The following is a 72,089-nucleotide window of genomic DNA, read 5'->3' on the forward strand; positions in this document are numbered from 1 at the left end:
AAAATGCATGTTTGGTATTTTTAGGCTATCATGACCACTTCCACACTTCATTTCCTTGTTAGTCTGTTTTCCAAACTTAAAAAGAAATCTGATTTTTTTTTTTTTCACTATGACAATTATTTGCATAAGCTCATTTTCTCCTAATGCTTAATACAACTTGTCTTTGCTTTGCTTCTTGAACACCATAACCCCTTTGTTTATTCTTTATTAATTAATAATGGAAAAATGTATCTAAGCTGTCAAAACTATTACAAATAAAATAATTTTCATGGCCAGACCTTCAGATTGAATACATTACATTAGACAAATACATCAAAACTATTTTTCTGTATATTTCTTGTAAAAATTAGGGCATAGTGGAGGTGTATTGCCCATTACATTCACCTGGTGTTTACTTACAAAGTGGTAAGGTGAGTGTATAATACATTGTCGAGAATGGCCCTGACATTTTCACTCAGAAAATGTGTAACAAGGAGAAAGAAGGCTATTTCTAGACTTTTGCTTCCATTATGAGCTTCTGCACTTGGCTCTAAGAGGTTTTTCTAAGGAGACGATGGAACCAAGCACTGTCTTGTGTGAAACTCGTCTGGTATTTCATCACTGTAATGTTATCTCTGGCAAAACTCTCCTTGCCTATGTTGGCTTGGATATTATCAGCTACAATTCCTTTCAGGTATGCCTGTTATGACAAATCTGCAACTCTAAGACAGGCATCGTATTCAGAAGATGTCTGTACATCCACTTCCTTCTTTCCCTTAGTATATATGGAGAACTGAGGCTTTCAACATTTTCCTGCCCCTAGAGCTATGCCTCTTTTTTTTTTCCCCCATAGTTTCCATGTATGCCAACACAGACTCAAAACAATTCAGAACTTGGCCTGTAGTAAAACAGATGTTTTTCTATAGTGGACTATAAGTCTGTGTAGTCAGACACAGAGTAGCCAATTTTGCTTGCTTGTAAGTTCATTTATATTTTTCTGCTAGAGGAAACAGTTCTGTATTATTTCTGTTGTTTGAGGGGTATTTTTTCCATTTTGAAAGCCATGAGTTCTGAACAAAGGTTTTAATATTCAGACTACAGGCCAGTGAAGCAGGTAGAAATTATTCCAGAGATGGATTTCATTCTTAGTTATTAATTAGATGTAACCTCTGACATAAAAATGTCCTTTCAAAAGTGAGACCCAGATGGTTGGTTAGACTATACAATTAATCTGGTAAAGTGAAATTAAACGTGTTATCTTGCATGCAGAATAGGGAAAAAAAACCAATCACCACCCACACAGAAGAGCTCTTGTCAACACAAAGATGCACGTGGCTATCATCACAGCGACACTCCCTGTCTCCCATTGCTCTTTATCACTGTTTCCTCATTTTGTGTTCAGAGATCAACCGCTGGACTATTTTAATGAAATATGTGTTTCTATCAATAAAATTATTTCACCTTGTCACTCCTGTTCCAGTCTGTTGGAAATTATCACTAGCTTTGGCCATTTTCCAACTTTCTGTCAGTTTTCCAAACTTTTTTTGGAGCCACTTATGAGATTCATGTGGGTCTTTTGCCCAGCGGGTCTCAGAGTTTATCAGTATGTCTCCAGAATGACTGCCACTAACCACTGCAAACAATCTCCAGTAACGAGTCAAACATGTTCCTGCACTGAAGCCTGGAAAGGCTCCTAACTTCAAGATCTCTACACAGTGTTTTCCTAAAACCAGAAATTGAACTTTGGCTCTTGGAGTCCCCCTGGACTTTGATGACATTGTCATTTGTCCAATGACTTTGAGAAAAACAGTTCATCCTTAGCTTCTGTAGTAAAGAAATCTTTCACCAGATACTTGCATGGGAGAAGGACACTATTCAAATTCTCCCTGGAGAATTGCTGAATTTGAAGCAGTGAAAAAAAGCTGGAGAGTTTTAATGCAAAAGATATGCTTCTGATGGGAACCATGCTCAGAAGAACCTTTGTGAGAATAACAGTGAGAGCACTGCAGATGGAGATAAAAAAGATTTTAGCATTCTTGCTGAAGATTTTTAGCGGCAAAAGATGAGGCCTCTATACTATATGCTGCAAGCGTCAGAGGAAAGTGAACTCTGGAAATTTTTCATTGCCTACAAAAAGGACAGAAGGTGACTACTCTAGATGTAGACTTGTACACTGTAGGCATCTGCAGCCATTTGCAACTTATGTCAACAAATATGCTTCAACATTGTAACAGCAGTGACAGAATGTAGTTTTATTAGGCATTCATGATTCTAATGAATTATCAATAAAGAACGGAACATAAGTGAACAATAAATTATTATTTATATATATTCATACTTATTTTTTTTGCCTGTACACAAATGTGCACTTTTACAAGAATATGATACAATCTAGAAACATTATTTTGTTTTCATAGATACAAATTTGTGCAAACAGGATACTCAAAAAGGCATCTTGGGTTATCAAATGGTGATAAAGTAAGAGGATCTTTCAGTTCTTTTTCTCATAGCGTCACATAATTAGAAATGCCCCTGGAGAACGTGATGAGCATTTCCCAAAGTACACACATGTCAGAGTAATATCCTCCTCTGTCTTTGGGTATCTCTCTCTGGCATCTTTTAAAATCATAGGATCATAGACTCATTTAGGTTGGAAAAGACCATTAAGATCATTGAGTCCAACCGTTAACCTAGCACTGCCAAGTCCACCACTAAACCATGTCCCTAAGTGCCACATCTATACATCTTCTAAATACCTCCAGGGATGGTGACTCAACACTTCCCTGGGCAGCCTAATATCCAATCTAAACCTCCCCTGGAGCAACTTGACGCCATTTCCTCTCATCCTGTGGCTTGTTACCTCACAGAAGAGACCAACGCCCACCTCACTACAACCTCCTTTCAGGTAGTTGTAGAGGGCGATAAGGTCTCCCCTCAGCCTCCTTTTCTCCAGGCTAAACAACCCCAGTTCCCTCAGCTGCTCCTCATAAGACCTGTGTTCCAGACTCTTCACCAGCTTCCTTGCTCTACTTTGGACATGTGAAAAGTTACATCTCTCCCTCGTACTCTTACAGTTCTCACACAATTCATGACATTTTTACTTTTGGCCACTGTGACATCTCTGATATACAAAAAAAAAGAGAGGAAAAGGACAGTATTGCCCACACTGTAGGTCTCTATTCACAATGATTTATCATCTGTTTTCCTGTGTTATTTGGTATTCTTTTCCCAAAAACTCTCTGCAGTCTTGGATCTTGGAGGTGGCAAGACATTTTCACAATTTACCCTTACTTTATAGATCATATATTCCAAGAGGATGATATAAGGAGGACACTGAACAGGTGGCTGATCAGCACCTTGACCAAAAAAAGCTAGTTACGGATACTGATGCAATCACAGACCAGAAGCAGACTAATAATTTCAACAGACTAGCAGGGAGCTCATCATTGCTTGTTCACTTCCGAAGGCAGCATTTTTCCAGATATTAACCTCGAGCATGCCCCACAAACCAGAGAAGGATATTATGAAATAAACTAGTGGGCAAACTAGGAAAATAGGCTGCTCTGCTTCTTGCTTGATAGTGCTTGGGGTTGCAGCAGGAGTGGAAGGGAGCTGCAAGATGCCTGGACAGCACTGAAAGGACTGCTTTGCTAAATAGTCTTTGTGTTCCTACGGGACACAGGTATTGGCTTCCTCGTGCAAACAGATCAGCATAGATTGTACTGTAAAATAAGTAGGATGCTGCAGCCAACTGAAGAGAAGTGCATTCTTGAAAGCGTTCGCCATTTATTGACTAACTTGCTATAACTGTTGAAGATATTAATGAAGGCACAAGACAAATAATGCTTCTACTGACCTTCTGTTTTCTAAGCCTACTACTGCTCTAAAGGTACTCTTAATTCAAGGGATTTCAGCAGATGGGGAGAGACAGGAGATGGCTATAATAAAGGTTAAAAAATCCAGGAAGCTAAAGCATCTTGACTGCCAGATATTGACATAAAGGAACTAAGCAATAAAATAATATTATGTTAGTATTGCATAACATACTGGAAAGACTTTCTCTAAAGTTTGGATAACACCTGTGATCAAGTGGTTGTTCTGGCTATAAGCAAAACTCCCATCTCCGATGCTGCAGATTTGTGCACGTTGTGGGAATAGAAACCACCTCAGCCTGTTCCCACACACTAACACTGACTTAGGAAGCACAAGAAGGTGTAACGCAGAATAAGGCTTTGAGAGTCAACATCCAGAAAGGCTGATCATGAGAGAGCTTGCAAACACTGTCCTTTACATCATGTCAGCTTCAGAATGTATGGCTTACACCTAGAGTAACCGAGAGCAATTATCACAGTCCACCTTAAGTCTATTAATAAACTGTCACAGCCTTCAAACCAGACAGGTTGTAAGTAATCTGCCTTTAGTTGTGCCAATTTTCTTTGGCAAGCTAAGCCTATGAATTGTGCAGGGAATGTCATAAACACACCAAAGTCTCTACCGTGACTGTCCTAACAATTTACCAGCACAGACAATCCAGTTCCAGGATAACTGCCAGGCATTCTTGAATTTACTAATATAGCTGCTGCCTATAAATTCAACAGATAACTGAGGGTAGGGGGCAAATACTGAGTGAGAAGACTTATTTCTTTCTGTCACATGCCACAGAATAATCCAGGAGAGCCCGTCATCTGGAAAAGCAACCTGCATTGCTGAGCTATATATGTAGGGAATGGTTTAACTACGAAGTGGAAATCTGAACAGAATATGGGGTTGAACACACGAAGAGTTTGATCACAACTGCTGGAGTCCAGCCCTGCAGTGTCTGCAGTTCAGAAGGACTTAAACACTGAGTAGGCACAAACGACATCCGAGACCCAAGCAGAGCACCACGCTGAAGCAGGAGGGGTGACTGCTCAGCCAGCAGGACCATGACTGGTATGTGACCCCCCCTCCACAGAGCTGGAATCACACAGGGCACTGCACGGCCTCTGGCCAACACTTCAACCCAGAGATGACTTTCCATCAGGGTGACTCCGGACTGGCAGAGAGCACGCGGATAAATAAAGAGCCTGACAGTTGTGTGAAATACCAGTAACGCAGCTTGCCAGCTGCACAACACTTGAAAATAAGGGATGGGCACTACAGTGACTTCTGGGGAGAATCTCACCCTGCACCCCGTGAAAGTACTGCCACAACAGATTTAATAATAAATAGGAAAACACAAAATCAACATTTGGCGTACGGGACGCTATAACATGGGATAACTCAAGTTATCCCACAGAGTCTCTTAAATAGCTGCAGCCCTACCTTGCTTCTCTAATGAGAGAGATACTCAAATGAGCAAATGGGAAAACATGGTCACTGTTCAAAGAACCAGCAGATTCTGTTCTGCACTTCAGTTAGTGGCAGACTCAGATAAAATCAACTTTGAGACATGATAAATGCTGGAAAGGGAAGAAATTAAGGAGAGAGACATTTGCACAAAGTATCTGTAGACGCTGAGACAACAAGACCTCAGGAGACTAGAAAGTAATCCTACTTAAAGTTACAACTTTGAGAATAAAACTGGAAGGATAATATTTAATTCTGGAAATGGTCATGTGGTTTTGAGGAACAAAAACATCACTCTTGAAGGCATAAACTAACGTGGTGCCTAGAGGTACAGAGGCATTCCCCATCTCAACATGTAATTCTATAATTACCAAATAAGGTTCACGCTTCCTTTTAAGCAGCTGAAGTTGGATACCATCGAAGATGGAGACACACTCCCATCTGTGATCTGTTATGGAATAACACTTAGACACTATTGGCATTCACAAAACTTCTGGCTAGTCTTGTAGGCTCTTCCATTTCCTTTGCACCTAAGTCCTGACCTCATTCCTTCTGAGACCTGAGGATTCAGAGATTTACTTTTACTCCCATTGACTTAGTGCATGTGGGTAGAGTTCTTAACATATGTGCTTAGAATCATCTTTCCCAAATACCCAGGGAGTCTGATCTGTGCTCATTCCATCAGAAGAGTAGTAAAAATATTTTGGTTTTGTTTTTCCTTCCCTCTCTAAGAACAGAACGTTTTTGGGGTGGAGGCCAGCCTAGCTCAGGAAGAAATGCTCAGCTTTTAAGTTCCTCTTCAAGGGGAGTGGGAGCTGAGAAGAATGAGATAATTTCCATTTTCCCTTGAATTCTTTCCACGACAATACATATTCTTCTAAGAAAAGTATCAGCTAGAGTTGTATTAATTAGAACACTGCTTTATAAGCAGAATGGAAGAATACTAAAAATTTCATTAACTCTTACAATCCCCAAAACCTGACAATTCCCACTATTTCCTCCACATGCTGCATGGGTTAGGATGAGGAATGTCATGCCACTGTTTCAGGATTTCACAGTATTTGAGGATACTATCAAGATGGAAAGGACTTTAGGTATCTTGGTTGAAGACATCTGAAAGTTAAGCAGATCTGACCATAGAAGACGACAATGTATAGGGCTCAATCAGAGGCTAAAATGGTTACAAGCCACAAAGATAATGAGAGACAACTTTGTTCCTCTTCAGAAATTACTTTCCTTCCAGAAGTCATACTGAGCAGGAGAGACAGTTTTACCAGAATAATTTCAAAGTTATAGATGGATTTCCCCAGGAAATCTCTTTCTTTTGCCTTACCACATTTTGCCGCCACGCTCCATTCTTTGAATTAATCAGGTCTAACACAGAGTTACAGTGAAATGTACCTTTAAAAAATTTAATACCACCATCCTCTCTAAAATACTACCAAAATAAGGATGTTATTTAGTTATTATTATGGCCTGGAGTGTGAATGAAAGAACAAATATCATGCACCACGTTAGCCAGCTTCCATAAGTATGTAGTATAAGAATGCATATAGAATAAAACAGATCTCTTCAGATGCAGTGGATTATCTCAGCAGCAGAACAATCTCTTCTACAATCTTTTCTATAAGGATTTTTACAATACAGTAACAACTCTTGTGGAAAAGAAATTTTGTGGACACACTCCAGGCAGCATAGTTCAATTCAGTTGACATCCCAGAAATCACTCCAAGCTCTGAAGCTACCTACTTAAGTCCTCTTCAGCATTCAGAAATCAAATTTCATCCAGCACTACACAGCTGTGTTACAGTACAGAGCCACTCATGTTCTGCTGAGGGGATTGTAGTCACAGGCTGGCTTAGCTGGAACGAGTCTGCCAGATAAAAGGGAAGGAATGCTAGTCTGCTGGGAAAAATGTCTTTTCGTCTTTTCCATATTTTTCCATGCATGTTAGTTTGACACCAAAATGAAAGGTTAAAATACTTGTTATTCAAAGAGTTCTACAAGCCAAATCAGAATTATGTTTGCTTTTACTCTTCATTCATTTCTGGCTGCGTGAGGCACTGTGAGACTTGGCAGCTCTTAATATATGAGCCCACTGGGGATTGGAAATGTACAGAGTGGGATGTTGACAAAATATTTCCCCATTGTTTTAAGCTTTTTTTTTTAATGTACTATGTTGCCTGTTCACCTTGTACTAGAAACTAAATCCTTTTAGCAGAGATAGCAGGCATTACCCTTTTTCTCGCTAAGATTCCCTTTTTCTTTGTTTTCTCTCCTCCCCCCCCCCCCCAAAATACAAGATGTGCCTCTTGCAGGAGTCAGCAGGAGAGAGTGTCAGGCACTCCAGTGGGAAATATGTGTGAATCAGTTCAAAGACCTCAAATCACTTATTCATTATAATGCATTACATTCTGACTGTTCTTTTTAATCTTCTTGGGCGAATCAGCAATAAGCCAGGAGAAAATTTAAACTCAGCATAGCAGAGAGATCATTTGTTAATCTGTGTAGAAAGGTCAGACCCCGAGATGCTTGCTGTCCTCATGTGAGAAATCAGGGGAAATCAGCAGTGCTCAGTGCAGTTCATAGCTCTTTCAAATATATCACAGACAGCTCGTAAGCGTGGTCTGGAGTCGAGTATTGGTTCAGGAGAGACTGAAGGGTTTGGGCTTCTTTTATAGCTTTGCACTGGATGTTGCTTTTTCACTGGTGAGCCAAAACTACACATCAAGTTTCAGACTTTTGGAATGACCAGTTCTTAATCTGAACATAGTAGCTTAGCCGCACATCTGCTGTCACAAAATTGGCATAGGTTCACTGAGACACAGCCTATGTTCAGCTGAAGTATTGGTAAACTTGCCAAAATTATGTGAGTCTTACCTGGACGGATAGCCAGCCAGCAAGCCCCCATCCAGTGGTCAATAATCTTTGCTCACACAATGTCACATATTCCATTGCATCAGCATGTGTTACAAATATAGAAACGAGGACAATGAGTGTACTGAAGCTACTACAGTTCACGTACCTCATAGTGAGTTTAAGAGTTTCACGAAAAGGGAAAATAGTTATTACATATGCCAATATTTTGGGGAAAAAATCTGTCTGACAGGATTGAAAATGTAACAACTCCGTATTATTTTAAAAATATTTTGTCTTGACACTTGTAATGTTGTTTCTTTCCTTCTTTTAATTCCTTTTCTTTTCACTTCTGTAAGCAGAAAAAATGAGTGACTACACCATTCCTTTTCCCTTTCTTGTATAACTAAATGGCTTTGCAAATGTTATAGTGTCATTACTGTGATACTACTATAGAGCTAAGGGACAAGATTTCCTTTTTTCTTCTGTGATTTGGTAATGTTTTGTAGATAGGAGATGACAAATGGTGGGGGTAGGGGGAACCCAAAAATCTTAGACTTCACTCATTTATATGCAGTGCAGAAAAAGGGAACAGAAAGATTAGGAAGGAGCAGAGCAAATAAAAAGAAAAGAATCCAAATTTTATATTTTTTAATATTTTGAGAAAAAAAAGGCAGAATTTTCAACTTCAGTAAGCTATCAATATATTCTTTGCTTTTGAATGTTCTTCATAGAAACAATATTTTCTTTCCCATGAAAAACTTGAGAGTGTTTTTTTTTTGTTTTCAGTTGGAAAATTTCAGGAACCTGAAATTTAAGAATAATATTGCTTATAAAATAAGCAATATTATTATATATATTGCAAAATAAAGCAAATATATATATTTACTTTATATTTATAAGCAAAATAAAATATTGCTTATAAAGGAAGCCACAGTGCTGAAGAGCTCATAATCATATCATTTTCCCACATTAATACAGTTAACATGGATATTAAATCTGCAAAATATTCTTCTTTTGTCAAAATGTGAAGATAGTAGGAAGAAAAGAACACAAAAATGTTAAGTATTGATAGACATATGTCTCAGCTGATACTAATCACATCTTTTTTTTCTTACCAATTATCAGTATATTAGTTATCCTTACTTTAATAAGGCTTTTTTCCATAGTGTGGAAAATACAGATGATAGTTCACCTCACAAACATCCAGGACAATATCTAGACCACTAAGATCAATTATGTGATCCTTCTGAAACAGCTATGTTAGAGTTATTTCAATTTCTGAAAAATCATAAGGAGACCTATATAGATCTGATTTGGGGATTGGTTTTTTTGATTGAAGCAAGAGGATAAACAGCAGGATTCATCAATAAATGGAATCTGAAGTAAACATGAATAATTACAGGCACCAGGACTACAAGAAGCTTATCTTTCATATAACATAATATTTAAATCACTGTGGAAGCATGCAGTGCATACAGAAAAGGTTTCACAATGGGTACATAACAGGAATAATATTAAGGAATTGCTAGATCATACACTTCAGTCTCTCTGAGCTAAATGCTCATCTGTTTTTATGAGGATATGCTTTCAACTGTGCTTGAAGACTCAAGTAACTTGTTAACTATTTCCTGTAGCAAATAGTGCTATTGCCCAAACACTGAATTTCAAGTGTGCTTGTGTACTGCTCTGGATTAACTGACTTAGCATTAACTTTGGACAGTGCTTATTAGTGGTTGGTACGCTACAGGGCAGGGCCGCCTTTCCGACAGACCTCAGTAAGCTAGAGGGATGGGCCAACACGAACCTCATGAAGCTCAAGAGCAAACGCAAACTCCTGCATCTGGAACAGAATGACTCCATGAAACATTAGGGGCTGAGAGCTGACTAACGAGAAAGTGGTTTTGCAGAAAAGGACCTGAATGGTGGACAGAAACTTGAGTCTGAATAGCAGCATGCCCTTAGGCAAGGCCAGCCACATGTTGGGGTGCCTTAAGAATACAGCCATCAGGGCAAGGGAATCCCTCCAGTGAGCTCTCTTGAGGGCACATTTGGACCACTAATAAAAAAAAAGATTGTCATCAGCCAATGAAGAAGATTAGAAAGTTGAAGCATATGGGGAAGATGGTGCTCGGTTTGCTCAGCCTGGCTCAGTAGAGGATCTAAGTGTAGTCTTCCATTAAGAAAAAGAGGAGACGACAGACTCAAACTCTCCTGAGAAAAGAGGCAACAGTCATGTGTTCCAGCAAAGGAAATTCCAACCAGAGAAATGGAAAAATACGTCACATTGAATGTTTAAGCACTGGAACAGGCTACCTGGAGAGACTGTGAAATTTTCATCTTTGGATACTTCATAATTTAGCAATGCAAAGCCCTGAGAAACTTTAACTTTGAACTTATCTCTGCTTTGAGCTGAGGGTTGGACTAGAGACCTCTGGAGGTTCCTTCCAACCTAAGGTGTTCTATTAAGTTATTAGAGAAATCTCAAAGACTTTTACCTTAACTTTAAATTATGAAGCTGGTCTATGAGTTCCTAAGGCCTCAGGGAGTTTGCCATGACACTCTGCAATGCTTCTTTCTTAAGGAACCTCTATATTTTAATATAAAATAATTTCAGTAAAAGACCACTGACCTGTGTGTCTTGGCAAGGGGGATTAGGAAAAGATGAGCCCTCCTTGCTGGTGAATGATATAGCTCAGGTATCATCTGACTTTCATGTCAGTGTATTCTGGTTTGACTCCTCCAGCTGAGGTGTCTGAAGTATAAATGGACCTCCATCCCATAACATCGCAACCTTCTCTGTCAGCAAACGCAATGGATCCCATTTTATAATTGTGCACATTGACTAACAGAATTGCTGCTCATCCAGAATAGAACAGAGGAGACCAGCCTGTGAACTCAATCTGCAAACGTGAATTTCAATATATTCCCCTGCTGACAGGCCAGACAGTCCAGAGGGGGGGTTCTGATTAAGTCACCTCATCTTATACATATAAATGAGGAAACTGAGGAAGTCCGAGCTCTGACTACCCTTGAGTCAACAAGACTGAGCATGTCACATCTGTGCACCGACAGAACGGATGGCAGCACTGCTACAGGGAAAACCAGAGAACCTGGAGAACCTGCTTCCAGCGACACCGGAAGGTCTGCTTCATTCATGGACACAGAATGTTGAATAACAGAAGTAATTCAGTTTCCTACTGTCATTTTTATAAACGTTCACAGTAGTATAAAGGTGGCTGGTAACACCAGTTTGATTATTGTCACACTTTCTTGGTCTATGTCAGGTCAGACATCTCGGTGTTGAGATTGATACATTTTCCCTTTGGCTTGCGATGTATGGATATGATTCTTAAGAGGAGCTAGATACTTATCTGGACAATTTTTTGTGGGCTTCACATCACACTCAAGCTTCAACAGTTTCAGTTTTGTAACTGAGTCACAATATCTTGGAAGAGGATCAGAGTGGCAAGAAGAGATAGTTTGAGAAGCCCTCCATGGCCAATCTATTACCCAAAGATTCTCCACCAGTTACACTTTGCTGCTAGGCTAGATGGCCAGTTCTGAAGTCAACCCCACCAGCTTCTTCCAGGTCTGTCTTATGTTCTTGTGAGTCTGAGAGATGAAAAGCTCATAGAAGGATTAACATCCATCTGCAATATCACTTATAGCAGTCAAGCAATAAGGCTATGCCTACACTGTACGAGGCAGATGACAATCCAAACTGTAAACATCACACAGTGAAACACAGCCTTGTGTGGAGATAGTACCTCAGATACACAAACATTTCAGCCCCATGACTGGCCCAGTGCCAGAGGTAATAAACCTTGATTCTTGACAGGTTCCCAAAGTTCTGGGTTTGTGCCATGTTAATGCAGCTTGCCATGGATCCAAGCTAACACCAGTGCTGACTGGGAGCATATGAGGGGTCTCTGTAACCACCCTGCTTCGTGCACCTCTAGAATATGTCACTGAGCAGATATGTCTGCATGTCAGTAGTTGCGAAAGTCTAGATGGGGCTTGTCAATATTCAAGGCATGAGAGAAACTTTTTTTTCCACTAAAATATTGTCAATGCGCAACAGAGTATTTTGGAGCTGGTTTGGTTCTTCTTGTGCATTGGAAGCAATTCAGTAACCAACTGAAAGAACTGAAGGGTTTCCTTTAATTGTAACAGGCATTGTACTGAAGATTTTTCAGACTTCCTTTATTTAGGAGTATACGGAAAGAAATGTATTGGAAGTTCCTAAATTTAGAGACTTCTATTCTTACTAAAACTTCCTCCTTTTTCATCAGTGTCATTCTTCTAAATATTATCAGGGAAAAGGGAAAGCATTAGTTACAATGAAATGTGGAAAAGATGAACAGACTCCAGTCTGAACAGTTTGTAAATGCAAAGACCTAGAAAGAAAGTGAGAAAAACTTAGGTGGTGTGAATTTCCTAAGCTATGCCTCTTTCTTTGACTGGGAAGTAGATAGTACTTTCAGAAGAAACTGAAACTGAAAACCCAAGTTAATTGGAAGACTCTATTAACAAAACAATCTATATTATTTGCCAAACAAAAATCCCCAACCAGTACACCTTTAATATAAGTTCCAAGATAAAAATTTGGCATTGGAATCCAGAATCCCAAACCCATGACTTCTGAACAGACCATTTGTAAAGGCCTTTCAGAAAGTCTGTTGGAGCTCTTACTAGCTACAGAATGCCTTTAGTGTACACTATATTATCAGCACCACCTAGAGTTCATCACTAGAAACAACTCCAATAACATAAACCAATATTCTTTACAAAGCGTGACTGCATTTCAAAGGACCGTTTTCCAGACTTTCTCTCTTTCAAAGACTTCCATATCAAATCTACATGGCTGATACAATAGAAGAGAGGCAGGGAGAGACCATATTTTTATTATTGCACCTAGAAGAGTTGGAGAAAAGATATCACAAAAGATTTTAGATTCAGCTGAACCTTGTAAGGCAGTGTGTATTGCTTCTGGCTTAATCATCAGCAGAAATTTCCTCAATCAAAATACAGTTAGTGATGATGATGACGGTGATGATGTCCAAAGCAGAACAGAATCCTCTTCACTCTCCAGAGAAATAGAAACAGATTGCTGTGTTTTTTTCTGTAAACTATTTAGTCAAGAATTTGAAAGCAGAAGTGAGAAAATCAAATGGATAAGATGTTATAGATATTGCATGTTTGTGAAGTAATTGGTTTTATCTTTATTTCTATACACATTCTGTTTACAGCCTGCTTGTATCAGACACTTACTTATTTAAAGCCAATTCCTGTATGTAGTCATAACAGCAACAGAGAATGTTAAGAAACTCATGTTACGGGATGCACACTTGATTTTCCATCGGTTTCCATCTAGGAAAAAATGATGTAAAGCTTTCATCTTGATTTATTTACACTCATTTTCTTCCAGTATTACTGAACAGGACCTAGTTTACCATTACACTATTCCAGTTTGATACTGTAAAAATTAAATGCAAAATGAATAGAGTTATACGAGTATATGCCTGGAACAACTCAGTAGTGAATTGGGCCCTTAATCTGGAGATGATGTTCATCTCCCTGATTTGTGACTATATCAGTTAATTTGTAAATTCTGTTAGTGCTCAGAAATGCTCAGACTTACTTTTCAAACCCACTGAAATCCATGGGAGCACTGTACTTGCCTATGGTTCTGATAAAGACACCTGGCACTGATAGCACACTTCTGAAGCTGCTTATTTTCATTTTTTAAACAAACCAGTTGTTACTATGGCTGCATAAAGATCTCATTATGGCTTATTTTAAAGAATAAACAAAATAGGAATATAGGCTTAACAAACCAGCATTTTCTTGCATTGTAAATGTATATGCAAACATTCAGCTGTTAGCAAGTACTGATTATTCATTTCTCGTCAAGCAGTGCAAGGAGACTGAAAACAGGGCTTCCTGCTCTGCTGACTGAGAAGCATATACGGAAAAGGCACAACTTCAGATCTTTATTGCAGTATGTGCTCTTAACTGTAAGTCTGAGAAGATGCTCACTATTGAATGGGATGAGCACAGCAAAGGACCTGTCTTTTCTCAGAAGACAGCTCTCTGCTGCTCTAATGGCACAGCACTCGTTAGTACCACTCACTGCTGATCTTTATTCCTCTGACTCCCATCTTCCCCACCCAGTACCAGTTGCCTGCCCGTTACACCTGGGGTCCACCTACTGCTGCTATGGGAAAGTTTCTTTTCTATAGGATGAGTTAGCTCCTTTTCTATAGGAGTTAAATACTCTGCCTCTAACCCTCTTCCTCATTTATCTTCTGGCCTAAAAATACATCTAATGCCACTCAAACTGACCTGCATGCTTATATTTCCCTGAAACATTATTTCCAGGCTAATCTGACTTACTTACCATAAAGTCAGAGCGTTATTGACTATTACTAGTCAATAATTGTAGAATTATAATATAATTTCATGTTTGTATGTTTTATATAATTGAAATACTTTAGAAAGTGAATAAGTACAATATTAATTATATTCTTGCACACTAGTGAGATTTATTTTATTGACATTCTTAATCTGAAGAGAAGGGACCAAAAAGAAAGTATTTTGGATCTTTTAGTCCTGACAGTAATTCTCTTACCCATTACCACAATATTACAGTAGAGTATATTTTCTCAATATACTGCTAACACCACATGCCAAATAGTATTTCCACTGTATTGCATAAACCACTTTTATATTGCTATTGCACTATGAAGAAACTAAGATGGAATTACTACATCAGTGGGGAGAATCTGACCTGTGTCCGTCCTTACACAAAAAAGGCATGGTGCTTTCAGCCAAAACTGGTAACTGCTAATAAAATCACAGAAAAATGGAAAAGACTGACATTCATCAAGGAATGGCTGTACAAAAGTGTCCCAAAGATGTTAAAAATTGCAGTAAAGTACCCACCATCATTACAAGAAAATAAATGTACTTGCCATAATACAAAAATGCAGCCAACATTCTGCATATTAATTAATAATTCAAAACAAAATATGTCTTAACTATATAAATCCAACTTCTGTCATTTTTAAATAAAGAATACATAAATTTAAAGATACGACTACTGAGAAAGATGAAAAATAAATTATGCAAATGCTTCAAAGACATATAAACCTTTTTTGCTTCAGGGCATGAACACTGATTCACAAGCTGAAAATTTTTTCCTTGAGCAGGGTTATTCCCAATTTTGTTGTTTTAAGACATTCTGCACATTTCTTTGAAGTGTGTCAAGCTGGAACCTATCTGAACAAGGACAGAGATCTATCCGTACCTTGGTTTTGCTCTTGAATGGATCATTTTAATTCTATGACATCATAACAGTACGTTTTTATGTCCCTATATAAATCCTTGACTGTAGCATCTCCAGATCATGTGACAGGTGAAAAGGGACCATTTGATTTGAAGGCTGAACACAGAGGTTGAATGGGATTTTAAAATTTTCTTTAAGCACAGGCTGTTGTCCTCCTTCTGAATTAAAGCAACTAGTCTGACAAGAAGTCAGTCAGCTGGACAAACAGAGGATTTTTAACACCTCAAGATGGGCAGTGGAGCCAGTTCTGAGAACAAGGAGTCAGCCAGGAGATCCAGGGAACTGGAAAAGAAACTCCAGGAAGATGCAAAGAGGGAAGCCAGGACAGTCAAACTACTACTGTTGGGTAAATAGAATAAAAATTGCTCATAATGCTTTTCCATTTAGGGGTTATTTTGCTCTGGAATTACACTTGAGTACAGTGAATTTCCCATCTCTCACTGTTTTATTGGAAGAAGACAATCCTGTAATATATGCACAAAATGTTTTCTGGTTGAGCACACTCATGAAGTCACAAAGAACAGGCTGGAAATGGCCATGGCACTGCATGTATTAAATTTTAAATATTATAAATTTTTGACTTTGAAAAGATTTGAGAATTGAGAACCTACTGTTAGAATAAATGTTATGGTGCTTGCTTACGCAGAAGGTAGCACAGACTTATCTTTTTTTTTTCATGGATCTATATTCATTCATTTGCAGGAGGATTAAGTGAGATAACTGGTTACATAGAAAATCCACAGGTGTCACAAGGTATTGATATTGTTTATTTTCCAAACTGTTGCACTTCGTTTTTTACAGAGGCAGAAAGTGACTTAGAAGGGCTTTCTTCAATGTATAAAAATGATATTGTGGAGAGTGGAATCGAAGGTAATGAAATGAGATGAATACAGATGAATATACTCACAGACTACGATTTCTAACTCACACTATGATCAATTTAGTAACAGCCAGCAGGTGTAATGGCAGATGAAAAAAGATTTTTTTTCCTTGATTTAGCTTTATTCTTCTCTCTTTTTTTTCCTGCGTAGTCTACAGAAAATATCCAAGAGTACAATAACACTGCCACCCTCTTAATATTTTTCTTCTAACAGTGTGATGCCTGTTATAAGAGTTTACATTGGTTTCTCAAAATGAATAGAAAAACAGTCTTTGATCATTGAAATGTTTCTATTTTTCCTTCTTTGTAACCACAATGCTTACAAATGCTTTTAAACTGACATTTATTCACACGCAGCTAGATCCCTTAGATAAAGTAAATTGGCTTAACTCTGTTGGTTTGTATCTTATGCAAAAAGTTTATTTATACCTGTTGAGAATCTAACTATTATTATTAATAAAGAAATAAAAGAAAAACACCACCATGCAGGTTACTCAAATAATAATAGGAAAGTAGCAGTTTGATACACTTCATGTATCATCAGTATTCAGACTGCAGCTTACAAACCTTTTCAGTCCAGTGGAGAATACAAAGATTTTCTGTGCCACATTAAGACAAAATATTGCCCCTACTGAGGCAAGCTTGAGTTGGTCAAAAAACAGAATAATATTTTCATTTAAACTTTCATAAGTTTCAATACTTTCTATATATTCTTACAAAAAGGAATTGGCATATCGAGTTAGAACCAGGGTCCATCTACTCCAGCATCCTGTCTCTGAGCTTGTCCAACACTGATCCATGAAGAAGATGTAAGGAATCCTTTAAGAGGAATTTATAAGATCAAGAGGAATTTATAAGATAAGCAATTCAATTATACATTTTTATCTTCAAGATTTCACGCCTTGGCAATAGTACTGGAGGCTGTCTTACACTATAGTTTTAAATATAGGACTATAAATAGTCCTATAAATAGGACTACAGTTTTAAATGTTTCCTAATGTATATAATCACTCTTCTTTTGACATTATTAATATCAGTCTCAAGATACCTTTGGTAAAATACTTTGAGATTAATTGCAAGCTATGTGAAAAAGACTTCTATTTCATTCATTTCAAATCTGAACATATTTCAGTTTCATCAACTATACAAGCACTCTTTTCTTAGACTAGATGATCATCGGAATCCGAATTACTTTCGCTGAAGTCTTCTTTATGGAATATATTTCTACAATATCTTCCTTTATTTGTGTCACAGATGATAAAGAGTCAAATTTGTCAGTGGGTAATGTTTTGGAGGGTTTTTTCTCCTGGGGAATTGTTACAAGAGATCACAAGGACTTGGTAGAAAACACGTTGGAGAGAGAAAAAAAGAGATTATAGACTTAACAGCTTGAATTTTCTTGTTCTTAAAAAAGCAAGAGGTGAATAAAACATGAGTCTGTTTTGAGCCTGTTGCACAGCTAGAGTGAAATTGTCTCTTGAACACCTGGAATCACAGCTGCTGAAGCAATGTATATAAGGGGCACCATATAGCCTCTTCCATAGTCAGCCAGTGAAATGGCCGGATAGGAGAGGATTAAATTTGCTATGTTCAGACCTGTACCTGTTATCTTTCCATAACTCTGAGGTTATGGAAATTATTCAGAAATTACTCAGAAATTATTCAAACTTTACACTTGATAAATCAAGGGCAAGCTCCAACCAGTCTAGTCCTGCCCTAGTCCTAGGTTTCTGTTCATTCAGACCATATGTTGCCTCTATATTACAGACCAGATGTCACCATTGTTTCTTTTGCAGTAGGCAGATTGGTAAAAAATTCTCAGGAAAAAAATGGATATGTGTATCATAAGTTTTTCAGTGTGATCATTATGCTTTTATCCTTAAAATGTAAAAAAAATGTATTCTGGCCATTTCCTGAGAGGTTTATTTAATATCTAGTCTGGTCTCTCTACATCGTCCAATAGGTCCCTTTACAAAAATGAAATTATATCCAGAAAAAAAAGACACCACATTTGTTTATGTTAAGTTCTATGAACTGGGCACACACGTTATCTGTGTTGAGGTGATAATTTACAGTTTATATGACATGCACATAAAAACTGGGGTTAAAATATGCCACTTTCTGATGTTCCTCATAAGTTGTCCAGGAGCCAAGAGTGTTAAGTCCTGTGTTACGTGTTCCTGTGTTGTCACGGCTATCCCATCCCCCCACCTTGTCCACAAATCTAGCCCCTACATATTTATACTTCAAAAAAACCAGATTGGTTTATGAGTCTGGAACAAACTCCAAGGTGAAAGTTTTATTTCCTTTGTATCAGGGCCGTATCTTGCCTACCACATCGCACACAGTTTCTGTACTTCATAGGAGGCCAGCTTGCAATTTATTTGTGTGCAAAGTACAGCGCACATTCCAAACGTGGCCAAAACAGCTGATGGTCACAGTGATTTTTCACAGAAATAAGAACTTAGCTTCAGTTTAAATAATCATTAAAACCTTGAACTTATTTCTTTTCAAAGTATGACTCCATGGCCTCATTGTCTATAATTTTCAGCAGCAGGACAAAACTCACCCTCATTTGAGCTGGTCATCCTCAGCTCACTTCACTCATAATACGCACTTTTAGGGCACAACCCACCCGATTTAATTTAAAATCCTCAGCTGACTTCACTGATAAATACTCACTTTTAGGGCACAACCCACCCAATTTAATTTAAACTTCTGCTTCAGGGTGAGAAAAACTGAAGCTGTTTGTTTTAGTAGCAAATATTTTTCTCCACTGACTATAAGAGGTCTCTGATAAGTAGTCTGAATGTAGATGTTTATAGCATAGACATTTAAAACCAGTTAAATGAATCAGTTACTGTAGTACTGAAGTCAGGCTTAAGTTCCTGTTATTAACACCTGCACTGGAAGCAAAGACTTTGAGCACAAAGACAGCCCAATTATGCTATTGATTGGAATACACTGATTTTCTTTTTTTTTTTTTGGGGGGGCGGGGGGCAGCATTTAAGTACCTTATTCCCTCAAGAGGGTTATATCTTAGAACTTTTCTCTACCTTCTTTCTCTCATGGAGAAAGTTTGCCGAGTTTGGTAAGAGGACCAGGAAGATACAATTTCCAGCCTAGTTCACAGTTTCCAGAGCTCTGAATGGCACAGACCAGGCTCAGGCAGAGGTGTGAAAACTTTTCTGATTTTAATTTGAAGATTTTTTTTTCCTGCTTTTTGCTGTTTATGTCATTGTCAGTGGCTTTCCTGACAGGTTTCAGGGCGATTCCCACCAGGCTGCTGGGGTCAGTTCCTTTGCAGCTGGGGGCCCGCAGCCGCACGGCACGGCACTGCTTCAGTCTCCTCTGCAGCCCCAGCGGGCCCAGAAACATAATGGGTTTGGGTCTTGGGGTGCCGTTCAAAACATTCAAAACAAGAAGAGAGGCAGGTTACAGTCTGGCAGGGTGCCGTGTGTACCACACCACGCTGAAGGTGGATGCAGCGTGCCCCGCGGCACGGCGAACGCGATCTCTGGGAAGACGCGTGGGAGCAAACTTCCATCAGCTTTGATGGCAGTGGGAACACCTACACCTCCCAGGAGCAGGGCCAGAGTTTTGGGCATTGACCAAGGTTTCTATGCCTTTATTTTCCATGCCTTTATCCCTCTCAAGGAGACTTGGCATGCAAATAGAGACAGAGAAATCAGAGGCAAATGTGAAAAAGCTAGAAGATCCTAAATGTGTGAAATGCAAAATACAGGCTATGGCATATTATCACTGGTCTCTATCAGGCTGAGCTATAAATCTTCACAGGGACAGAGAGTTTTTCAAAAGCCAATTAAACTTTCCAAGCTTCAGGACAGCACTAAGTTTGGCTGAGCTCTCCTCTTTTGTTCAGAAAATCTGGGCTCGGCCATAATTGCCCTTTTCGATGCCTTCAGCTCCCTGTGCAGTCACGTAAGGACTGTCACAATGTGCTCTTGTGGCTGTTTCTGCAAGCAGAAGGCTGCTGCGGTGGCTGGAAACGCAGCTCCGTCCCTGCTCTCCTGCCCTTGGGCCCTGGCTGGAGGAGCAAGCTGCACAAAAGGGGAAGGAAGAAAGGAAGCAGGTGCAAAGTAAATTGTTTCGGAGCCGTTTCCTGGGGTGCAAATGCCGCTACGGCTAACATGATACTCCGGAGTGAAGCCAAAGTCTCAGCGTCATCTGTTGTTTAGATAAAGGCATTACTGGATCATAAATTACAGATGAGCAGAGGTAGGAAAATGAACCCAAAAGATCTAAATTATGCCTCTCACTCTAAATTTTCCTTTCAGATCTGGAATAGAGGTTCATTTCTAGATCATGTTTCCTGGAATCTTTCTGTGAGGTGAATGTATGAATTCTCAGCCCAGCCTGCTCTCTTCCCTACAAAAAGCGTAACAAACGCCACCTTGCTGACAGGGCTTCACCAAGTTCTTCAGAAGGGCATTGAAGGGATAATAAATGATCTACAGCAATTTGCATTTTTTCCAAACTGTGGCAGATGGCAGCATCAGCCTATTTTGCATAGGCTCATTTTTCGCTCGCACTTTCTGCCGTTCACATCACGGATTTTAGAAAATGCTTTGCGTATGGTTTGCTGTCTGTTGTGATTCATTTGAGTAAATTAATCCCTGTCATTTAAATGTTATTAGCTTTACAAAATCTGTTTGGAAAGTCTGTAATCAGTTTGTTCTATTCACTGAGAAGCCCTCAGTTAAAATAGCTATGCCCCAGATTTCCTCTTTTCTCAAAAGTATTTGACATCGTCCAGTGAGGTAAATGATAATCTGCAAAGAGAAAAGCAGTGATGATTCCTGTCCCATGGATTCACAGGAAAAGTTAAATCCTCTTTTAAGGAGCTTTCAAAATCCAGCTCGTTTGGCAGTTCTTGCCAAGCCTCATCACTCTCTCTGACAGAAGATGATAGTCACTTGAACTGATTTCCAATGCAGAAGGTTTGCATTGTGATCACTCACTTTCCATGAGATAAGAAGGGCAAATTAATCGTACATAATCTTACCAAACCTACGCCCTAGTTCTGCAACTGGCTGTGCAAGCAAATGCCTGTACCTCTCCGCCAGCTCTGGGGATCTCCTGCAGGATCGTTCCCAAGCTGGATCTGTTGCGTTGCTCTGCAGGTTTCCCGCTTCCAGCCACACCACTTCATAGCAGAAGACCACGGGGCAGAGGAACGGACAAACCACCAGTGTCAGGACGTTTGCTCATGTGCTGCCTCTGCATCATGAGCTAGACCACATGCAAGTCTCCACGCTCTGTTTTGCCACTCGCTCAAAGAGGCTGGCTAAAGAGCATGGAACTGCCTGGTTTGGCTTACAAAAGGTCATGATACACACTAAATGAGCAGCCACAAATCACGTAATGAATGGGACACTGACAGAAGCTGTACTTTGTTCATGTTTTTCTGCCCATCTGCCAGGGATGAAATCAAAATATGACCCATATTTTATTTCCTTGATAATTAAAGAGTCTGTTTTTCTCTTCATTGACTGAATGTACCTTTCTTTTCAAATGTCCCTTTCCTTTTCAGAATTAATACTTTTACCAAGATTTCATTATTTTTAAGTCTGAATGGATGCTAGGGAGGGTTATAGTTAGTACAATGTGGATCTAAAACATCTGTATGTCTCTTCATAGATACAAAATTCTGTGTTCCAGAGAGTTATTTTTAATGCTTGCCACTTATTCATGTATCGGTCACATCTTCTCAACATTCCCCTTCTGCAGGTGCTGGAGAGTCAGGAAAGAGCACCATTGTAAAGCAAATGAAGTAAGTATATGAATATTCATATCAGTTGTTGAATTTGGTATTTGTCATATAAGCTATCTAGCTAATGTCTTACTACAATATTTATGCTTATCTGAATCATTAAAATCAAGTTCTCATTCAACCACATAATGAAAACCACAAAGTGACTAAGACACACAGCTGGATTGGTAATCAAATCTGTCTGATCAAATCATGCTCTGGTCCAACTCCTTACTGAAGACCAGGGAAGCTTCTTCATTGGCTTTGGTAGGAGTTACAGTACTGTAGTGACAACACGAATGTACAAGACAACCGCCCATGGCAGATCCACCTAGCCTAGTATCCCATCTCCTGCAGTAGCTAATGAAGGATGTTTTCAGAAGATCACCAGACCAGACAAGCAAACACACAGTAATGCTTGTGCTGGATGCCGTGATAGTATCTGATGATCCGTGACTTAGGCAGCATCCTGCACCAGAGACAGCATCACGGTGCTTAATAGCCTTCAGTAATGCATGCCTACGTATCTCTTGAATCTTTTTTGAACCAATGTAAACTAATAACATCCACAATATTCTACAGCAAGTAGTTCCACATATGATGTGAATCATCTCCAGGTGTTCAATTTTAATTTGGTCCCTATTAATTTAATTTGATTTCACTGGATTGCAAGAGAAAATATCGAAGTATTCACATTGTATGATAGCACAAAGTCTTTTTTTTTTTCCTTTTTTTTTTTTTTTCCCCAAACTGGGCTCTGTAGATCATTCTTGGTCTCCATAGTCTTATTCCAGCTCGTGCCAGTGGTCAGAAAGATTGTTCTCAAGTCTCCCACAGCCCAGGTGAGAACATATTTAGCCACCAGCCTACACAGTGAGCAGCTGCTACCCACCATCTAGAATAGGTAGGAACAGCTATGAGAACTGCTTTTAGCAAGAAAAGTATCACCCCAAAAACTTTTCAAACAATAATCAGTCTGGGAAAAAACAGCCTGTACAAGCTCAAATGCAGAAATCCCAGTTCAAATTCAGACTGAATATCTGGTTAGGAAGATCTTGTGACTGCACCATAAATCTACTGCAAGAATACTTGTAGATGTTTGTTCAAAGTGCACATGGTGCCACACAGACTGAAGTCAGCAGCTTTATTTGCCCTGGTTTCAGAGGAAGGTCAAATTCATGTGTGTGTGTCCCCATTTACGATTTACTACCACAATATTTTCACATATAACAAACCAGGCTAAAACTAAATTCATTCAAGTTACTTATTTAAGGGTAGCCAAAATACTAATCATGTATCTGGTTTAAATAGATAATCCACCTGAGTTCCAGAGGTCATATTTACACAGGCAGCAAAAGTCCTCTGTTACCGTGTAACCTGCTAAAATATTGCTGTTGTATCTAGCCTTATTTTCATGGACAGTGTCCAGGTCTTCCTTCTAGACCTGTCCAAATACAGAAAAAAAATTACACAGGCATTGTAACTGTTTAGACATGACTCCACTTTGTAAGCACCAATCTCCTCCAGTGTAAAAATCAGACTGTTTTATGAAATCAGCAACATTATTCTGAATTTAAGTTCTTTTAACTATTTCATATCTTCACCAATACATTTTAAAGAGTGAAGTAAAAACCATTATGTCATAAGAGCAATTTTCTACTATTTAAGCAGCTCATTTTATAATAAGACAGATTCAGAACCATCCATCAAATACTTTAACTCTTTTGGTCCAGTTAAATGGTGAATAATTTTATTTCTCTTTTGAGTTCCAATCAGAAGACCCTCCTTATTCAGCAAGCCATTGAAATGTGTTGTGCTGAAAGCTTTCCCAAGTAGAAGCAGTTTAAAGATGTTCCTCTGAATTGAGCACTTTAAGAAGGCTGATAACACTTAGCAGCATTGAGGGGGGGGCAGAAAAATGCAAAGCTGAGAGTCATCTTTAAAGCACTGTGCATTTATAAGCTGTCAACCCGATCACAAATATGAATTATTTTACAAGAAAACTGTTCACGAAAATTATCATTTTTCATGCAAAATCTCATCTTTCTGTCACAACCAAGGACTTTTTTTTTTTTAAAGGGAAATTTTTCAGAAAAAAGCCCAATTTCAGTAATTAATTTTTTCAGTGAAGCATAACATTTTCAAGAGAAGACTGATAGCTGCTTACAAAAGAAGTAATTTTGCTGAAAATAAAATTTTCCACCAAAATCAGGATAATTCTACTCCTATTAATATAATTTTCTAATTCATAAGCCTCATTCTTTCCAGACTGAAGATTTCAATCAAACTTAAATCCTTCCACTAAGCTTTTCACAATATCTTCTGATGCTCAAAATATAGATATGCTGCAAGGTACTAAAAAGGCTAAGATGCTTATAAGGGATAACCAAAAAGGAAAAAATATAAGCTTCTCCAAAGCTCTGTGCTTCTGACTAGATCATTTCCAATGTATGATCTAACTTTTTTAAAACCAAGTTGAATATTTCTGTGCCATGCTCTAAGTTAGCAGTACAAACCTACTATAAATAATTTAGCGAATGAAAAGCAGAGAACAAAATATTTGGTAACTCAGCATGCCTGTTGATATTGAAATAACTCCACCTATCTGGTGAGAAGCCCTCCTTGTGTGAAAATAAAACCAAAACAGGAGACTAACTTTTTTCCTCCAATAGAAATATAATTTAGATATTATGACTGGTAGCCTAATACCTCATGCCTTCAGCATCCTGCATTTACTTTTTAAATGTTGTTTATTTTTTCAAGGAAGATCAGGGAACAAAATTTTCCATTTGCTAAAATGCTCCTTCTGGCCATACAAGATGTCAGCCTGTTTTACAATCCTTCCTTAAGAATGACAGATCTTTAACAAAAGCAGCAAAATCTACTACTGATTTAACAGGCTGCCTAACATACCTTATGCCAGAGGACATAAATACATTATTTAAAAAAAAAAAAAAACAACAATGAAACAAAAAAATCCCATGAAAAGCCTCAAGCAAACCCAAGTTTTCTTTCTGTAATTACAGAATCTAGGTTTTTTTCAGAATCTTATATTTTCTTCCTTCCTTTGTTCTTCAAAGGGAAAGCATGAAAATATAAAATAGCCATTTGTGGACTGTGTTAGGGCCTTTCCTTCTCCCTCATCCCAGATTTTTTGCAGCCACAGGCAAAACACCCATCTTCCCAAGAAATCCTGTTTTGGCCACCGCTGTGAGACACACAAAGTAGTTAAACCAAGTTAATGTGCTTCAAGGGATTTGAGTTTCTATATATTTCATTCCATTATCTATAGAAAAGCTGCTGCTTTCACAGGTAGTAAGGGTAAGAGTGAGAAGAATATGCTTAAGTACCAGTGCAAGGTTCAACATTGATGGCGGCTGAAATTATTTCTTGTTAAAGGCGATCTGACCCATTAAAGGAGGCCACCTACACCAGTAAGGAGCTCTGGGCTCCGTGGTGCGTCACAGACAGGACATCATTTAGGCCGTCCCCAAGCGGCGACCCAGATTATCCCGTGCACTATCACGGAGCTACATTAGACTCCATTAAGTGAATAAGCCTCCCCTCTGAACAATTCTTATTTCATGCAAATCACTGTGTTGACACAGGGATACATGGATATTTCAGAGGATGGCAAAAACCAGGTTCACTAGTATACCAGACTGCATAACACAGCTCCCCTTTTTCTTTCTCCCAAGTTCAATAGGATTCCTTTGAATCTTGCAGATTTGCTTGAATTCATGCTGAAAACAGCATTCAGAACACCAAATCTACAACAGAGTTTATAGATTTGCCTGGTCTAGAAGTAATTGGGGAAACATTTAGGAAACCCTTTTTTCCTGCAGATGCTATTCCTACAGACACAAGAAGGCAACTTGTGAATTTTCTGACATCCATAAATCAGAGAGATGTTAAGACACATTCAATTGTGTTCTGGGTTTTGTGCGTGTGTGTGCGAGTGAATTATTTTCTGACAGGGCTGACCTCTCCCCTTGGAGGGAAAGTCTCCCCGAGACACACACCTACACTCATTCTGGGCTAACGTGGCAGATCCTTTCACATCATCCCTTTCTACTTGTATAGCTCTGTCCAGACTGTATCTCTGGCAAGAGACAGAGAAAAAAAAAACCAAAACCCCAAAGCCCAGAAATTACTTATTTAGTAACCTGGCCTTCATCTCTGAACAACTGAGGTGAGGAAGAATAGAGCCTTGGTTCCAGCAGCAGCCACAGCAGTTTGGTGTCTGTTCATTGAGAGTATGCTACTCCAAAATGGGTGAAGTTTTCATCCTCTTTCACAGCTCATGGAAAAAGATGTTTCTGAGTCACAATGTAATCTGCACATTGATCTTGGAGAACTTTAACCACATGCCATTCTCCAGTCGAGGAGGATCATGAAATTATAATCCCTCTGTCATAATTAGATTAATTGAATTTGACTGCTAAGGTTCTTTGTCCTCTGCAATACAGGCCAAATCCTCTGTAGTAATATGTATGCCCCCAAAGCCTGTATATAATAACAGTAACACCTTTCAATAACTAAAAATTGTAACTGGTGTACAAAGAAATAGTGAAGATTTTTTTTGTTGTTTACTTGAGGAAGTACCTCACAGTGTAGAACCATTTTTTTCAATAATTTTTCTACTCTAGGTAAGATTCTGGATAAAAATGAGAATGATTAAACAAGCAATGTGACAGCCCATGACTAACATTGTAGATTCCAATAATACAAGATTTGGGATCTAAGTACAGCTATGCATCTTGCCCTGTATCTACAGTAATGGGCCTGGGTCTTGTTCTGAATTTATACTTTATCTGATATTCACCCACAAGGCAAAAAACCAATACCTATTCACTCAGACGGGGAAGTCAAAACCTAGCCTCATAAATTTAACCACACATAGTTGCAGAAACTTCTGGTTCCCTGTTCCAGCATAATAGGCAGATCGACCATTGATAATTGTTTTTCCAATGGCCAGATGGATACATTTCTTTCTTATGCTGACCACAAAAGCATCTCATCCAACTTTTCATTACTTTTTTTTTAACACACCCCATAAACCTTTTGCTTTCTATTTTTGCACCAGGATCATCCATAAAGATGGTTTCACCTACCAGGAACGCATGGAGTTCAGACCTGTCATTTACAGTAACGCAGTGCAGTCTATCCTGTCTATCGTGAAAGCAATGACTAAGTTAGGAATCAGTTACGAAAACCCAGCTAGAATTGTGAGTATGACACCCTTTGTCTTGAAATAGGCATTAGAATACAGTTCTTTGTAATATAACAGTAGCGACTAGTAGAACAAAGAGGGTTCAGTATTTGCTTTATGACAGTGGCAACCAAGTACTGCTTGAGTTATATGTGACAAGATGTCCTTACTTATTTTTATTTTCCCAAGACTGATGCCTGAGGTCTAACTTCTGCACAAACTGCCATTTTGTTTGTTACAAAAGAAATGTTCAACTTGCAAAGATGTAAGAAAGAAAAAAAATCCCAACCTTTTCTTAGCTGCACAGTCACTTATTTATTGCTCTTGGGAAAAGTAATAAATATTTTCCTTTTATGAACAAACCTTGGGGCTCAGCCATGTAAGGAAGGGTCATCTAGACATGTTGGGAATATTTCAGTTTGGCATTGCTCCTGGAGCAGAGACCTCCCTGTGCACAGAAGCAGCACTGGCGCATTGGCACTGCAGAGAAGTGGAGTCTGTCCTGACACAGTCAGCAACCCTGTGCACAAGCACATAGAGGGAAAGCCACAGGAAGAAGACCTGCTACCTCCTGGCAATCGCGCTGAATTTTCAGGGACAGAAGTAAAGGAAAAACACGTTCCCTTCTTCTCAGTGCAATGATTTAGTCTATTGCCTGTAATTCAGTCCTTGCTGACAATTTCTCAAAGGCCTGTCAGAAACTCAGCTGGTTCCAGTTTTGGCAAATTGTGCCTATTCCCTAGAGGTTTCTCTTAGAGGGAATTACATCTGGTTATCTGAAAGAGCTTTTCTCGCTCCAGAAGTCTATATTTCATTACAGTGATGTGGTACTTTGACCTAAAAAATTATAAACAAATGCTTCAAAGGTTACCAAAGCTCATACAGTCATTTGGCAAAATAGGAACTAAATGTTTTCTTCCTGTATCCTTTTAAGGGTCCGTGAATGCAAGTCATTCAAACAAATGTAATGGTGCCCAAAAGCAGCACACAGAAAATAGACCCATGTGAATGTACTGCAACTTGGCCTGTCTCCTCAGTTGTGATAGACACGTGTACCACGTAAGGACCCACCTACCAGTCTACATGGCCTAAGTCAGTTGAACCTAGCAGCACCTCACCAAAAGTCCTGGCTCAACCTCTACTATCCACTACAAGGTCCAGACTCTGTTTTCCATCTGTAATTGAGATATGTTCTGCCTGAGCCCTGGTACTTCGGCCTCTTTTCTCAGCTCCACCAAACTTTCTGAGAGGTTTATACATGTTCACTCATCATCTATCATCTATGCCAGTTTCATAGACATTATTTTTAAGGGATTTCACAGCCTGGAGAACTGGGAATTGAAAATTTTGTTAAATAGCCCAGTTAATTTCTTCACATAATATATAACCAAATGCAGAAAATACAGCTTTTGTAAGTTTATCACAGTAAACCCACTCTGACTGTCGTTGGCAGAATAGGCCTCTAGGAATACAGTTGAATACACCTGTATAAAATATTTGCAGTGCCTGCCTTCTTTTCCCCCAGAACCACATAAAAGTAACCTGGATGTGAGTTTTAAAGAAAACTGAAATTTTGGTCACATTTATTTGAATCGCCACTAAACATTGCCTTTTCTTCCAAAACCAAACTTAGCTTACATTTTCTGTAAAATCATAAGCCATTTACAAGCTTGAGTTGTTTTGATATAAGCCTTGATTTCAGCTGGACTTTGTTCTTGCTGTCTTCTGGTTCAGATTTAGCCGCTTAAAGTCATCTAGCCCAAAGACTGGGCTTATCTTGGGCCAGAAAGCAATGGGTTTATCCATGTTCCAGGACTGCCTGCAAATACCTCTTACTGGTCCTGAAAGTGCCTCAGCACATAATTTTGAACAACATCTGTTCTGGGGAGAGGTTGTTTTTTTTTTCCTAAAGCAACATTGCAATCTATTTTTAATATGAAAATCATCTGAAGTCTGTCTAATTGCCAGAGAGAAACAAAGTATGGTATAAATCAGGGTTACGATAAACTCAATCTGCCGCTATCTTCCCTTTTTACGTAAGCATCAAAATCCACAGTTGCCACCTTTTGCATAATAATCCATGAACATTTACTGTACACCTGCAGGCTCTAAGCTCAAGGCTTCTTGTTGCAGGCTATTCAACCACCAAATCCAATATCGTAGGAGGAGAGCTATAATCATTAAATGATATGCAGTATCTTGAAGGGAGAACATTCCAACTCTTATCTGGAAGCTGAACAAGTGGGCGCCCTGGAGAGCAGCCCTGGAGACAAATGAGGGGCACGCAGGAGAAAGCATGACTCAGCTCTGCTGAGCCAGCACTGAGCAAGAGGATGGGGGTGTAAGTGGAGCTGGTGTTGTTTAGTGCAGAAAGGCAATTGTACGGCTGTCCTCCTTCCTCTTCTAAATGAAGGCAATTCTCTAGCGGTTATTTCCCCTTTTTTTTTTCTTTTTCTCTCCATGCTAACTCCATTTCTCCACTATTTTAGAAAACCTGCAGTATTTTCATTTTGATCAGTCTCTTACTTTTACAAAGTTTCCATAAACTGCAATTTCTATTGAAACATAAAGGTATAGTACATTCCTAAAATAAATTTGTTACAAGTTATTGTGAAGATGTTTTCTGTTTTTGAATAAAACATACTCCCTGCCAAAACGGTGTCTGTCAGAATGCACTTCTACTTTTGCAACTATTGACTGCAAGTCACTTCAGTTGTCTACTTACATGGCTAGGAAGGAATTATATTCTATAATTATCCATTGCTGTGACACTGTATCAAATGACCCTATTTTAATCATGCTCTTTATTTACAGTACATTCCTAAGCTGTTAACCACTGAAAAGAAATATTTTTAATGTAATACATTACTTGAAGTTTTTTTGGATTGACTGCAAAAGGAAGAAATTACAGAATAATACATTTAAAATATTTGGGATTTTATTCAGTTACAGGTTTCTTCCTCCCCCAAAAAAAGCATACGGGAAATGCATTTACTAGCTTTATTCACTTTGCCACATTTCTCACTGTGGCCTAAAGTTAGACATTTTTTCTTCCACATACATTCAAAAATATATTTAGCTATATATTTCTGCTTTGATGTAGTTATAATATCTTTAAGTTTTAAATATCCTTTTTAATTTAGTTTTGATAACCCCCTACTCTCTCTTACAATAAAAGTCTTCCTTCCAAGTTGGACCTTTTGTGAACACCTATGGTAAGATGAAACTTAGCTCTTGTATGAACAAAACAAAACAATAAAAAGAGGAAAACTCTGTGTATCACAATTTAAGTCTAACCTTGGCACTAACTAGAGGGAAGTGAGCTTATAAAAGGATGCTTACATGCACAGGTGAGTACAGCTACTTGGAAAAATCAGTGAAAATGAGAAATTTTGCCCCTGCAACACATTGTAAAACAAGCACATCTTCAGGGAGGTGGAGGGGCACAGTGAGTTTGCACAATATTTACTGAAATTTCTCTTTAGGAAGACGAAAGGAAGCTGTGCGCCATGGCAACAACTCTGGAGGATGGCGACATGTCTTCTGAACTGGTTGAACTCATCAAACAGCTGTGGAGGGACGGCGGGACGCAGGCCTGCTTCGCAAGGGCAGCGGAGTACCAGCTCAACGACTCGGCAGCCTAGTAGGTGACACCAGCCGCGGGTGCTGACCAGCTGGCTATGGCCGTAACGGACAGCGTAGGAAGGCTGGCGACAAGAACTCTTCCGCACGTGCAGAACAGCCTGGGAAAAGTATTGCTCATTAACCTGAAAAAGAACGAGTTTTTTTACTGGTGTTTATAATGTATTAGAAATGCTTAACTGAAGGAAACAAGTGAGAACAAGGAACAAGTTGTTTCTGTGAGTTTGTTTAAACTGTAAAAAAAAAGTCCAGCTCCACGAAGGGTCAGCATTCAGCTGGAGCACATCTCCTAGCTTAGATGTAGTCAGTAAGCTCAGACTTTTCAGGATTCCCTGGTCTGGTTGCAACAGAACAGCTGTTCTTGCAGGCTACAGCGGTCCTGCTCTGCTGTTTTCTCCCTGAGCTCATAGGAGACCGAGAAGGGAGGTGTCACCTGGGTCGGAGTTTTCCTAGAGTGTGTAAAGTCGGACTCTAGACCTGGGGCAGAAGGTTGTTCCAGCTGAGGTCCATCTTCCAAGATCTGCAGATGGAGGTTTCTCTGCTCCTGCAGCTCCTCGTACAGGCTGAGGGCACTTGCAGGGTGAGAGCTCACAAGGTGTTGGGTGTCCGTTCTACTCAGCAGGGAAGGCGTGATCGGAGGCTGGTCCAGGAGCCGCGCAGACAGAAGGCAGTAATAGCTCACTAATGGTAGATAGTGGAAGGGACATACCATGAAAATATTAAAAATTCTTTGTCTCTTTATATCTTCAGAGCAAGAACAAAGACCTTTCTGCCAGATACCTAAACAAAGAAAATACTGCCTGCATTGATTTGTGCCTGATTTGGCAGTATTTTATGGCACCCTTGTATTTCTATAGGAATAGTACAGAGCAATCTTTTGTTTCCTAACACATCCTTTCTGACAGGCCACACTGCAGTTCCTAGCACTAAAAGCCCATAACAAGTCAGTCATCATAATTAAAAGGAAAAACACTTGTAGAAATATTAAAAAAAAAAACAAAAACAAAAAACAAAAAACAAAAAAACCTAATGCAGAAAAAAAAAATATTATACTACACCTGGCAGATTAGGCTCTGTTGGCTAAAAAGAAGATAGGATAGTCTAAAGTAATTCCCTTTCAGTGTTATGGGCTGTGTCGTGTTTTAACCTGCAATAGGTTTCAGTATTTAAGGGAGCTGGTACAGACTGTAAAGGAGCCAATAATCATTATTTATTGCTAGAGTTACATTAAAAACAACAGTGATATTTTTTTCATCTGCTTGAACACTTCTGAAAATCCTGCTAATCCTCTGTCTTCATCCTTCAGTACCTGATGCTTCTGAAAATCTAGCCTTTGGCTCTGAACCATTAAAATCAACTTAATTTTTGCCCTTGCTACTGGGCTTCTAATGATCAATTCAAAACCAGCTAGAGTCAATCAACCATCCAATGCTACATTTCAATTTCTTTTAAAACCAACACCCTGTTTCTCAGCTCCTGTGAATCAGCTCCTACACAGAGTATTGATTTATATTGTGTAAACTGACCTTCTGAGGTTATCTGCTCTGAGTCTTTTCATTATTAATTCATCCTGATGAAGTTTGATCACTGCCTTTACTCTGTGTGTTTTAATTGAAAAAAATGAGATCTTCTGAATAATAGAAAATCCTGTGTATGTCAAATTTGGCTGGAATGTCTTCCTTAGACTCACCTAGAATTAATCCTGTTTTAAGATGGAGCGATGGGTAAGGAAAGGGCAAAATCAGGATTATAAATCATGACCTTAAATGTCATTGTATAGCTACCAGTAGTACATGGTGCTTCTTGCTTGCTCAGTTATTTGTCTCTCAGGGTAGGATTCATCTCACCTCATTCAAGCCAAGGAAAGATCAGGCATTTAGACTAACCTGCTAGTTTGCGGTCCCTCTTTTGCAAGTGGAGAGTTGGCCTGCAGAGTGTCCCCTTGGAGCTGCCTACAGCTCTAAGAAGAATCTGAAGATGCTTCTCTTGCTCCATTAACTAAATAATTAACCTGGTCTAATTTTTTATGCAATTACAATTGGCTGTGTTGAATTGAATTTAGGTATTTGTGACTAAGAACTATCAGATCTTTATAATGAATTTTATATATAAGTGTTTATTTTAGTGCTTACATGCTTTAAAAATTGCAAAATGTCTTTTGTTTCTGTGTTCCACAAAAGTGAGCTGAGCTGTTTGCCTCAGGCCCTACTTGGAGAACCAGAGCTATATTGCTTTTTTTTTTTAAAACAGATTGCTTCCTGGACTCAAATAATGGGCAAACATTGGATTACTCAGATGAACTTCAGCACTCCTTGCTGAGTGGACTCAGTTTATTCAATGTAAAATTAGAAAACCCCATTTCCAAGCATTACTCACAAATCTCCAAATGGAAGATTCTAGCTTTAAAAAAAAATTATTTTTCTTTTTTTTTTTTAATTTACAGATCTATTAAATATTGCAGACAGGTATGATGAGCTGTGAGGCTTGTTTTGGTAGTTGTCTGGTTAAACTGAACAGTAGAACTTCATGCTGGGCAGACTTTGTGTTAGAGAAGGAAAAAAAAGGCACGAAGCCTAATAAACATTAGAGAGACTGTGTTTTGTTTGTCAAGAGACAAGAGGCTACAAATGGAAAGCAGCCAACTGGGACACCGAAAGCTTGAAAATGCTTCAACCTTTGTATGTGGTTTCTTGCTCGTGGCTTTATTTGAATATTAGTGGTTAAAAGGTAGGAAGATACCCAGACATCACCTCTTCTTTTCCTTCTCTCAGTTCATAACCTCTTTACACAGATTCCTAGACCAGGTAGTAGGATTCATAGGCTCTGTCCAGCCATTTTGAGAAAGAAGAAGGGTTGCTAGTAGGACAGGAACAGGCTTCAAAGATCTAGTTGGCATTCTCATTTCATGCAGAATTTTATCTCTGTATGCCAGACATAAAACCAGATAATCCACTCTTTTCCACGGGGTTGTGAGAATACTAACCTAGGGGGGCCTCAGCTTCATTGAAGCTTCTGGTTTTGATTACAAAATATATTCTTTAAAATTATCATATACCTTCCTCTTGTAAACTGATAGGTCTGCAGGGAAAACAGCCCCTAAATGTGAATTTCTCCAAAATATTATGCCCTCCCTCTCACTTAGGAAGGAAGATAATGTTAAAACAGGTCTGATAGGCTGTAATAACTTCTAGTCAATGTGCTTCTGCAAGATGCTTGAGGTTCTTCCTCTGTGGTGGCAAATCCCACTTGCTGAAAGCAAATGGACAAAACCCCTTCCCTGAAAAGGTAGGTTTTTAGCATCCCTGAGGAAATAAAGGATTTTCCTGGACTGAAATTCTCAGAAAGATGTTTATTATATACAACTAAATTAAGCTTCTATATACAAGGAAAAAAAGAAAAAAGAAAAAAAGAAAGAAGAAAAAAAGAAAAGCTCTGGATTGTGGATCTAGGTTGTATAAAAACCAATAGTATTGTATTTAAATGTGCAATTTACATGAAATATTTAAAAGCAGCCCAATATGAAGTGATTATGTAATGTTCATTTCACCTTTTGAATTCACCGATCACCATTTCTTTTTACTCTCCTTAGTTACCTCAACGATTTGGACAGGTTAGCAATGCCAGACTATGTGCCTAGTGAGCAAGATGTTTTGCACTCCCGAGTGAAAACAACTGGGATTATAGAGACTCAGTTTTCTTTCAAGGATTTGAACTTCAGGTAGGAAAGTCAGTTTTCTTGACAGTTTTCTGGGGTTTTATCTTTCTTAAGTATTTTCTTTCAAAGGTATTGACCTGTTATAATATTGGTAATCCCATTGTGATATCCTTGAATCCACTCTTATTTAATATTTTGTAACAGCCAAAAAAGCAAGGTATTTTAGTACCAGTACTCCAAATTTAAGCATATAATGGACTGTTATTAAGAGAGCTCAGAATATCAGGTTCTAAAAGGACATTTTACATATGTAAGTGTCTAAAAGCATTATTTGTATCCTGCCATTTGAATAATTGTTTGTGACATTTATGAAATTTGCCTACATAAATGTCCTTAACAGCATGCAAAACATTTGATGACTACTAATTTGCACGCACTCTCAACCTTTCACTCTCTTTTGAGAATGGAAATAACTGCTCTTAACACTGGAATGCATTACAGCTGGCAAAAAAAGAATAATTTCTGTCCCATGGGAAATTTCAGTATTAGCATGCATGCCTTCATGCTCATCTAAAATGAAAAGCAAAATGTTCAGAAAAAGTCTTGAAAATAATGCCTCTGAGAAATTTGACTGAAAAATAACTGACAGTTTCAGATAGTCAAGATTTTGTTATGCTTGGTGAACCAATTAAAAACATCTAATTCCACATGAAAATGTATTTGAATGAATTATGATAGTTTCAGTGTTCTATAATGCTTTTCTCTGTGGACTGAATTCCATTTAATTCTTAATTTAAAGGCTGGGGTGCAAATTGAGGAATTTAGTCCAGACAAGAAACTGCCTGTAGAGACAGATAGATGTATAAAGCACCATGATTATAACTTTTACATTTTTCATTGGGCTTCAATTTTTCTTCTCGTGTGGCAATTAAACATCCCCCAAACCATCTATGCTTTGACACAATGGAGATTACATATACAAAATAAGATTCTGAAGTAGATGCCCTACAAATAAATTAACACCTATTAGTACACTGATCACGTGTGAAAATTCAGCACTTACCCACAAACACTACAGAGCAGCGTCATAGACGTCATCTTCTTTTTCTCTGATTAACTTATTACCAGACAGCTTTGTACATTGAAAATCCGAGCACCTTCAGTTACAATCATAGCTTATGTACGAAATAAAATCAGGATGGAGAAATAAATCATCAGAGTGCAAACCCTCTTTGACATGAATACTACCAGTCCTGATATTAGAATATCAGAATTAGTGTCTAGGTCCAACCGAAATGCAGCACAACTGAGAATTAAGTTACCTGAATGTCTGTAAACAAGAGGAAGGCTCCTAATGCCACCACAAACACAAAAAACACTGTGTTTAGCCTCTCTGCTATGCATCACAGTAGTGTTATGTGAGTAAATTCATTGGTGGTTTTAGGCACTTGAGTAATACAATGTAAAATCACTACAAAATAGTCTGAGGGTTTGAGCTGCTATAGAGATGCAGAGCAGCTATAAATCCATCTTAACCAGCCAGTTACTGCTATTTTGCATTGCCAGAGCAATGCAAAACAGCTGGGGGATCCTGATGACTCTGCAGTTAGTTTGATAAGTACCATAGAAACTTCTATAAAGAGACAGAACACTTCCACATTCAGAGTTTTGGTTGATGTACTTAAATGAGGCCTGAGGTCACAAGCCATACATGGATAGAAAGAAAACATGAACAGATGCTTCATTCACTAAACACTTGTCCCTCTCCTGAACTGAACGAGGCAGAAAACATTTTGTATCTGTGCAGTAAAAGTCTAAATCCCAGTACTGCTCCAGGGAACTGAATTACAGTTGCACAGACAACATCTCTTGTTATTTGCTATCTTCTTAGCGGTTACGTTGCTGGTTTAGTGTAATTTACCTTTCTTGTGGTCTTCAATTTATTTCACTATTGTTGACTTTGATTTCCAGAGCTCAGAACACACTTAAATATTTTTAAAGGAAGGTTTGATCTCCATAGGTCCTGTCCTGCTGTCATTTCCATTGATGTGCTAGGAAGAGTTTGACTGAAATCAGGCAAGCTTTATTTTAGTCTTCAAGTCTCACTATATGTACCATTAGGGCAAATGAATATATATCCAGCCCCATATCTGTAGCTAAGTTTTCCAAGAGCAGTGCTGGGAAAATATAGAGCTTTCAAGACTAACTTTGGCTGTCTTGGTAAAACAAAAAGATCATCTCAGAAATACATTTTCTACCACTCACAGAGGGACTTCAATTTTACATGGGCATATGCTACATTCTAGGCTGACATGAGAAGAGCTAAGCAAACTAAGGTTAGTACAACAAAAACTGCCCATAAGCATTGCCTCTAGCCTTGATCTTGTCCTATTTTAACTGACTTCTCATGAATATTCACAGGGCAATATGCTAAAAGCTTGCAGGAAGTGAATACAGATTCATATGATATATATGCTTGCAAAACTTTACTGCAGACTAAATTTTGAAGCCTCTTCCCCCCCATAACCCTGATTTCAGAGTTACATACCACAAATCAAGGAAGACACATAATGGCATGTGATTTTGGGGCACTAATGGCAGCCAAAAATCAAGATGCTTTATTCATACTGACCTCACTCTTCAGTAGGCATACTGAACTCAGTGAAGATATGCTTGGAAGGACGCCATTACTGTTACTAAAATCTTGCTCCACAACAGCTTCCTGATTTCCTAATAATTCACATTTATAGACACCCAATGATTAGTGATGAAATGTACTAGAAAAAAAATAATTTTCTCTAATTACTCCTCAGCTGCAGAAACAGTTCATCACGACCATTGGGAAGGATTTCATTTCTTCTAAGCAGGATGAAAAATGATTAACAATAACCTTTGTTTCCATCAGCTGCATTGGTGATGGTGAAGAAAACAGAGGATCAATATACTGCAAAAAATGGTGTTTCAGTAACAAATTATTCGTGCTTTGTTTATTACTGACATAATTTTTTCATACTGAATCCCAGTATTTTCATTGCTGTAAAAACCGAGTTGTGTTTAGTTTCCAGATATGGCAGGAGATACATCAGAGACTAAGATCTAATGCATTTTCTTGAAGGAAGGGATAATGCAAGAGGGGATTAGGGTTTACAGCTTTAACTTCAACAACAACAGGCAGCACAGGGAAAAGTCATCATGTACCCAAGGAAACAGAAAAAGTAAGGGTAGGATAAATCTGATTTTTTACATGTTCTTTCTCCCTTGTAATGCACTTAAAATGTTCAATTTTGGCACCTTTTATGTCAGAAAAAGAGTGAAAAGAAAGCCCCATCCCTCATCACTGAAGAACTGCAAATCTAAGTGGGAACTTTGAAAGCTAATGCTAACCAGAGCAATGGTAGCGTTGACGACAGCTCCATCTCAGCTGGGCCCTAACTAGGGCCCTAAGTAGGTCCTAGCCAGGTATGCTCGGTTGGCTTTGGACCCCATATAAAGAGTCCATAAAAAGTTCATATGACTCTACCCAAAGGTAGTAATTTCTGGCAAAGACTGAAGGAAATTAATGCAGAGGAGGGCAGCTCTATGTTTTCCTCTCTACAAATGAAAGGATTCCTGCTCCCCATGAATTGCTGCTTGAACATCAACTAATGAGATTGACAGGGCAGAGACCCCACACACACAAACGCATGCTGCAGGTTATACAGCTAGCTAAGTGATTGCGCCAGGGCAATGAATAGATGACTAAATATAGATCTACGCTAGCCAATTAAACATAACCAGTGGGTCAATCCATGATCGGCTTCCAGTCACGTGTCTTACTGATCAATGTGTCCATTCACTACAAGCAAAACTATGAAGTAACAAATGACTGTGGATTTGAGGGTCTTTTGTCAATGTTTCACGTATGAACTTTGTCCTGAATAAATCCTTGCCTGCAGGGTTTAGTCCCGCACTGAGCTCTTATGTAGAGCCCCACTTCCTCAACACAGAGCGCCACCCGAAAGTACTGAATGTATTTCCTATACGCAGGTATTTAAGCCTTTACTTTTCATTTTATGCCCACTACAAAGCCGTAAATAATATATAGTACTCCTTGACCTGTTGGGATAGAAACGGACCAATATTTGGAAAAGCTGGATATTTGACTGTCATTGATTTCCAGTTGCACTCTGCACATTAACAGCATGACTCCGTCCTTATTAGTTAGTGCTTTACATTGTACATATGTTATTTTTTCTGCAAAGGATGTTTGATGTGGGTGGACAGCGATCAGAGAGAAAAAAGTGGATTCATTGCTTTGAGGGAGTTACTTGCATCATATTCTGTGCTGCACTCAGTGCCTATGACATGGTTCTGGTGGAAGATAAAGAAGTGGTGAGTCAGAAGAGACAAACAACCCTTTTTGCTGCTAAGTTTTAATGTACTCTCTGATGGCATATCAGAACTATTCCTGTTCCCTGATAACCATTTAAAGGCTATTATGCTGTATTGGTTCTTGCCGGTAAAGAACATTACAGTAAAAATGACATATGGGCATGAGATTTGTCAGTCTCTCATGTTTACCTTTTGCATCTCAACAGAACAGAATGCATGAAAGCCTTCAGCTGTTCAACAGCATCTGCAACCACAAGTGCTTTGCAGCCACTTCCATTGTGCTGTTTCTAAATAAAAAAGACCTCTTTCAAGAGAAAATAACAAAAGTTCATCTGAATATCTGCTTTCCTGAGTATAATGGTAAGTTTGGGTTTTTCAGAAGAAAATACATTCAGATGATTAGTGCAGGCCATGCATTAAAGACTCAGACTTTGACTCAAGTCACCAATATATATAACCATTTAAATGCTAAGCATCTTATCTAAGCATCTAGCCTTACTCTCAAAGAATGGTATGGGACAGACATGGTCAGAATCCGATTCATCTCACCTACTGATCGTGTTTATCCTAGGGTGGGGTCATGTCTCTCTGGAGATGCTTATTTCTCTCCCTTGGTGGTAGAGGAAGCTGAGAGACCTAGAAGTTTCAGATGGCTGAAGTGTGGTGTGATTAACCCAGCCAATACTTCAGTACAAGTCAGTGGCTTATCATTCACACACACCATAACTGGACTCAAGTTTTTTTGTCCCTAATTTGAAAATCCATTCCATAAAGGAAGCCTGCCTCCTTTTGCATGTCACAGTAGCTTCTACTGGAAATAAAAAACAGCAGCTGTTCCCAGCTGGTGCAAGACAATATATGAGGCTAAGTCAGAAAGTGCCAGAAAAGCCAAAATCTGTCAGCATTTTAGTATTAACTTAATGCATTTGGGATAGGGAGTGTCCAGAATGAAGCATACTTAAAGTAATATTATTATTAGAAGATGGGTTCTGCGCACTTCCTGCAAACCAGCTCCTTCACTCCCTTTCTCAGGACACATCAACACAGCAACCCCAAATTACTCAGTGCTTCACTGGGATAATCAAATATGTGCTAGACTCAGTGGAGCTACACCACTTTACACTGCCTGAGGCTTCAGACAGGATGGGAGACAGCAAGGGCTCTCGGCAATCCTGCTCCAGACCTACAGCGAGTCTGCGGTACCAGTGTTTACACCTGCTGTTGTTCTAAAGGAGTACTACCGAAAGGCAGAAGAGCTGCATGAAGAAATTATGACAATATATAAGCATCTGAATTTTCCCTTTTTCCTTCTTTATTTCTTTATCTCTTCATGTTTGTACTTCCCACCAATTTTGTCTGCTATCTACCTGATTCCCTTTGACTTTACACTCCTTCCTTTTTTCTTCCGTTTCTCTCACTTTCTGCTCTCTCTCTAAGGTCCTTAACTGTTTCACACTGACTTAGGAGCATTTCACTTCAGAAATGAGGACTTCTGGTTAGGCATTGAAATTTAAATTTAGGTGGGCAGTTTAGATGATACAAAATTTTCACACCTATTGCATGAAGTTGATTCCCTTTAGAAAAAACAAAAAGAAAGAAAAACAAAACAGAAAAAAAGAAGTCTTGTTTCTTAGCAGCTGTGAGGAAGTACCAGTTGAAATGTGTCTTCTCTTTCTTTTACCATTCTCTCCACTAGGACTAAATACATTTGAAGATGCTGGAAATTACATCAAGAAACAATTCCTAGACTTGAACATAAGGAAAGAAGATAAAGAGATATATTCTCACTTGACATGTGCCACAGACACCCAGAATGTCAAGTTTGTATTTGATGCAGTCACAGACATAATAATCAAAGAAAATCTGAAAGACTGTGGGCTTTTCTAGCTCTTCATTCCCTTGCTCATAGCCTGACTTCACCTCAGTCCACTTTCCTCTCTTCATCCTGTGTACTGACTGAAATAAAAAACTCTAGGGAAGAAACAATATCAATTAGGCTTTCATTAGCTGTCACTTGAAGCCTTGGGTATAGCCTGAGCACTGCGGACCAACACTGACTTTCTGGATGTCACAAGAAGATTGAAAAAAATGTTCCTGCTCCACAGAAATGCCAGCTGCTGATAAATCCTACTGGAATCAAAGAGAAATTACTATTTCAATCAATACGATTTGAAGGTAATCAGCACTTCTCAGGAAACTGGGGATACTTCAGTATCCTGTGTTTTCTAGTGAGAGGAGAAAAAAGATAATATATAGCAGATAACTGACTTTTATTTATATTTGAAGCCTTAAGAAAGCTATAGCATTAAACAGTATCAATAGATAATTTCCATTCAGTACTGTCTCATTTTCATGTTACATACACAACTAAAAATGACGTACCATTAATTCAACAAAGGCAAACCCCCCAGACTTAACTGGTGTATGACAAAGAGCAGTGCAAATCTGAATGTTTAATTATACTGTTTTGTTAGAGGAGCTGAGGAACACGTACATAAAAACTACACATGTGTAAAATTGACAAATACTGCTATCCAGTTTGGAAAAAGTAAAACACAGCAAGATGGAGGCAAGTTTTTTTGAATCCCTAAGGGAGAAAGCAATATTACAGTAATGATCAGCTCCTGCATAGGCCATACAGGCAAGTTGAAATTTTTTTTTTTTTTTTAATAATTAAAGATGAGACTTTTTTTTTTTTTTTTTTAATAATAATAATAATTACTAGTCCTGCTGCTGGACAGCTTCGCTGGTGCCCTGTGACTGCAGTAATCATTTCCACCAGTGCAGAGTAGATATAAACCCACCAGTCCTCATGGCAAAAACACGTCCTTGGACTTTGGTGCAGAGATACATTCTCTATGCAAAGAACTTGCTAAGGAAGAACTGCTCCCCTTTAGCTCCTGATTTACTGTGACTATAACTACAGAAAATATTTAACTATGTTAAACAGAATGGGAGTTCTAAACATATTCAACGGAGTTTTGAAATTTGGTCTGGAAACAACACTCACTTTTGAAATCTGATCACTGACAATTTTTTTCCCCTTTTTTGTAAAACACATTTCAATGTAATTTTCACCATACACTCACTATGTTCTGGTTAATCTAATTACTGAAAACACTAGAAAAGGCAACTTGGTCAGTGAACAGCAGAGTCCTGCAAGCTGTCCCCATCAGCCAGGCCATCGGTGCGTGCAGGTCTCCCAGCAGAAGTAGGAAGCGGAGAGCTAAAACACATCTTGCACTGCCTGGATTTCTATTGCTGCCTGATCTGTAACGCTTCACTTGATTAATTCCTTGTTTGTATTGAAAATAATGGATTTCCAGTGGTAAGGCTTCTGGATTCGTTTCCAGCAATAAATCTAGTTTAAAACGAATAATTTGAACCATGGTGACATCAACATTAATTTCGGGATGCCCTGAGGGCGTAATAAAAGCCAAGGTCTTTAAGGGACAAATCCACGAACGAACACATCTCTCAGACGAATTTTGCAAGCAAACGCCTCGGAAACCGGACGGCCTTTACGCCGCAGCCTCGACGTTAATACAGGTACGCCTGTACGGACTGGGCTTCCGACCCACGCCTTAAGAAGTCAGGCCGGCCTAAGGCGGGCCCCAGGAGAGAGGAGCGAGCTCTGGGCTTCGCGACCCTCCAGGAGAACGGGGATCCGCGGGGGCTGGAGGGCCAAGCCGTGAGGAGGAACGGGCAGGGTGCGGGGACAGCTCCCTCAGCCCAGCCGCCACCTCCGGCTCCCACCCAGCCCAGCGCTGCCGGGGCAGGCCGCCGGCCGCAGCCCCAAGAACCCCGCTCCGGGAGGGGCGGCCGCGGCCTCCGGGCCTCCCCTCAGCCCTCCCGCCTCGCCGGCGGCCCTGAGCGGCGCCAGGCGCGGCCGCGGCCTCCGGGCCTCCCCTCAGCCCTCCCGCCTCGTCGGCGGCCCTGAGCGGCGCCAGGCGCGGCCGCCAGGGGCCGCCGTGGCACCGCTGCGCCCGGGGGCCGCCCGCGCCCGAGGGCCCGGGGCAGGGCCGGGGAGCGCGGCCCGGTCGGCCGGGCTACTCTCCTCCGGCAGGCGGGCACGGGCCTCGGGTGGCGGAGGAGAGGAGAGGAGAGGAGCCCGCCGTCCTGCTGACGAAGCGTTCGCCTTTAATTCCCGTTTGGTTTTTTTAAGGGAACCTGGCATGTCCAAGGGCGACGGCTCTTACTCGGTGGGGTGTGATCCAGGAGACCGGCATCCCGCTTGGGCTGGATTATGGCGAGCTGGATCGCTCTCCTCTCAAGGCTGGCTAATCCTTTTAAGTTCATTAAGTATCTCCGAATTTACCGAGCGGAGTCACTGAGCTTCTGAATGCAGGCTCCCGCCGGCGGTGAGCGGTGCCGGACCGGCACTGGCGGGCGCCTGGTGCCAAGCCCTGGCCCTGCCGCAGGCCCATGGCCAGCAGAGCGACGCCTCAATTCCTGGGGAGGCCAAAAAGCGAGGTGTGGGGAGGAGGGCAGTGAACGGGCGGTATTGGAGGGGAGACCGTGGTATCTGCCATGTGTTTTTCACGCATGGTCAGCTTTTCAGATGGAAGCGTGAAATAGCATAGCTAGAGTTTTCCGCAAGTCTTCCCAGGAATGTGTCTGCACTGTCCATAGAAAAGGCACTAAATAATAGAAAACAGCTTTCCCAATCCCTAACCATAACCGCAATTTTTGCCTTGGCTAGAAATGAGGTTGATCCCATGAGCAGAGACTGATGAAGAAAAGGTGTCTTCAACAGTTTGGAACCTGTTCTATACACCCAGAGACCTCCAAGTTGCAGCAGGAACCTGGGCTCTGCAGCGTGCAATTTCCCAAATTCTAGCCTTACTCCTAGTTTTAAATCTACCCTGGGCTAGAAATCAGGTCCAGTCTTTGACAAGTGAATGACAGAAGGTAAATTAGCACTTTAAACCAAGAGGAGCCCTCTTCCTTTTTTCTCAGGGTTCTCGATGCATTGAGAATTTAGGTTTCTCAAAACTGTTCGTGTCCAAGCCCTAATACTGTCGTCAGCTGTCACCCTAACTTTCACTCCAAGTGCTGTACGTTTCAGAGATGTAAAATTAATCATTAAATAATAAAAAAAGGACTGGATCCCTTGGAATCTCTCAGCAGATCCCTTGGAATGTCCTCCTCTTAGTTAAGAATGCCCTGTGTAGCCCCATGCATTAGTAAATACAGTATTGCTGTTGCTGGTAACAAGCGACAGGCTTTGTGTTAACACAGGCCTGAGAGCTTGTCAGGTTTTGTCTCCACTAGTCTCAACTAGCTTGGAGCTTTGTTTCAGCTTGTTTATCTGTGTCAGCAATTGTCAAATGAGCAGATGGCTCTTACCTTTTTTGTTTTAGTTTTGCTTAGTTTTGTGTAATTGGTGTAATGTCTGTTGTTAAAAGTCTTTATATAAATAGGAATAACAAGTAGTTCGGCTGTGTAGAATGAACTAGTTGTGACCCTAGACTAATGGTGAAGCGTAAAGAAGTAAAGTTATGTTGCGATAGTGGTGGCTGTAAAGGTTTGAGTGTAGGATAGTACCAGAGGCCCCAGTGCCATTAATAACTCACCAGTGAGGGCACTGCAAACCTAGGGGCTGGGTAAAAACAGCTGTAGGCATGACAACAAAGAAAAGTGTCTTATGTGTATAAGCCCTACCATAAGTAGTAAAGTTAGGTGCAACATAAAAATTGTGGACCAAGGAAGAAAAACCAGTGTAGAGCATGTTAACAAACACATAAAAATGGGCCCAAGTGGCCCTAGAGCAAGGAAGAAGCAGCCATCAACATCAACATCATCATCATGCTCCTCCTAGCAAAGAGGAGAAAAAAACCCCTACCATGAACATCATACTCCTCCCAGCAAATATCTCAGGAGGACAACTTGCTGTCACACTTCTTCCCTCAGACAAAAAACATCAGCATTAGCAGCTAGAGGAGCAGTGGAGAGGAAAATGTAGCACCAGAGAAAAAGCATTAGATACTAGGAGGGTGTTTTTATTACAACTTTTAACTATAATATTTTTTTAATCTGGAAAATTTAAACTGCATTTAAACTAACTAACATTAACTGTTTTCTGTGTTTTGCTTATACAGCCAAGTCTTTAAATTAGATAAACAAATTTTGGCTTCCAATACAAGATGTGGTCCTTCCTTTGCCCAAAACAAGGTGCCTAAGCACAGCATATGTGGCATATACAAATACCCTGGGGTGGTAGTGGTATCAAACTGGTAATCTCATGCCTACCCTTGTACTTTAGATGATCTCCAACAATGCATGCACTCCAATAGGATAAGATGACAAAAGATTTGCTGCATTTGACATCACACCTTTTCGTAATTCTCTTTGAGCTTTTCATTTGAAGAACTACAGTTCTGATTCTGTACGTTCCATTTCCTAAGTTTTTTCAGCATTTATTTTGGGTATAGACTCTTCCAGGAAGCAAAAGAGAAAAGAATAGATTTCTTACAAAGAACATTATTGCTTTTGCTTATTTTGCAAAGTCTTCAACAGGCAGCATTAATCTACAGAAGGAATGCTCAAAAGCTGCCAGCTTTCAGTGCATTGCCATTAAGTTGTTTTTAGTTTGTACCATTGTTACAATATTGTACATGTGGCTTTGATAGTCCATGAATATTTGAATGACCCATCTTTACTTTAATTTGAAAGTGGCATCTAAAACCTCACAGGACGGCTTTGCGTTCTATAGCGCTGCAAATCCACCTCAGTTGGCTGTGTGAGATCATTTCGTTCATGCACTGAACTTGTACTGATGGTGTATCCCTCTGTTACATAAAGGGCATGAAGCGCTGTGTGTCAACCTTAAACATTGCTAAGGGGGCTTCTATATAGGCAAGCACACTAGGGTTTTATTTTTTATGTCTGATTGATTACTAGTAGTATTACCCCTACAGTTTCAAGAAACAGACTAGACCTTCACTACTTTCACCTTTTGTGAAATTCAAAAGTTACAAGTGAACATCCATGAGGTCTTATCTGGGATATGGACTACTTCAGTGACTAGATATCTCTACATGCATTCTAGATTTCCCTTTCCTAGGTTTCTGTCAGTCTTCTTCCTCTTTTCTCTTTTAACTAAATTCTTCCTTTTACTGCATCCCCATTCATTCTTCTGTTTTCCTGCATCTAATCCCAGGAATCATCCAGAGGCATAAAGGATCATAGAATCAGAATGGTTTGGGTTGGAAGGGACCTCTAAAGATCAGCTAGTTTGCCCCCCTTTGCCATGGGCAAAGACATCTTCCACTAGATCAGGTTACTCAAAGCCCCATCCAACCTTGAACACTTCCAGGAATGGGACATCCACAACTTCTCTGGGCAACTTGCTCCAACGTATGACTCCTTTTATCATAAAAGAGGAAAAAAAAATCTTAACTCTTCCCTTGAGAATGGCAATAAACAAAGTCTTAGAGAAGGAAACAAGTCATCCTGTGATGTACTTACTTTTGCACTGCTTTATCTTTGAAGATGAAACACTTCCCAAGGCCCTGATTTAGCAAAAACATCAGTCAGTGAGAATGTGAAAAGAACCATTTAAGCAAGTCAAACTGCTGTACTGTAGGGCCGCTGTACTGGGGCCAAAATGGCCAGAAAGGCCACTCAAGAAACATCTAAAGAGTATTTTTCTCCCTGGGGATTACAAGGAGTTTTTCTACATTGGCCCTAGGAGCAAACAACTGATGTGGAAAGGTCAGGCTCCTGCTCAACTCTGAGTCAGCCACTCATTCTAATAAATTGAATTAAAGACTCTGCAGTCCATCCTTTCATCCACTGGGACATGTAAATCTTATTAGTGTCAATGAAGGTTGCAAGAGACTCAGAAAAGATAATATACCCTCCTTATAATGTGTATTTATAAGATACATTACATGTTCTAAACCCACTTTCTATAACATTGTAGAAAACCTGCCATAAATACAGCCCTTTTCTGTAACATTTTAAAAGTGTTGGAATGGCATATAAATCACAGGACAGTGAGACTCTGATGATGAGCGTTGTGAAAGCTTCTTATCCTTGGTACAGTCCATTAAAAACAAATCATAAATTCTGAAAAAGCACATAGGAGGATCATCTGAGACCTAAGATCCAAGGGCACTTACATGCTGAACACGCATTGATCAAAACCGCTAACTGTGTTTACCCATGGGTGCAAATCCTGTCCACATAGGAGCAAGAAGCTGTAAAATGAAATTATACAGCCAGGAGATGCATTCATATGGGATCTTACTCAAAAGATAGAAAACTACAATTTGCTACCTAGCAGCAGTGTTCAGTGGCTGTATTTGTGATAGCAGGATGTGTAGAGAGGAATGAGATGGACTGATACTCTATTCAGTTTATGAGGGGAAAGAACATAGCAGAGCTGAGGATATTTTTGCAAGTTGTGTGCGTTGATTGAAGCTGTGCTAAAGAGCTGCAGCTTAAGGGGATATCATGTTCATTCCTATTACGAATAGAGATTTGTAAAAAGGACACCTTAATGTCTCTCTTAAGTGTATTTTTTCCCTGTAAAACAGGTGGTTAGTGGGTTTGTGAGCTACACCCGCTGTAGTTATAGGTGGGTCACGTCATTCCACTGAGCTTTGATCGGAGCTTACCATGATTTAAAAGTTAGTGGATTGTTCTGCTTAACATCAATAACATGACCTACTATAGGGAATATTTTTTGCTCATGCTTAGTTTGATCTGATAATTTTTTTCTCCCATATTGTGCTATTATTGGAAAGCCAATACAAACCTTGTTTAGGAGTTCTGCTTAAAATTGATGTTCACTATATATTGTGTTAGTAATAGAACAGCAATTAGCAGTAAGTTTATATGTTGGCTCTTTGAGAATTTCCACTGAATTTTTATGTATGTGTGTGTGTTAATGTCTAAGTTTATTTTCTTCTCTCTTTCCTTGTTTTTATTTTACATGGGATCAATATTGACCCTGTTGAATAATGTGTCTTGTTGTTTAATCTAATGTGCTTCAATTCAGTGCTTAGAATAGAGAACAGTTAGAAAAAACAGGGTTTCTTTGATTGAAAAAAAAAGCCAATAGTTAAAAAGAGGCTGTAAGTAGAACCTACATGAAAGTAAAATGACAGCTACATCCTAATAAAATACACTACACCTCTTCTTTGGAATAAACAAATGACCATTAACTTTAAACCTCATTTACAGCCAGTGTTTTTTGTACTATAAGTAATCTGAAATTCTAAATAAATCTCCCTCTGCAAGGCTGCGTGAGGGAGAGAAAATACTTGTATAACAATTTTGGGGCTTCAGAAAAAGGAACTAGAGAAACAAGGTAAAAGTGGCCAGGCTCAAAGGAAAGGGAATTAAATGAAGGACAGGTACATTTTCAGGCTAATTAACACCCATTTTCTCCCTTCCAAAACCGTTTTTGGTTTTGTTTTTGTTTTTTTAATTTTTCATATTATAACTGAAAATTTCAAAGCTCAGACAAAACAGTTTGTTTTGTTGAAATAAAATATTTTGATAGATCCCAACTATTTCCCTTTTCATGTGTGAAGAACTACCAGCATCTGTTAGAAACAGAGACAAATATTGAAAATCTCAGAATCTTCCCTGGTAGGGAATGCCCATTCCCTGCATAGCTCTAGACAGCAGCATTCATTTTCTTAGAGTTGATTTGCATTCAGCAATGTTTTACTAAGTCTGACTTTGCACCAGCAGAGAGCAGTAGTACTCCCATCATTAAGGGCTAGACCTTGCAAGATCCTGGTGGGTTTTGTTTGCTTTAGGTACGCAGTGGGGCCTGTGGGCACTAACTTACAGGTGGTGTCCAGAAAGCTCTTTCAAAATCAGGTCTGCTTGCTACGCCTTAGTCCTCCCAGCTCAGGGTCTGCACAGGTGATAATGCTCGGTACTTTGCTGATCTCATTTTTTTTTTTTCTTTAGGTTGACAGGAACAGGGAGGAATTCTACTTAGAATATCTGCTTAAAGTGATCATCTCTGAGCTCACAAGAATGAAGGAGCTGTTGCTTTCCTCTTTCAATATCTAATATGGAGTTGCTTTTAACTTCTGTTTACTGAATTTAGGTTTATTAAATTTTCTTCCGTAAAACAATGTTTATATACATACATCTTGGTGTTTATATTATAACAAGATTTTTACCTTTTAAAAAGACTGGTCATGCAAACAGAAACCTTCTGGTTCCATCAGGACCCAGTAAATGCCTGTTTACATTATCTCTGTTATCTGTAACAAGCGAGCATCCAACTGAGCCCCTACAGATTTACAAGTCCAATGAATCCTTGAGGTTAAGATACCAAACATCCACTTGCTAATTGTGACATTAATCTCACACTGTCTGCTGCTGAGATGTTAATGCTGTACTAGTGCCACGTTGCCATTTAAAGTCATTTCATCCTGTAGTGCAAGTCATGTGGTTCTGACTGCTGGTACAGATCCAACAGTTGGATTGTGAAGGAGTAGGAGGCAGAAAGAAAAATGCAGATAGATTCTCTGATTTTAAAGTACAGCATATTCAAAGATTGCCTTTGCTTTTAGATCTCTCAGTTCATAAGCACCCAAAATAAGGTGGTGGGTCTCATTGCAGCATAGTCAGGTAGCTCAGACATCCGGACCTGGGTGCTGGGAAATGCTTCTGCCCTGCAGTTTACACAGGGCAATGGGATTTAGACGCAGACAAGCAGCTCTTGAAGCAAGATTCACTCCCCTGAGTACAGTGGTGAAGTTTCCTACAAAGTGAGAGGAAAGAGTTCAGCGAGTCAGAGTGAGGTAGCAAGGAGCTCAGTGCGGTCTATAGGAAATCCTGTAGAGAAGGTTTTGCTGCAGAGGGGTCGACTTTTCTAAACATAAGTGGGAACCCAGACACCTCTTTGAAGGAGAATCTAATACCAAGAAGGACCTTGCTACCTAGGTCCCTTTGTGAAGGGACCTGAGCACTTTTCTGGAAGTACTTAGCACATGATACAATTGGGCCCTGAAATGTTACCTGCTTCGTAAATGGGTCCTGCAACAAGAACAGCGTGCAGGATTTGGGAAAATAAGCAAAAGTGCCAAAAGTCTGAATGTGTCTCAATGCTTCCATTTTCTTAATTGAATGCTAAAATCAAAGAACATCCATCTAGTGACAGAGAACAGCAACATATGATGGAATTTACATATACAATCAAAATAAGTAAAAAAGCTGCAACACTGAGTAGTTATAAAGAGAATATTGAAAAAAGGTATTACAGAGGACACATTTCTGAGGCAATGGAACATGTGGTAGCTTTAAAGATTATTGCAAGAATATTTTCATAACCAAAAAAAACAGCTTACATATGCTTTTTGGTGAAAGTTTGTATATCAAATTCTGACAGACATGAGGCCAAAAGAGAGAAGTCAGGAAAGCTGCAGCCCATTCTAGGGAAGCAGCTGCTTTCATCTGGAATTGACTGAGAGCTGTCATGAGTGAAAAAATGTTAGCCAAGAAAAAACTTGCACTCAGCATCTTGTAAAAGGCTCAGCCTGTTCTCTCTCTCTTTCTCCCTCTCTCTGGATAGTTTATTAGGAAATGGATCTTTCCTGCTCAAGTTGCAACAGCCACAGGTCAGATTTTTTTAGCTTGTGGAGTAATGGATTCTTCTTGTTAGCCTCACTGTTTAGTTTCTGTCTCCTCAAGGTTTCAGTGTTGTATAGTATTGTACAATACAAAAGAATAATGTTAATGTAATCACTGCTGTGAAATGAGATTAATAATGACTGTTCAATCTGGCAGGCTGAAACAGAGGGTTCCTCATGAACAGGAGAGATTCTGTATTGCTAACAGTGAGGGGGGTTTTCCCAGGTTCATTAGCTTCGCTTTCTTCCTCTGAGGAAAGTGATTTCCAGTGAAACTTTCTGCAGTTCAGAAATTTTGTTTGATGAGAGGAAAAACATGCAATGTAACGAGGGCAGGTCTTGCCTCCAGTTTCTCCCAGACAAGCCTGCAGCCTTCAGCAGGACAGCATCAAATCTCCATTTCAGTCTCCAAAGCACTGTACAAACATGTGCCAGGTAGCCCTTTGTGTTGTCTGAGGAGGGGGCAACATCAGCTGACCACCAACAAAAAGAAGCTTAAGCAGAGCGTCAGGATAGTGTTTTCCCCCACACCTTGTGACAAGCAACCCAAAGGCCTTTGAACCTTCTGGAAAGGATTTTTCCCACACACACACACCCCCCCATTTTACAAATTTCCTAGGGGCAAGATGACCTGTGTAATTTTGCTAAAGGTGATAATACCTTGGCACTGATTATACAGAGAGTCTGGAAACTATACTTCTAATGTTGACCTCTCAGCAGGCCAGCTGAATAGAAGTGAGGTGAAGATGTTAGGCCAGCTCTGTCTGGAAAAGAAATGGCTAAAGCAAACTTGGCCCACAAGATGAAGCGCTATCACTGGACTTAAGTCAAAACAAAGTGGTGTGCCAAAATGTGCATATGTGCATACATGCAAGCATCTTTACATGAGAATATGAAAAATGTATGTGTTGCTTTTGATATATTTCATTTCACAGAGAACTCCTGGGGGTGAAAAATCCCAAGCCCTCCATCTGTATGCAATAGATATTTTTCTCCCAAACGGTTCTGAACTGCAACATACCATTTTCTGCAGCTACAAAAATTACAGCACAGTTAGGAGGCTGCTAGCCCAGCAGCATGAACAACATGAAGCTTTAAACTCATAACGATTTGAAGGCTTTTCTTAGCTGTAGCAAAGTGTTTCTTGTGCTTCTAGTAACCTATAATAAAGACTCAAACTTTATCCCCCAAAATTGTGGGCAGGCATTTAAAAAGACAAAGCCATCATTTGCTGTAGAACTTTCTATTTAAGGCTCTGCTCCTCAGCATTTGCAAAGAACAACGCAGATTCATGTTTATCCTCCAGCTCCCTGAAGACTAGGATTTCATATGAACTTGGGCTGTTATGAGAGGTATTGTTTATGAGTTTGTCTAACTGCCATTGTAAACACAAGTCTGCCTTTGTGTGCATCAGGTCTTTATGTAAAGACTGTGAAGAATGGTGAAGAATGTGGGGTTCTCCTTCACAGAGCAGTATGGGCCAGAGGGGTGTGGGATACGGGTCTGGGGAGTTGGGACCTGATGGCTGGGAGGGTGTGGAAAGGGTAGGGGCGATCTTTATTCCTGGAAACTGATAGGATTTCAAGACGTCAAGATGGCACGGTTCTCCCTCCTTTCTCCCTTCCAGGCCCTTCAAAAGTTCCCTGTCATTATAACGGCTGCCCACAGAAACATTCGCCATGATATGGACTTAGTGGCTGAACAGACATCATCTGATAAAATCAGCCTCCTTTTGGCTACAGAGAAACAGCTCACAGCACGGGAGCATGGGGGAATTGCAAAGTGGTGACTGAAGAAACAGCTCCCTTCAAAAGAAAGGGCAAAAAGCTAGGAAAGACATTTCTGCTCCCTCCCCAATTCTTCTGAGTGCACACAGGTGCTGGAAGAGGCAGCAGAAGCAGCACAACACCTGAGGGCCAGGGTTACACACCATCTCTTGCAAACTCCGTCAGAGAAGGGGTGCTGGGGCTGGGATTCGAGCCTGGGGGGGACACAGCGGCCACCTGAGGATGGCCACTCTCGGGAGACGCTGGGTTGCAGAGCAGTCCCTTAGCTGGGCTTTGCAGCCTGGCGCAGGAGAAGGCTTCCTGCGGAATGGCTCCTCCAGCTCGGGCTCTGGTTGCTCATTTCAAATGGCTGCTTCAGTTATGTTTGTTCTGATCAGGGTTGCATAAAACAACAGTAGTAGCCAAATGTCTCACCGGGGCTCCCAGTCAGGTCTAGCATGGGGATAAGGTTAGCTGTGCTGGGAAATCCTTAGAAAAATCTCCTTGACGTAGAGTAGACTGCTGATAAAAGATGGGAGAGAGGCGTCTCCTGCTACTCTCCCTCTTTCAGTGAAGCACAGTAACTTTTCCCTTTGCTACTTCAGAGAACAGGCGACTCTCTATATGTTCACTGAGCTGTCTTTCCTTTAGTGATTGCTTTTTAGCCTCAAATGCTGGATTTAATGCATCTCACCAATAAAGGATTTTATTTTAGACTTCAGGAACTACGTAAGAGTGATGTCTTGGGTAACCTCTGTTCAGCCAGTCGGTGTCATCCCTTGTCACAGAGCACTGGCCAGTGCCTGTCCTTACGCTGCAATACCCACTACTGCTGAATCTGATCTTTTACATCCAAACAGAATTAACAATTCACAAGTGGTTTTCTAAGAAGTACAGCGCCTTTCATTTTCCCTGACAGTTGCTTCCAAAAAGATTTGGTATTATGTGTGTGAGTCCAGATGAACAAGAATTACAGCAGTACATCAATAGCACCAGTCTGTAGTTCTGTGGAGCTGGGAGAAAAGTATTTTTACAGCAGCAGACTGGTATATCATTTGTCCGAAGGCAAGATGAAGTAATTACGTGCTTTCACTGGAGTCTGGGGGGTTTAGGATGCAGTGGAACAGGTTTTAAAAGTGCACACCAATCCTGCCTGCTCCTGGAAGGGTGGTGATCGACACCTCCTCCTGAAAAATAGTTTCCCTGAAACTACTTAGAATTCCCTTAACGTCAGCCTCAGATATGAGGAAGCAGTGAAAGTCCAGGTTAGTACACACTCTAGTAACCCCAAACCCTGGTACAAATCCCAGCAGTTCTGGAGGCATTACATAAAACATTGAGGGTATGGAAGCTGGCTCTAAATGATAGACAGACAGTCTGAGCTGGGAGTGCTTTTGACTGATACCAGTAATCAGCACTATTCCTGTCAGTGATTATACCCAGTGCTGCCATTACCAAAGGCAGCATCTATCAAAAATGTTTTTAAATTCCTGATTTAGACTATTGCAGCTGGAAACATTTTAAGCAACCAATACATTTCCCTCTACAGATGAGCTGTGAGAATGGAAGTTGCATTTCGAAAGAATTTCAGGATTTCAGTGTTTGACTTGATTCTGATAGGAATCAATGTTCCAGATTTTTCCTTGAAGATAAGTCTCAAACGCACACAAACAAAAAAGCTGGAGCCATTCACAGTATTTACTTTCAGCAAAATTAAAATTGTTTCACACTGACTTTTTAAGATATGATGTTCTGGTAGTTAAAAGAAAAGAAAAGCCTTAGAAATTGAACAGAAATCAAAATGTCTTGCTCTGAATCTGTCCAAATAAAAATGTCTAAACATAACTGGAATCTTTTTCATTGGAGAAACTCTGGAGAGATCAATCTAATTTTACAATGTGTTTTAGATCCAGTTGAAAGCATATTCAAATGCAAAATCAGTCCATCAAAATTGCTCTCAGCAGTACTACTTGGGATACAAAAGTTCATCTAATTGGCATCCACCAGGATGCTTATTTGCTCATTCAAGATGAGAGACCAATTTACAAAGCAAAATTACATCCTCTGAGTAGAATAGGAACCCTGACATGAGACTCAGCTTTTCAATGAGTATTTTCAATGCAAATAAGGTTTCAAAGGACTGTTCTGAGGAAAAAAAACAAAACAAAACCCAACACACAAAGAAGTGAACAAGCTCCTTCCTGTCTCATTCTTAAAGTATACTGTATGACAGTTTGAATTACTAATATGAAGATAAAATAAATGTTCTTAAAATTATAAGGACCTTTACATGTTACCTCTCTGTCTCTCCCTCTGTTCAGTGACGATGTAAACAAAGCATTGCCAGTAGGTTCAGTAGGTTCATTCATTTTGAAATGTGAATGGAGGTGAGAGGGCTCTACTCTCCTTCCCTGGTCAGCAGCAGAACAGGGGCTGACTGAGTTGAAACTTTAATTAAAGCACTGTCAAGACAGCATAACTTACTGTGAGCATCTTTTTATGAATTTTACATCATATAAACCACAACTAAAGCATCTCTTACAGAGTGACTTGTGATTACTTGGTGGCTTATGGTAGGTCTCTGTCTTTCTACAGAGACTGTGTATGACAAAACCATATAGAAGACAGACCTAGTACTGCAAAGTAGTATTGCTGAGTATCTTATATTTAAGTGCCCTTTGCAATATAAATAAAGCAGACGATGGTCTTCTGGGAGGAGTTACCCAGTTTATCGAAAGCACTTCTTGAGTTGCTACATCACACTTAACCTTGTTGCTATACTTAAAGAACTATTCCTTATATAAATACCCTATAAATACCACAGTCATCAGCTTGTCCTCATTGTCACAGAGAGACCCAGTGCAATGCATAAACAGAACAGAAAAGAGGCTGGAGAATGAGGTGTTGTATCTATGATAAATCTCCATGCTCTCTTTCTTGGCACACTGACATTTTTAGAAGACTCCATGCTAGCTGAGATAAAGTCCATATTTTGCTGATGGGGGAAAAAAAGAGGTATTATTTCTTCTTGCTCGGAAGGCATTCAGGCACTGTGCTGACAGGCATAATAGAAATGCCCACATAGATTAGAGCGAGAGAAAGAGAGAAAGACTGCAGAGCCAGAGCTCTGCAGATAATCATAACATAATAGGAATATTAGATCACTGCAAATTTTTCTCTCTGTTACTGTCTGCTGGACTCTTTCTCTGGGCAGAAGTTTTTAGGATGTGATCCTATTTTTCCTCTCCTCAATTGCAGAATGGAATCTGGGAAGGTGTTCTGGACAGATAGACACCCGTCATACCTTAGGGATTGTTTTTGTATCACACAAACTACACTGCCTTAGGATAGTATTCTGGGCATGGTGACAAACATAGAGCTATAAAGTCTGAGCTGATCGCTGATGTCATTTTACAGCCAGACTGTAGAAAGAAGAATGTGAAACCGACCTTGCATCAAAACCTTTCAAGTCTATTCAAGGTTTTATTTTCATGCAGTTTAGCAGGGAATTTCGCTGTTGCGGTGTTTTCCTTAAGCAGAAGATGCTGTGTGCACAGTCTGCTGCCTTTTCTCATCGGAGGCACAGACCAGATGCAAGGGACCTGCCAGCCAACTGACTGCCCGTGTTTGCTCCCGTCTTTTCCCTGTGCTCTTTGCAGCACTGCCTGCGGGCTCCTCCTGCCACGGGCATGAGTGAAGTGCTGCCATTCCCTGTACGCTCTGGTGTAAATCCCAGATGATTCTGTTAGGTGGTTATTGTTATCCTTAACACATAAAAGTGTCATAATTCTGGGAAAGTATTATTTCCAAAATAACTTGTGTATAAAGAGTGGGATATTGTCTACTGAAGGAACACGATGAATAAGAGAAAGTACACCATAATAGAATTTTTTCACATTCATATTTTCTGTGACCTCCAAACTACACATGCACACAGAAAAGTACAGGTACAGCAAAGTAAAAACTTCTTCTCTGCCTGTTTTATAGGAAGGGGAAAACAATCAGTCCTCAGAAGCACCCTTAAAACTAGCAAAACGGTAATTGAAAATGAAAGGTGTAGCATTCAAATGATGTAAAAAAGTACATACAGGGTGTTTCAGAGATCAAAAGTCACATAACAGGCATCCCTATGGTTGGGTGGGGGCAGGTGCAAGGAAGAAGTGGGTCATCTGTACTGTGGACTGTCATAATGAACACCATTCCTCAGCTAATAAAATTCCCTTTTAGCGTGGCTAATTAGGTTACACTCAGCAGATGAACAGTATTCACACAGCTCCCAGGTCTCAAATTGACTTTTGCTTGTTGTATGGATGGGGGGAGCATGGTCAGCTGCAACTTCATATAAAAATATACCTTACAAGTCAATGTATTTATATGGTTTTGTGAAAAAAAAATCCTTAGGTATGATTTTACAAACCAGCCCAAAACAACCAAAGTCTGAGGGAGGATCCAATCTGTGAGGTGATCTGCTTCATTATGGGAGCACTCCACCTCCAGGTATGAAAGATTGGAAGAAAGCATGCTGTCGGCTGTGTTAATCCTGCTGTTGTTCTCTGTAGCTCTTCTTTAAGCTTATCTCAAGGTTAAAATCACAGTATTGGAGACAAGCTTCCAGTTTAGATAGAGGCTGCTCTGATCCAGAATAGCCATTCTGCTTCCCAACGTGAAGCCTGGTACAGTCAATGGAACCAACCTTGTTAAGTTCAGCCCTTCTCAGAGCAGATACCCCACAGGAATCGGTGGCTCTGCTGTCCTCTCTACAGGCCAAAAATCAATGAACGATACTTTGGCTGTTAATTTCGGGTTCTAAAAAGTTCCATGCCTGAGGCCCTTCTGCTGTGCTGGTGCAACTCTGCTGCTTGATGTCGATGCTGTTCCATTGTGCCATTCCCCAGGTTATCGATACGAGACACAATGTTTCTGGACAAGGAATTGATCTAATGGTGAGTCAGAAAAGCACTAGGAGCAAAGTCTAATGCAAAGTGATATCTGCCATATTTGTCCAGCTGGTTGTGACTACAAGCTTTTCATTAACTTTTGTATACATATATATACACATTAAACTTTTCATATGTATAAATGTGTATACATTAAACACTAATTACTTTATCTGAGAAGATAGAAAATATATTTTTATATGCAGGTATCTGCTTATTACATAGTTTTATAAGATAAACAACAGCCTTATGGAGATTGTTTTCTTCCCAGAATCCAGTGCTCTTTTTTGACTCAATTGTAGAGGATATCATAATGGATTTTTTACATATTCATATTTTCCATGACCTGCCAACTACAAAAAAAAATAGCAAAAATAAAAAAAATAAGAAGGGCTATTGTGAATATTCAGCTAAGTTCCAAACTGGTTTCTGCTGGCAAAAAAAGCAGAGAAATTTTCTCTCTTTTATGACCAGTTTAATTTGGAAAGTCCTATTTTAACTCTTCACAGAGTAATTAGTAGACTCCAACTGAAAACAATACTACTATTGCATAATAAAATAATAATTAATAATATTAATAATAAATTTAAATTGGATTTCCAAAGGTGAACTCACTTTGCAGTCTGATATGTTTGGATCTCAGAGTACAAGGGCTTGCACACTTTATTTCTCATTGACAGAACTGAGTTTTATAGTTAGTGCTTTTTTTCCCTTTGTAGGTGAAAAGAAAGGAAAAATGAAGCAAAGCACACACTTCACTCAAATATCTACAATGACATGAATGATGCCACAGGCGACAGAGATCATAGTTCTAGGGGCGTTTCACTTAGGCTCTGCATCTATATTGTATTCTTCTATTGAAAAAAGACTTTCATGAATTTGACTTACTGATGTCTTCCTACCAGATGTGGTTTTATCCAATTTATTTAATATTTTCTCTTAATCAGTGAAGAGCTACTGCCATTAAATAGTTCCAGGCATGTTATTTTGGCTCTTTGATATATCAATAGCAAGACCTGTGTGAGAATTTTTATCAAAGGGTCACTAAGACGTAGTCTTCAGTCTCTTCCAGAATTTCAAACTGTGGTATATGCACTATTAGGAGCAAGATATACTAAAAGAGTATGTAAAAGGCCATTTGAAGATCTGAATTCCTCTTTCAGGGCAGAAGTACAGTTGCTTTATCATTCTTTACCTGTTTCAGCTAGGGGATAAGATGACAGATGATGCTGATTATTTCATTTTGCTCTAGTCCAGATGCAAAGTGGCCCACTGGAGATAAGGAGAGTAAGATTCTCACTCTTTTCTATTTCTATTGGCAAGAGCAGGGTTTAAACTGTTTCTTACTTCCCATCTCCCTACAAAGGTATGTGGACCTTTTATCAGAAGACTAAAATAAAAAAAACCACCAACAAAGACTAGAGAGGAGAAAGGTCAAATGATTTCATTGCCTAAACAAAATCATCTGGAGCAGAGCAAGATGAAATCAGCAGATATCCTGTAACATTTCCTGGGTTTGAAAGATAACCCATTTCAGCGCAATTCCTCATTGGAAAAGGCAAATCTTTTCAGACACAATAGGGTTTTTCACTCCAGCAGGAGATATCAGTGTAGCCAGAGTTGCAAGGCAGCCATCCTGCAGATCCCTAAGCAAAACAAGTAGATGAAGATGGAAGGCAGCAGTGTAATATGCATCACAGAAATTTCATTTTTTTGTGCTAGTGGAAAATATTGCTCAGTTCACAGATGCCTCCACATTTCACTGCATTTCTCAGCAATATCATGTACTCCATGGACAGAGATACTAATTCTCAGTTCCCTCTCAGAGATCCCTTTCTGTGTTAAGATACAAAGATACATCCCAAATTTCTAAAACTTAAAGAAGTTATCTCTTTGGGTGAGTTACACTTTATGCCTTCTTAGGCCTAAGGAAAGAGAGAGATGCATATTAGATTTGAGAGAAGGAAGCTAATCGGTTCTCAGTCTTCATGGGCTCAGCTATCCCTGCCAACACAAGGAAAGAGTACAGACCACTTCGCTCTCATCTGACAACTTTCTAGCAGTAACTCTGTAAGTAGCTCCTGCTTAATGCAACCCTAAGTGAGTAGTTTTTCACACATTCACGCTCCAACATTACAGCTCTGAGGAGAAAGGTACTTACTTCCTAACAAGATCTCTAGTGTGGTCTAATTTCAGCAGACAGCCGTCCAGATTCTACCTACACCTCCATCAGCCAACCGCCATGCAAAAGCCTTGTCCTGGAGGAACTCCTTGTCCATACCATCAGACTGCAGTGAGCAGTAAGATATACAGAGGCTTCCAACTTTCTGCATGTATTCCTGAACTTCCTGACCACCCATTCAATTATCAAATACCTTCTATGGCTCTTTTCACTCCTGCTATCTTTTATCAAGTATCATTCAAAACAAAACCTGTTTCCTAATCATCTTAATAATAGAGGATGTCGCTCTGGTTGTGCTGGTAAGCCATAAAGCAGTAGCTGCTCACAACCAGCACCATGTCCATGTGGTCCATCAGATGCATTGATCCAACTAAAGACATTAAGGTTCTTAATCATATTGGGATATCTGCATATTCAGAGGCTCACCTCCAGGCTTAACATCTTCCAAACACCTTTCACAGAATCCTCTCCCAGCTGTTTATTGGAAGCCAGCTCCACTGCCAACATATCAGTGAACTAGACATGGCAATATTACTAATTCTGTGGTTTCCAAAGGAGAGCAGGGTACAAAATGCAGTATTATCATCCAGGATAAATGCAGTAGGTAAATGGGATATACTTTCTTCTAATTTTTGCAACGTAGAAGTTAAGCATTTCTCATAGAAAACAACAGTGATTTTGGCCACTTTTAATTTACTAACAAGAAGAAAGCACATCAATGGCTGGGAATGAATGTGAGCAAATTGGTCGTCTTTGTGTGGCTTTTCCTGCCGTCAAATGAGGATGGCAGTGGCATAGGACTGCACCAAAGAGGTTAGAGATCAGGGCAGGTGGAGCTAGTGGACTTTGGCAGAAATCTTCAAGTTCATCCAGGTTAACTAGTCAAACACTCTTGAAGCTGCTGAAGGAATCTTGCCCACTTACCTACCCTGAAATCTTTTTATTTTGATTTGTAAAGAATTGGGTTACAGCATACGGATTATTCCTACACATTCTAGTTGTGCCTGGAAGGGAAGCAACAGCTTTCCTGAAGGGGGTTAGTGTGATTCCGTGTGGGGTGCAGGCAAGGAAACAGTTAGGAAGAGGTGACTGGGAAAACAAGGAGACTGAGCCTGCTGAGGGGGTGAGTTACTGCATGCAGAGAAAGTGAACACGTAGTGAGTAGCTCTTCCCTTGGAGCAGCTGATTGAAGTAAATTTGTGTTGCTTTTATTACCTGCATTATCAAACCAATGTATCTTGAAAGATGTACAGAAATAGATGAAACAGTGACTTTAGAAATTTTTAAATCCCCTTTGATTTTTACTCCATTTCTTTTATTTCTGTATGAAAACTTGACAGTACCACAGAGGCAAAATAGACCTTTAAAAGAACCTTTGTTTATAGGCCTTCTAATCAGCATGACTCATCCACAAATTCATTCCCCCACCTAATCTTACTCCTTGATAGTTAGCATGCTCACATTTCAGACTATCATCCTGTTTTAATGGGGAGGAGTAGTGCTTTGTTACATTTCCTGACAATGGTAATAACAGGCTTTTCTCCTCAGTGTCCTCTAGAATTGCCCTTGATTGCTGTTAGGGCTTCCACTTCACATTTGAAGAGAAATGTTCACACCTATAGGTCAAGACAGACTTGTAGATATTTAATACATTGAGGACAGGATGCTTTACTTCACAGCATTCCCATACTCACCTATCTGTCCTCCTTACCAATCAGTTATATGCCATTCTTTCTGCTCCATGCTATGTGAAATTACATATCTGCAGGCAGATCCACCACAGAACTTGATTTTTTTTTAGTTTATCAGAAAACTGGAGAGGAGTAATCTATTTTCCATCAGTAGCTTAAATAGATCTTAAATTCCTCTAGGCACATACAGAGTTTGAGAAGAATTTCAGGTTCGATCTGACTGAATATAAAGTATCCAATTAATTCAGATTTCTATCAAGCCGTATGCATGCTCCAAATAAAGCTGTTTCTCCTTTCACCCCCCTTTTATTCAATATAGCCAATATTGTTAAAGTTTTCAGAAAGGAGAAAACACGTCATGAAAGCACCTCTTTACAAGACCCACTTATAGTGAGTATATTGTTGGTGAAAACATAGACTTGAATATGACGTTGAGTAGAGCGGATGCTCACAGACGCAAGTCAGCCTTTCAAAGCTCAGAACTGAAGGATTGTCCGATTTGACAGAAAGTGTAGAATTAAGCAACAATGCTAGCCTTCATTCAGGTGCATTTCAGGCCTCTGAAATTAAGGAGATAAATAAACCTGGATGCTCCAGTTCACTGATTGCTGGTATTGAACAGTCTGGTTGGTACCTGCTTTGCAAGACAGGGGAAGGCCCATAAAGCTTCCTCTCCCTGTTACCTACAGAATCAGGCTCCTAATTATTTATATTTCAAAATCCTTAATGTATCTGAATCAATAAAATGCACTATAAAAAAGACGAAGAGTCTGTTACCCTAAAGAGCTTACAAGTAAGCCAATAATATACAGCTTCACTTACGCATATAACAGGTTAAGCTAATTTTTACCCTTCCCTCCTATCTCCTCTAATGGCAGGGTCACTGTCAGGCACAAGGAGGGGCAGAGAGGAAATGTGGTTAGAAAACTGTGCACTTAGCTAACCCACAGCTCTAAATTTTCCACTGGGGACTCTGGGCAGCAGATGCACTTACGAGCAGTGTCTAGGGTGCCCTAACCAGCTCACAAGCCAATGCTGGCCAAAGGACCAGGAAGCCATAACTTGCTGCTTACAGCTCTTGCTGATGAGGTAGAGATTTGGCCCGTTATATTAAAAGATGAACTATGTATATTTTCGGTATCATTATTGATTGGAAAAGTTACTGATGAAGCATGTTTAATTCAATTAAAGAAGTCTTGAATAGCACTCTCAATCTCATTTATCTGTGCTGTTTTCCTGTGGGTTTTTTCTATGAAATAGTCTCTTGATTGCTAATAGGTTTTTTCCTGAATTAATACGAGTAACATGCTTATATGCTTATCCAAGGTACATGCCCTTTACCATAATTTAGATAGACGAGAAAAATATGGTGAGGTTGATAATAGGCTTTACAGTGCACCCTAATGTTTGCACACCCAAATTAGCTGCTGTATTGAGTACTGAATTTCCACACTCTTCACACCTTCCCACATGCACAGAGATGACGGCAAATGGTGGCCGAGTAAAATCTCCTTCCTTCATGTTGCCCTCCTAGGCTGGAGCTTTCAGCTGGGTTAAGGTGGCATTTTGGGTTCCCTTTGCACTTTGAGCAAACGAAGTGTGCCATGACCTGGTCCTTAAATTAGAGGCAGCTGTTACATGTCTAGCAGCAATGATGTAGTCACCTTAGTTTCACAAAACGGTATTCTAAATATAACTCTCAAGGTCTTGGACTGTGCAGAATCATTCCATTAACATGTAGAATACATCTTCATACTGTTTTGAAAGCTTTTTCATTGTGACAGTGGCATGTCTAGAGGCTATTTTGGGCTTGCTGGAGATGCTAATGGTAGTGTTTGTTTTAGATAGCTGGCTTTCTTCCAATTAATTATGGCCCTTTATATCCTTTTTTTAAAAAAAATCTCTGATAGAGATTATATGAATATGACAGAAGGTCTTCAGACAGAACATAGCAATTATAAATTGCCAAACACTATTAGAATGAACTGTCAGCATCCTTGCTACAAACAGATATGGTCTTTTAAATGCACCTCAGCAAGGCAAGGGTCTGGTAATAGTCCACCTAGTGTGCTCTTAGCCTAAGTGAGAAAGAATTAGGATTTTAAATTAATGTAATAGAAAATGCTGTAATTCTTACTAGTATCTGATTCAGGCATTGCTGAATGGATTGTTTATGACAGATGACTTCCACATGTAAACAGTAGTTGCCGTAGGAACAGTTCATTTGGATTTTGGTACTGTATTATAGTCTGAAGTCTTTTCAAATCTACAGGTAGTTTGGGGAATCAGTTCAAATCCCTTGAGTAGCATATTCCATATTAATGGATATTTGAACAAGAAGAATTAAGGTTACTTGATCACAGATTGAATGTTGCTGTTAGATAAAAACAGAGAGGAAATTAAAAGGTCTTTCATATCAGAAGTGTGTTATTCATGAACTGCAAAGGAATACAGATTGTGATGAATGTCAACTGCAGGTTGTGTGACAATCTTTTTTTATTTATCTTGTACATCACTTCATATAAGCCAGCAATATCTACTTTCCCATCCATTTTGAAATCCAGGGTCCAAAAATATCAGAATCTCAAAAAGAATTATCATTACCATCACTAAATCTGACTTATTTTCGTGAGAAAAAATAGACAAAAATATAATAAAGTTTATGAAAAAAAATAAAGCAAGGCTTGTTGGATATGTTACAAAGGGGATATTGGAAAGAAGACTGATGAAACAGCTGAGTTGGTAGGCAGCTAAGCTTATCAGATGCTCCCCTGTTTACCCCAGATTGCACTGGAATTGGTGGATTTGAGAGGTATCTGTTACCTCGAGAATGCTGTCATGATTCCAAGCTGGGTACACAAAAGCTGGGTACAAGATAGCTCCCTAAGCTGCACCTACATTTCCCTTCAGCTGAGTAACTATTGTTTTGACCACTGTTAGCTTTTTGCGGCAGATAGGGACGGCTGTGAACCGTTTCTGCCCACCAGCCTCCTCGTTAGGGCACTGCTCTAGAAGGGGGCAGGTGTAGGTCCAAGGCCCCTCAAATAGCAATGTCTCCCAGGCAGCTACAGAAATGACAGCAGGGTTCAGACACAATTTTTTTAAAGCCAACTCTCCCCATTGCACATCTGCTTTCAGAAGTGTGCTGACTGGATGTCACACCTAACGTTTCACAGTGGTTCACTCCACTCTCAGTGAAATGGGTGCATGATTTGGGTGAACCAGGTCTCCCTCTGGACATCTGCTGAGAAACAAACTTCTCCCTGCGAGACCACGTGGAAATGAAACGCTCACACCAGGACTGAAGTCACCACTGCCTGCCCTCCGCTGCGGCCATGGCTGTGAGGAGGCAAATTTAAGAATTAATGCTTAAGTTTGGTTCCTGTGTTAGGCTCGCTGTGTCCTTTCCCATCCCTCATCTTCTCTACTTTCCAGGCTGCCAAGTCCATGCACACTGAGGAAAAGCTTGCATGCATTAACGGGACACTGAAAAAAACAGCCAGTGGGTCCACTTCTGACAGTGAGCCCTAGAGGATTGCCCAGAGGAGGAAGAGGATGCTGGTTTGCTTGGGATCCCTAATGATAAAGTTTTCCAGCTCTGTTCTCCTCCACAGGTTATGCTGAGACTTAAGGAAAATACAAGTGGGGATTTACCTGAAATTACAGCATCCTTTTTAAACTTAGATGTACAACTATGAAAATAATCCCTACAGATCTTTTAGTCCAATAATTTAAGTCCTTTATTAGTCATTTGAATTCCCTGAACAAAGTACTAGGATTAGCACTGACCTAAGACACAACACAGCCAGCAACTCTCTTCCACTAAAAGCCTAATCCAAATACCACAGGAGTCAATCACATTAACATCGCTTTTAGGGGCTTTATTTTCAGCCAGCAGTGCCCTGCCAAGTCCCACATCACCTCACTTTGGTCTTCTGGTTTGGGGAAGCTCATCTTGCCAGTTCCTTGAGGATTGCACAGTTCTTCAGCCAAATGTGGCAAGGTTTTATTCCTCTCTGGTGCTTCAGAGAAGCTGAAGGACCGGAGCCAAACAACTTCTCTAAGTGGGGGACTACCTCTGAGATTCAGGGATTCCAGCTCTTTTCTCATGACTGTCTACCTATGGCTGGTCTACAAAGAGAATTACTTGAAAATAACTACTTTGCTTCAGTTTATGTTTTCCTGTGATCAAGACAAGTAGACGCCGTTCCAGTTAGATTTCACTTTTAGCGGTCTGGTCCATCTGATCTGAGGAACTTTTCAACTCGGCTAGCTCATCCTGCCTGTCTCCACCACTGAGCACGTCTTGGGTTTGAGTGTCTGAACTCCCTCATCACCCCTCGAGCGAGTCTCTCGCCTTCTGTTAGCCACCCCAACCCGGAGCAGGAGGTGCCGTCGGAGCAGAACTCAGCATCTCTGAGAGGGAGCCGGAGGACTCTCCCCTTTTGCGTTTACATGCTGCGGGAATCAGGAATAACAAAATACAACCACTTCCTTTTTCAGCCGCTTCTCCCTGAGTATTTATTCTTCATTTGGTAGCAGGCCAGGAATTCCTACATGTGAAACAGCACAATAACCCTGCTGTCACTAATTTACTGTCACAACTCATATTAAATTAAGCTCTGTGCTTCTAGTCTTGGCACGTGGGTTTTCAATCCACAGACTGAGTTTTCCATTCTATCAACTCCGTATAAGCACTGTTATCTGCATAAAAGAAATGCACCGCACCAATCTTCAGATATGGCATCCAATTTACTGTCTGTAGGCAATTATAGCAAGTACAAGACAGAGGACAAATTTAAACTAGATCATTTTAATGTGACTAACATTTGAAGATTCATCCATCCAATTTACCTCCTGGAAACTTTCACAGTGTTTAAGAATTCCCTGAAGAATCTGTCTGGATGAATTAACTTTGGAAAAAGCTATCTTCAGGCTATCGATCAATCAGCCAGTCATGTATTCCTCCATCAAGTTAGGTTTTGGCTGCAATTTTCAGGACACTAAAGAGGAAGGTCATTGCAAAATGTCATCTTTTCCAAGCTGCTATTTCACCTTCTTATTTTTGAATCCCTCATTTGAAACCCAGGAGGCATTCTCCACTGAATGAAAAATACACTGGAGCCACAATGGCCCATTAGTGCAACCAGAATGTGGGGCTGGTTGAAAACTTTTGGGAAAAAAATTTCACTGAAAATTGGAATTTTATTAAAACATGCTGATTTCAGTATGCATTCCCTTTGGCTGTGGCAACCTAGGGTCAGAGCCTGCTGGGAGTCAAGAGCACTAGTGTTAGGGGCTTGTCCCTGCACGCAAACTATGGGAGCGATTCTTTCCTAATCTTTCATGAGAAATACTCCACTAAATATTAATTATTAAATATTAATTAGGTAATGGAGCAGTACGCTGCAGTCTCTAGGACACTTTTTACACTGGGCAAAACAAAACCTAGAAGTACTTTTTAGCAGGTTCCCTAAACCCCAGGAAAATCCCTGCCTACAAGGAGGTGGCACGGTCTCTCCTATCTGGCTCCCAAAACGAATTACAAAGCCTCCCACAAAAGCCATGGATGGCTTGTGCCCAGCCAGGAGGTAATGATTCACATACAGCTGGAACCAGCTTGTGAACTGCATAACAAAAACTCGAGGAAACATTTTTTTTTCCCATGTTTCTTATATTCAGAAGCTGGATTCTGTTGATGAGTAACTAGGAAATGTGAGAGAAAACCTAATGAGAAACAATATACTTTGGTACTTCAGAAAACAGCATCAGTTATTGATATGAATAGGTAACAACAGCCATCTTAGCTCTGGAAACAATGTGTCTGACAATCGCTCATAACCGTTTAGTTTATTTTCATGCAGCGATTTAAATTTTCTATGCTTTTTGACTCCTCTGCATATGTGGTTTTCTGGTGAAGATAAGAGAAGAGAGATGTCAGACCGATGCTGACAGGGATACACATCCTTTGTTTATCCATAACTGGCTGACTCTCCCCTCTCCCTACCCGTCCTTACTCAGATTAAATCCCACTGCCGTTTTCCAAGTAAGGCATGCATTTTGGGGCCAGAAATAGCTTCAGGCATGATCACTTCCTTCCACTGCCCCCTCACAATGCTTCACAGCAGTGTGGGTGACAAACAGGTATTGGTGTCTTTGCTCCATCAGGAGACTCTTCATCACATGTCAAAAAGAAGTCAGAAGCGGTGGAATTCATCTCATTAAACGCATGTGTCCCCAGTGTAGAGCCAGTCATTTAGGCTGTTTAGCTCAAGGAGAGAAAGAGGCACTTTTGGAGCAGCCTAATAAAGATAAAATAGGCCAGGTGACTTGCTATAAAGGTGCCTATTTTTCTCCTTTGGTTTTAACAGGAGCTCCAAGGGTGACTACCTCTGATGGAAGGAGCCGTACTGAAGACAACTAGAGTAAGGGGATACTAATCATATTCTTCTTCATAATAATCTAACATGAGATGACTCATTATTTTCCCCTCTTCCATCAAATACCTATGACTTACCTGAGCTCGGTTTGAACAGTGGCTTAGGAAAGGATCAGTATTTAAACTTAAGACACCTTTGTTGTGGGAATATTTTGAGGAAAGGATGTGGGAAAAAAATGTGGAAGCCCTCACCTCTGTTCATTCCTCTGTTCTGAATACTTCCTTCCCCAAATAGGGGAGGAAAAGCCACGGTGGGTAGCAGCTGGGCTAACAGCAGTTATTGAACTGCCCTGGGGGTCCCAAGTCAGGCAGCTCCCTGGAAAAGAGTTTGGGACTAAAGTAAGAACCTGGCAGGACCACATATGGTTCTGCTATGTCTGACTGCTGGCACATGGCCCTCTGCAGCCCTCTAACAACAGCTGCAGTAGGACAGCAGGAGGTCTGTCTGGACTTCTGAGATATCAGCAAGTTAGCACTCTTGTTCTGATGCTCTAAAGCTGCTGCTCCTGTTCTGTCACAGGGTCGTAGCACATCAGAGAGAAGCTGGGATTTGAGATTTGGTTCTTAACCCATCATGGCGTATTAGAAATCAGCATCAGACCAGACAAAATGGGGAAAGAAGCATTATGAAACAGAGAGGATCATGAAAGATTTGGGCAGTTCTTTATATAGCTGGCACTCTGCAGGCTCTTTTAATGTCTACATTGTCTTTCAGGAGCAATAAGTTTCAAGACATAAAATTGGATTTGACACCATGGTCCAGCACATTACTAAAGCAGATTTTCTCCCTTCTGACAGTTAATCTTATTTATGTCAAAAGGCTTGGTAGTTTGTTTTACTTCCATTTTGTGAATCTGCTGCTAATCTGCTGCCATAGTTAGTCTAGCTGTTTACGTCAAAGTATTCCTGTCATTTCTCAAAACATGCCCATTAATTCCAGTTTTATCTTTAAAAATTATTTAATGATCAAAATAAGTCTGTGTATCACTGCCAATATCTCAAAGTCTGAAAGAAACATTTCCATAGCAAAGGTCCCCAGTTGCCCCAGTAACAAAACCATGAGATGCAAACAGTAACAACTGAATTTTGGCCAACTTTCTGAGCCACTGTGCACTACGACATAATTTGCAAGTAAGACTGAAAAGGCGTGTGATGAATCAGATGTTTTGTGTGTACAACCATCCGTATTTGTACAGGTACATTGCAACAGCCTCAGCATCACTCATAGGCATTAGTAAAGGAAAGTCTGAATCCCAAAGAAGTTGCGAGAGTGTACTGTTGATGTCAATGACAAAGAGTTCACCCTTCACTGGTGCATGTAAATGCATAGCTGAAGGCTTCAGCACAGACACATGTACCACATCTGTTTTTATAAACACACCGCAACTATGTATTGCAAGTGAGCTTGTAAAGTGGCTTCTTCCATAAGAGACGAGGTGTGTGTGTGAAGTATGTGTTATCCACACTTTTTTACAAATCAGGATAAGACTTAATCTTTAAAGCGTAGTCTGGAAAATACTGAGGATACCTTAATCTTTAAGAATCTGGACTCCATTAAATTTGAAAATGGCCATAGGTGCCTTTGAAATACTGACGTTCTGTAAGTCTTGATTAACCTGGTTTCTTGGATCATGCCTCGACTCCCTTTGCACCCACAAAGACCAGCCCAATACCCACAAGATTCCTTCTCAAAAAAGGGAGTCTTTCACTGGCTTTGCCAGGGGTTTGAATAGCCCTAGAAATGTTAATGGCTACTATCACACATCTGTGAGTAAAATAATCCTCTCCTCTACCTTTTTCTTCCCAGCCTCATCTCCATTGACGCAGGCCAAAGCAACCACAGTTTAGGATAGTGCTGAGGACAGAGCTGATCCCTGTGTTGTAGCTGCCTTCAAACAATGCTGTGAAAGAAATCACATTTCCTTGAGTCGTGCTACAGCAGTTTTCATCTCAGTGTGCTATACAGAAGAGGTCAAAGTAATTGTAGTAACCTGCTCCACAGGTCTTCTGCCACCATGAGTGTTGTTTCATCATCTTCCCCGGCGTGCCACTGCTGTATCGTCTCAATACTGAATTGGTCACTAGCTGCCATTTACTTAAAAAACTAACAAAATCAAAGCTGTAAGATCTTGCTGATATGTTTGCCCGTTAGGGAAGTGTCTTTCTGTAAAAGGCAGGAGCCCACTCTCACTCTGACTCATGCCCACCTTCACAGTTGTGTTTACATTCTAGAGGCAACCATCAGAAAACATGCCGAAAAATGGATGCTGTGGAAAAGGACAAAGATCTCTCTGTAAAATTAGCTGGGTTAAAATTATCAGCCTCAAAACTTCATGTTTTATTTCTAACCTACAGTGCCAGCTCACAGCCTGGAGACAGAAATATTTTATACTTGTAATTGAATCACTTCCCATGCACCGCATTGACATAATATTCCATCTCTCTGTAGGCTCACTATTAGCAACAGTAGCAGAATCATTAATTAATACTTCCCAATAAGATTTAATTTATACTTTTGTGCCTTTGGAATAAATAAATAATAGCTTCTCATTATCATTATCTTATTATTATTAATCTTGTCTCTTAATACAATTTACTACATAATTAACAATGTCATATCTTCTTAAAGGTGCTCATCTATTAAAATAATTATCTTTGGGCCAAAAACCTGAAAAAAACATGAAAAAGAGCTATTATAGCACAAGTAAAAATTACATAAGGGGCAAGAAGCTTTTCAAGCTTCTGGAAATGCTCTTGAAATGCAGTAAAATCATTATATCACTAACAAGTTCACAATTGATGGTCCCTGAAAATGGAGATTTTGGGAACTGTGAGGCCCACGGAATGAAATTATGATGAAATGTCTGTACAAATAGGAAACATTCTAGTTCACCTTCTGGTTATTTTTTAATCTCAAAACAATAATGACATCCCCAGAGATGTTTTCCTAAATGCTCTTACACAGATGGTCTCATCACTTTCTTCTTTCCTTTAACAGAAGTAATGGTGAGAAGAAACACAAAACACATTAAAGCTGAGCTTCAATAAAAGACCCTATGTTGTACTGAGCTTAATGTGGAAGAATCTTGAAGACGGATTATCAGTGCAATAATAAACATACATCCATTCCTTCATTGTTCCATTGTGTGGAAGTGGATGCTGGCTTGTGGAGAGCTTGTGTTTTAGCTTGTAAAACTGGCGTACATAATGGATGGGCATTAGGAGACCACAAATAAAGGGTCAGACAGTGAAAACAGAAAATTCACTGCCAAGCAAGCAAGTCTTAGGTGGAAATGACTTCCATAAGTAGCTGCAGAATGAGTTGCTGCAAAAGAAAATTTGTAGGCAATATTCCATGAATCACACGCTGTTTTTATGAAAACAGTGCATGGAAAGACTTAGATTTGAGGGCATGCAGTTCATTCTTCTCCCCAAATCTGTGACTTAGTCTGCAGTAGATGAGGGTGGTCTGAGGGGTTGCCTCAGCCCAGTCGAGAAACGCCAGAGTGTATAGCCAGCATTTTATGCTAGAACACCTGTGGGGTTTACGGATACGGCACATGTAGGGAAACCCAAAGCTCACTAGTGAGACTTCTACAAAACCTACCTTTTCTCTTTGCCCCACCTCAGTAATTTCTAAAAGAAGAGTGTCCTGGCATGAGGAGACCCAGGGAGGAGAAGAAAGGCCACCACGGTGGGGAAGGGACTGGCTGGGAGGGACGTGGCTTTCGTGTGCCCTCCCAGGGGACCCCAGCGTCTACGACAAGCGTCCGCCTCTGCCGGAGGGACGGAGGTTCAGTGCCTTCTACCGTCGCCTTTCTCAGAAGAGTTTCTCGTTCACCAACAGCCATAAAAAGCAGGCCCTAGCATTAGTTCACAGCAGCTTGGATGGTTTTGGGGTCAGGAGCGTGGAACAGCCTCCTGACCTGGCAGCTGAAGGCGGAGGGGAGGCTGTCGCTGGGGCGCCGTGTGGAGGCAGCAGCAAGGCCGGTGCTGCTGGGACTCGGCAAGGCGTGTTTTCATGCATGGAACAGAACGGCTGCCAAAGGGACACAGCTCTAGCGCTGAAAATGTGAAGGCCTAGGAGTTGATGATGGCAAACCCTTTGTGAATGCTGGCTGTGGCCAAAGCCGCTCCATTCTCCCCTCTGAGCCTAAAGCCAGGGCACTTTCACGAGTGGCATGTATCTAATAATGATCAGCTATCCCAAAATTGCCGTGAAGCGTCCTTCAGTGAACGCCATCCCTGAGGCTTTGGCAGAACACGGAACCTATACACTCATCCCTCAGTGACAGAGCCCGCTGCTGCCCGTATTCTGCTTAGTCACAGAAACTTTGCTTTCAGATTTTTCCCGTAGCTGTCTGATGGGTATGGAGGTGGCCAAGGGGTATTTTGTTATGGGAGTGTGTCACCAGCTCATA

At 40.0% G+C, this 72,089-nt stretch overlaps 1 protein-coding gene across 1 annotated transcript; it reads left to right on the top strand.

Moving 5' to 3' along the window:
- Positions 1–15,742: 15,742 nt before the first annotated feature.
- GNAT3 (G protein subunit alpha transducin 3) lies at positions 15,743–40,997 on the top strand. Its single transcript, XM_075026781.1, has 8 exons — positions 15,743–15,860; positions 22,146–22,188; positions 27,254–27,395; positions 30,865–31,022; positions 34,611–34,739; positions 38,918–39,047; positions 39,254–39,407; positions 40,744–40,997. Exons 1-8 carry the CDS (start codon positions 15,743–15,745, stop codon positions 40,932–40,934), a joined length of 1,065 nt encoding a protein of 354 aa, XP_074882882.1. The 3' UTR covers positions 40,935–40,997.
- The last annotated feature ends 31,092 nt before the right edge of the window (positions 40,998–72,089 follow it).

The sequence above is a fragment of the Buteo buteo genome, chromosome 4, assembly GCF_964188355.1.
Source record: "Buteo buteo chromosome 4, bButBut1.hap1.1, whole genome shotgun sequence".
Classification (NCBI taxonomy): domain Eukaryota; kingdom Metazoa; phylum Chordata; class Aves; order Accipitriformes; family Accipitridae; genus Buteo; species Buteo buteo.

What these genes read in the sequence shown, in the direction of transcription:
- GNAT3 (XM_075026781.1), top strand. Translation starts at nt 15,743, where the DNA reads ATGGGCAGTGGAGCCAGTTCTGAGAACAAGGAGTCAGCCAGGAGATCC. An exon ending in ACCATTGTAAAGCAAATGAA is followed by an intron (nt 22,189 to 27,253) that starts GTAAGTATATGA and finishes TTTTTGCACCAG; the next exon opens with GATCATCCATAAAGATGGTT. An exon ending in CTGCTTTCCTGAGTATAATG is followed by an intron (nt 39,408 to 40,743) that starts GTAAGTTTGGGT and finishes TCTCTCCACTAG; the next exon opens with GACTAAATACATTTGAAGAT.